The following is a 66,973-nucleotide window of genomic DNA, read 5'->3' as shown; positions in this document are numbered from 1 at the left end:
ACAAATAAAACATATCTAACAACTACAAAATCCAAATACGTTTTAACTTCTGTATAGCATAATACAAAATTTAGGCATAAACTAGTGCTTTTGTATGATACTATCTGAAGAGATCAAAGCATTATGAAATATTAATTAAGCAAATCACCTCAAAAACTCCGTGGAACAAGACGGCGATTTAACGAGTACCTATCAAAATTATATCCAACGCGGCGCCACCACAAAGGTACAGTAGGGTTTAAGATCCAACGAATATTCGGTGCGACAAAATATAGTGTAAATTTACATATCTCACCCCTATTAAATGGGTGTGTGGCATTGCGTTTTCATAATGAATTTAATTCTTTCAGAACTGCATTTTGAAAAAGCATGTCATTACTTGTTTTTTCAACACTCGATTTTCCCTCTACCTCGCAAATAATCACTTTTTCAGACAAACACTTTCTGATTGTTGTTTTTTGCAAACGAAATAAACGGATAATCTCTTCAAAACTTAATTCCAAACACCCTTTACATATACAACTAAATTTCATTCTAGTGTATACGCATGTATATAGTAAGGTAAAGCTATAAAAGCATATTGAATGGTTTTATGTGTAATTATATTCTTGTGCAATATGTTCACTAAGAAAATTAGTTAACATACAATTCTGTTAAATTAAATACGATAAATTTGGTTGCAATAATTTTACCTAGATTGATATTTTAATCAATAACAGATATATTCACTGGAGTGGCAGTAACGCATAAATTTGTGCATTTTCTCTGCTATATACACCATTAGTGTAAGTTAAACTGTAAAGTCACTAGAATAATATGTGCGCATTCATATTCTAGACCAATACATTCGTTGAGAAACACTGGGGACTATTATGAGACAGAGTAATTAAAGAACCCAGACTTTCTAAAGAGCTAATCGTATCCTTCCCCCCTACATATGTGCAAACATGTGTGAAATACAATTTACATATCCATAGACAGTCTTTCACATGTTGAATATGTGTTCTTTAAATAAACCCAACTATGTATGTGTGTAGAGAGAGTTAAAATTACTAGAGGTGTTCATAATACGGTCAAAACCGTCAAAAGCAAAAAACCGTTCCGAAGTTGGACTGAAACCATACAGAACCAAAGATAGCGACCTGGTCCACGGCGACATATATGCATTGAAATTGGATCTCGGTTTGGTTCGGGTATAAACCGTGAAAATACATCTTTTAGCCAAAGAATCGAGAAAAAGGTCAACATATAAATGATAGTCGGATCCTAACTTCCTTTTATTTAGATATATCTTCCTTTTATTTAACCTAAAGATCCTAAATGATTCATATATGTGATTTTCTAGTAAAAGTTTTCATCAGTTTGCAAGCTGTACTTCTATAAGATTAGTCCACATGAAGATAGCATTTGTAACGAACCTGCTTGTTACTTGTTCAGATTTTATTTCCAACAGAAAGGTGATAGTATGGCAGTAGATATGTTCATATGTTTATTCTTTGTTAACAACCTAGGTATGTGAACTGGTTTTGTTTATAGCAGAGCAGTTAGTTTGTACCGAATTGATAGCAGAGGCAGCACAGCAGTTGCCACGTGTCTAGTTTTCTAACAGTAGCCTCCATGATAGAGGATACACTAAGCCAAAGCTACACTTGTAACAAACAAACTACCCCATGCATATTACATTGTTACTAATGCCAGAAAGGTTCTGATGATGCAAATATAAAAACAAGTAATTTTGACATATGTGTGGTCATACTAATTGTAATTGATTTCTCCAATAAGTTGGGAGATAACATCCACATCTCTAACTTTTCATCAAAAATGTATACGTGTTGGTTCAACCATTTAAACCCGAAAACTGACTACAAACCAAACATGCACTAAACCCTCTTACCTGGTCAAGTTCTCAGTTCTACATTTTGGACATCAAAGGTTTCCGGTCTAGTCCTATAATCGACTGGTTCAGTCCAACCGGACCGTAAACAGCTCTAGGACTACGGTTATCTCCATTCTGTTCTCATAATAACCATGAGTGTCCTCTCATTTAAAGGACATGTTCCTTCGCATACAAAAAGAGGATGCCCTATATAATAACAAAAAAACTTGGTTTGGAATGAGGGAACATGACCTCTCGACTTTCGTGTTAATTTTAACATGAAAGAATACCAATCAGAATAAATAAAGTCATAGAGGTAAATGATGCATAGAAACCATCAGTAAGTTGTGTAGAGCGTAAACTTACCGCACTGGGACTCCTAAAGGCTTTCGATCTTCATCAGTCATGTGTACGAGGACAGCCATAACAACCTGCAAGAAAGAAATGTAATACAGGATCTAAACGTCAAGATATAGAAGAAAAGATTATTCTAAAACTTCTATAGTTCCTCTGCTAGAAATGCAATTACATATTTATCAAGACTCGGTGCCCCATAAAAAATTTTCCAGATTTGAAATAACAATGAAATTATCTATGTAGTAGAAATTTGAAAGACCTAGATAACAGCACAAATAGATGATCCAGATCCGAAACTAATTTCATTTGCAATAAAGAGCAAGGTTCTTACAGAGACGCCAAGTTCAGAGCTAAAAGTAGAGGGTGGCAATTTTCCAGTCCATTTGCTTACAAATGGGTTCAGAGTATATGCTATTTATAAACGTCAAACGGATACAAAAATAACCAAAATGGAAACAGGTTACAGGTCAAATGCATCGGAGGGGTTCGATAGATCAAAAGTCGCCCACGGTGTAATTAAATCCTTATAAATCATTTTGCTCAGAAAATCTGATAATCTATTGAAATTAAGAGTGATCATGGTTCAAAACCAAACCCGGAAACAGAAATCATCCAAAAATCTAACCCAAGGACCGGGCCATGTATTAGTGGGTCAGTTTCAGTCCTTTTAAGAATCGGGCAGGTTAAAGACACATAGGGCCGTGAACCGAATTTGTGTACCCTTTCTGTTGTGTAATCACATCAATCTGTTGAACCATGTAAAATTATCTGGGAAACAAGGAGGTTGTCTTAGAGTGGGGGAAACTTGCTAAGGTCAAGGATTCAATATATTCAGCTTTCCATAGGTGTATACAACAGCTGAGTGGTAAAGGGGTTCATGTTAGTGTAAGCCAGTGTTAGATACCTGTTTTGGGCTTTGCCAGTTCAGGCTATGTGATGAAGGGAGTAACACTTGTTTTAATAAAACTGAATGATCTCTTAGATGGAACTGAAAATAATAGTTTTACAATGACGAAGATGATTTTGGTTTTGAAGAACTGCAGAAGAGGTTCCTTAGTTATAATGAAGTTGTGATGGAGATATTTTAGAAACACGCAGGCTGGATGGTGAGGCTATTGTAACATCTAGTGAACCAGACCATGTATTCTCGCTTTGAAACGGTTCTGGGTTGTTTTCAGACCGGTTTACCAGGTTTCTCGGGCTGGTCCATATTCTGATCACCCCTGATTGAAATGATAGAACTTCTAAAAATCTATATTTGACACACCAACTCTTCTTGAAAACAGCTTAAACTATTTGAACAAAAAGTGTTACATGTCATATACTCATATGTCAACCCAACAATATAAACCCTTACCAAAAACTACCAATTTTGGCCAGCGCAGTTTGCTATCTCTAGCTAAAAGAAGTTTTCAAGTAAAATGTAGGTTTTTTATAAGCAGCAACCTGGCATGATGGCAGATGAACAATGTTATGATATTCTAACTCATACTTGATATCTGCGGATTACCTTGTTTATAAAGACAAGTGCTCCAATTTGTCATTAACTTGCATCCACCTGCAAAAACTGGTTCAAGTTAACTAAATCTGATTATAGTGTATCATATACCCAATTGTACATGAATTAAGGGTATGTAGCGTAATGGGATTGGCAGTTATATTCATTCCCCCTAATTTGTTCAGTAACACTCCACTAGCCAAAATACAGGAATGGGTCACACTGTTTTTGTAGTGAATCCACTATTTTTAGCTTACCCACCACCCCCAATCATTATCATTACCATTACTAAGTCCTTGCTCTCTTAAACCTCCAACTAACCCACCACCCCCAATCATTATCATTACCATTACTAAGTCCTTACCCTCTTAAACCTCCAACTAAGCACTAACAAAAGTAGTGGATTCACTACAAAAGTATGTTACCTTACTCTATCAAGTCATGAATGAAATTTATATTCAAACACAATAAGGATAAACATTTTGAAAACCAATAAAGTAACTAAAACTCTAAGTGAAAAATATTTGTTAATATGCTGATATGGACCTGGGTCAGAGCCCGAAAGAAGAGGAATAAGGGCGTCAAGAACTAGGAGGGTAGAAAGTGTCATTCTTTTAATTTACTTTGTTATTCTTGGCAATCACTTGACAGCCAAGTTAGGGTGTGTTTATTAATAAGGCTTGCAGCCTACGTGTTTAGTCATGGGTATTGTTATTGAGTCGAGAACTCTGTGGGAACCCTGGAACTCGAATTCCAGTACTATCTTTCATCATTCAATTATTGTTATCTTTTTGTGTTTGTTCATCTTTTCTGTGTGAATCCTAATCTGATACATATCATAATCTTATAAATGTTACAGATGTCAAAAAGCAAAAGAAACAGCCACAACAGGTACCTCTGGAACATAAATGGCTAAAGTCTTTTCAGGAAAAGAAGATTCTAACCGATAAAGACTGAAGATGTCATATTAATACTGACATTCACGGGACTACATCTTCTGATCTTCAACTGAATATCTCAAACCATATAGTCGATTACTTGTTCCTACATATATGGTTCCCTTCTACTCGTATTTCCCAAATGCAAGTGTTGCAGTAAAACAGAGCTAGCGTCCTACCTAAGAGATAATGTATAAGAATCAAAATGTTGCCTGCCTATTACTATGAAAAAATTATGTATTTAAATGGCTTTATGTATTTCGGATAAGTATTGTGTCTCAAAGGCCCAAGATATTTGTACATGCTAAATTTTAACTTCCATCAAGTTAATAGAGTGTCATAAGAAAACATGATCAAAGAAAAGTTGTACGATAGTTTACCACTGGCTTAGAACTCGGAAGATGAGACTATGTCATAACCTGCTTTATCAATCCAAGATTTCACCCTGCAAAGTTAAAATATTATGATATGTTAACATTAGTACTATGTTTTTAATCAAACTAGTGGTAGGACAATCATACTATAATCTAAAGTGGACCAAGGAAGTCACATTATCAAATTTATACTATTTCACTAGGACAAATTCCTTCAGTCTTAAAAAAAAAAACTTTTGTTGCAACTAAATGTCTAACTCAATATAGGGATTCTTGGATCGGCAAATAAGTAATGTCTTAAAAATGCACATACACGAGCCATAACATTAGACATCAATATAGAGATACTTGAAAACAAAGTCAAAATCCCATAGCATGTAGCATAAACATAATGTATAAACAAAAATATCGAAGTAAAAAAATACACATCAACCTACAGTGGCTTTGAACCAGCACTTCATTCTTTGATAGCCCTACTTCCTAAAATGACCCTCCTATGATTTCAGCTCATTTTACTAAAACACAAAAATCGTAAAAAACAAACCACCATTGCGTGGTCGGGAGATCTGATGTCTTCACAAGAGGACTCAACTTCGAACCTCATTAGGGTTCAAAAACGGCCATGGGGATGCCCGGGTTACACCCCATACATCTGAGTCAAAAAAAAAAAGTCCTCCGCCATAGAAAATCTCATCCGTTTTTTTTTTATAAATATATATCTTAAAAATAAGTCCTACTTAATTGGGTTGATCTTGTATTATGAAAACAATTCTAAACTCCCTTCAGAATCCCCACAAACCAAAATGTAACAATGTCATATAAGCAAATAGTTAAAGTAAATAACATATCATATCCATGCATTTTGATGACACTAAAACTCAACCCAATTATATATTTATATCCACAACCACAACCCCAAAATACATACATATATATATATAGGGGGAAGGGAATATGAGGCTGTTAGGCACCTAAGTTGGGTGAAAAACCCCTCACATACCTTTTTTTAAACCATAAAAATCATGGGGGCCAAGCATTTATTCAAAATATTAAAATATTGGTATGTGAGGGGTTTTTCACCCAAGTTGGGTGCATAACAGCCTCATACTCACTTTTCTCATATATAATATATATATATAGGGGGAAGGGAATATGAGGCTGTTAGGCACCCAAAATGGGTGAAAAACCCCTCACATACCTTTTTTTAAAATGTAAAAATCATGGGGCATGTATTTATTTAAAATATTAAAATATTAGTATGTGAGGGTTGGGTGCATAACAGCCTCATACTCACTTTTCTCATATATATATATATCCCTATATATATATACATGCATATGAAAACTGTAAACTAGAAACTAAGAATAATTAAACAATTAGAGGATAATATATTAATAATAATATATTGAACCAACCCATAAAACTAATATGTAGAATGCGGGTTACCCATTTTACAAAATTACCCGAATACATAAACGAATATCAAGCTTTGATTTTGATTGATATAACTGTTTATGTCGAATACATTCTATTCTATCAAATAAACATGTTGCATATGAGTTGCAAAATATTACCTCAACGAAAGTCAAACATTTGGTCAATGCTGCGTGTCGCCGTGGTTGACGTGGCGGTAGCGGTGACGGTGATGGAAGCGGCGCCGGCGTGGCCATTCCTTCCACCCGTCCATGATTATTGTTATTACTGTATGTATGAATGCCGGGCGCGTTAGGATTTTAGTCGCCTTATGATCATGGGGTCACTTCATTAGATTATTTTAGTATTTTAATTAGAAAAAAAATATTTCATATAAAACTCATTAGCTCTATTGGTGGACGGAGTCGTTAAGGCAGGGAACCGGTACCGGCCGGTATCGGTGTGCACACCGCCCCGACCCCCCGGTACCGGTGGGGAGGGGAGCACATCGGGCACCACCGTGCCGATTTTCCTGCCTACATTTTCGAACGTTACAAGCTTAATTAAAAAAAAATATAATGGGGCCCACAAACTAACGGTCCAATCCCCTCTTTCTCTTTTCCGTTTCTCTTCTCCATTCTTTCTTTCTTTCTTCTGTGTTCTGTTCGTGACCTCCCCCCTCCATTTCTTCATCAAATTTTTTTTCCACATTAAACAACCAAAAATCACCAAAATGAATAGGAGAAAGAAAACTAAAGACCCAAAATTTTCCGACCTACCCAGAAAACGTAGAAATTATGTGTGTTTATGTTGTATGTTATGTTGAATAAATTGTATGTTTTTAATTGTTTTTGTGTGTTGAATAAAATTGTGTTGTTTTTGTGTTTTAATGTATTTTTAATTTATTAAATAAAATGTTTTAGTTTTAAAAATAAATAGAAATTTAATTAAATAGAAAAGGGTGGGGAGGGGAGGGGAAGAGTGACGAAGTGCTCCTAGCAAAAGGGGAGGGGAGGGGAAGAAAAACCAGGCAGGGGAGGGGAGGAGTGGAGAAACCCTCCCCCACCCTTAGATTTTTTACTTCAAATTTTGTTAAAATCCCAATAAACGAATTCAAACACTACCATAGGTTAAGATAAATAAACAAATTGGTCAAAATAGCCCACTATAAATAAATTAAATCTAAATAAAACGGTTTGTAATGTTAAAAAAAAAAAATTAAAACAGTTTGTACCTCTCAAATTTTGTTTTTTCATTAACCTACGTTCAGCCCGAGTATTTTAATCAAAATTTGGCTAATAATTACTTAATTCGTGTAACCCAAATAGACATAATCATAAATAAATGGGTTGCCGTTGACACCTCAAAAAGACTCACCACCTTTCCTACTTCATAATATCTTTAAAATAAAATTCTATAAAAAAATATTTTAAACACATTAAAATGATAAATATTCAAATCTAACAAGTAACATAAAAGATAAACCTTAAAATCTAGCAAGTGAGTCTTGAAATCATTAGATCAAATTAAAATCACACAAAATCTAAATAAAAATTTTTAAAATTTTGAACAAGTAAACAAACCTACGATGAAAAGTACTTTGAATAAAACAATTATAGCAAATAACATGAAACAAAGATTAAAAGATCTTATCAATTTTCAAGCAATAGGTTTTTATGCCTAAAAAAAATTATATGAATAGATACATTAGAAATGACAAAAGATGGAAGTAGAATATTAAAAAATATAAAAAAATTAAAACACATTATGATGTCATAATTTTTTATAAGGTAACTTAAAATAGGATGTTAATTTGCTACATAAGTTTGTTTCTAAAAATATCTTATACAAATAATTTTGTTATATATTAATATATATCTCTCTCTCTCTCTATATATATATATATATATATATATTATATATCTTTATCTTTATATATATATATAATTCTCTATCTCCAATAGATGATGTGACATGTCTCTTTGCTCACCACATAAGCTTTTGTCCTACGTGTCGTTTTTATATTGATATGGTTTTTGCTTTTATCCTACCTGTCGTCTTTATATCGATTTAGTTTATATACTTGTCATCTCACTTGCAATATCAAGTACATCTCACAGCTTAAATGGCATATCTATTTTCATCCCAAAAATAAAATGGCATATCTATTTTCATCCCAAAAATAAAATAAAACATACGCAAGCTAGGATTCGATCTAGCAACCACACGGACAAATAAAAGGTTGTAAAACCATTGGACCAGTGTTGTTGTTGTTTATTAATTTTAATCCCATAAATAAATAAAGGTAGCTTCCAATCTCAATAGATTAATTTTCTATTTTTTTTAATAAAGAATATTATTTATTTTCAAAACTAAATACATAATCCTAATAATTATTAAAAATATTATAATGGTATTTGTTTATGAACCAATTTAATCTTATATATAAGTTGAACAATTTTCTTTCTCCATTTGATATATACATATGCATTTTATTTTTATTTATTATTAGTTGAGTTATTTTAATTTTAATAACATTATTACAATATAAGTAATATAAGACTCTAATATTAGATTTTTTTATCATATAATTATTTGAATGTAAACATAATTTTGATTACACGATATGTCATATTTTTCATCCAATTTGATCAAATATTTTAATAATGAGTAAATATACTTACGTTCTTATAAATAACACATAACAAATTATCTCCAATCGGTAATTATAGTATATTGAATTTTTTTACTACTTTTTGCCAGTAGTTTTGTTGGCCTTTGATAAGGTTGAGGATCCATCTGGGTATAAGTCTTCTGCCCATATTTATGAGGGTGGATTAATAGGTGTTTTTCGATAATCATAAGTTTCATCTTAAACATTCGTATAATATAAAAGTAGAAGTAGAATAATATGTCGTTAAAATATATATTGAAATGTATTTTTTTTAATCATTGGTTTTGTATATACGTTAAAATGGTATCATTCAAAAATTCTAAACGACGTATTTGAAAAATAAACAATACGCAACTTTTTTATTTGAAAATTAAAACCTTATTATTATTTGAGAACTTATAATTTTAAAAAGTACATTAAACCAAGGATTAACTTACACATACATATTCTATATTATCACATAAGAAATTAATATTTATAACAACTTATCAACATATTGCAACAATGACAATAAGGTACCCGCATATCATGCAAGTAAATAACATATAATTTATTAATAAGATATCATTACAAATTCGTCACTTTTGGATAAAAACAATAGATCTGAATATTTATGATAAAATGACTAACTTATTATTTTGACATTGTAATGAAAAAACTTCGATCAATGTAAACATAATCATGACGAGCTTAACCAAGTTTTTGCATTTAAATCTATATCAACGTCTACTTTATAATATGTAATCATTCACCTCAACTTTCACGACTATTTTTATTAATATATATTATTTACGAAAAATTAGTATGAAATAAGAATTAAACGTGCAACGCACGGGGTATAAACTAGTATTAATATAAGAGAAGAGATAAGGGATTTGCTATTTAACTTTTTATAAAAAAAAAAAAAAAATCTTAGAAAATACTTAATTTAAATATAATTAACATTTTTTGGTTTTTTTTTTTTTGTAAAATTACTTTCAATTTAGACGTGTTGGAGGCAATTTTAACCAACAAATCGCTAGACTTCTAACCCCCTCTTCATGAAAAATACCTTGAGATAAGAAACACACATAATGGTCGGTGATAGGAAAAAAAAAATAATACTATAACCTATAATCATTTAGGTGCATATCTTTTCTAAACAACTTAAAACACATTTCTATCACAAATTTTGAAAGTCAACTTTAGTTTGTTTAGTTTATACATTAATCAATGATTTGAGATAGGTAATTTCTTTCTTTAAACAAAAAGCATCTTATTAAAAAAGTGGGTGAAAATGAGTTTTCAATTTAATCAAATACATAAATTTATAAAAACTGTTGTTATTATTATTATTATTATTATTATTATTAATTTTATGAAACAATAATCTATCTATACTACTTAATAAAACAAACCTTTTCAGTCTTTGATAAAACCAAAATATCCCTAGACATTTTTTTAATTCTAGAGAAAATTACATTTTTGGTACCTCAACTTGACAATTTTTGCAGTTTTAGTCTCCAACTCAAAAACTGTAGCTTTCATACCTAAAGTTTTGTGTTTTTTTCAGTTTTGGTACCACGTTTATACGGCGTTAAATTTTGTCGTTAACGCCCCCACGTGACAAACACGTGAGGGGTATTTTAGTCTTTTAACCCCCCCTTTTTTGATAAAATTACAGTTTTGATCCATCAAGTTGTCAAATTTTTCACTTTTGGTACCTCAAGTAGACAACAACTTTTTTATTACACTCTATAATTTTCATCTTACACATTAGCATCTATCAAACAACACACACTTAAAAATCAACACACGTTCATATGAATCCATGTATACCCATATCTCTATACCATACCAAATCCAATACATAAACATGCATAAATAGATTCAGATCTCTTATATGAATCATACACCACCAGAAAAGGTTGCCGACTATCTCCCTCCCCACCATGCACCAGATTCCGATCTAATCTTGTCTGTAGCAAATATATTCATCTGTAGCAGATTCTGTTAAGATCTCGTTTGTAGCAGATTCCGATCAAGTATCGTTTGTAGCATATTCCAATAGAATAAGAGGGTAATTTAGGGGTGAGAGGATTCAGATCTCTTATATGAATCATACACCACCAGAGAGGGTTTTCCCGCGACATGAGTTTTTTCGGGCCATCGATCCACCAATGCATTCAGTTCCTCTACCATCACCCGTAATTACACCAACAACATATAATATTTCAAGAATAAATACACACCATTGAGAGTTTTTTAAGAAGCCGTTAAAAAAAATAAAAAATCATGTGTGTTGATTTTTGAGTATGTGTTCTTTGATAGGTGCTAATGTGTTAGATGAAAGTTGGAGAGTGTAATAAAAATATGTTGTCTACTTGAGGTACCAAAAGTGAAAAAATGATAACTGGAGGTATCAAAACAGTAATTCCAATAGAAAAAGAGGGTAATTTAGGGGTGAGAGAATTCAGATATCTTATATGGATCATACACCACCAGAGAGGATTTTCCCGCGACATGAGTTTTTTCCGGCCATCGATCCACCAATGCATTCAGTTCCTCCACCATCACCCGTAATTACACCAACAACATATAATATTTCAAGAATAAATACACACCATTGAGAGTTTTTTTAGGAGCCGTTAAAAAAATAAAAAATCATGTGTGTTGATTTTTGAGTGTATGTTCTTTGATAGGTGCTAATGTGGTAGATGAAAGTTGGAGAGTGTAATAAAAATATGTTGTCTACTTGAGGTACCAAAAGTGAAAAAATTGATAACTTGGGGTATCAAAACAATAATTTTCTCAGAAAAAAAGGGGGTCAAAAGACTAAAATACCCATCACGTGTTTGTCACGTGAAGGCGTTAACGACAAGATTTAACGCCGTATGAACGTGGTACCAAAACTGAAAAAAACACAAAACTGAAAAAAACACAAAACTTCAGGTATGAAAGCTGCAATTTTTTGAGCTGGAGACTAAAAGTGAAAAAGTTGTCAAGTTGAGGTTTCAAAAATGTAATTTTCTCTTAATTCTATAAACACTATTAATGCTTCCTTACATACTTTTTACCTTAATAACTTACATTCCTCGTCGGCGCGATTATCACCACAACCTGTCGTTGCCGCCACCACACGTCTCCACCCCCACCCATCACCGTTGCCGTTGTATCGTGCGGGTATACCTCTAGCATATACGGGTATAAACAAAATGCACAATTTAGGTAAGTTTTTAAGTTTGTTTGTAGACGGTAGAGATTGTTGATACATTAGGTGATTAAAAGATCTTATTGGTTGATTGAGATATTTTTTGGAAAATTCATAACAATCCGTTTTTTGTTTTTAACGACAATCTATTGTACTCAATTACTCATATACTTGACCTAAATTAAAATTTTTATTAGATAATATTACAAAAATATAATTGCAAGATTTGTCCCTGTGATTTTTTCACTTTTGCGGTTTACATCACTTCTTAAGAATTTTAGCGAAATTGGTCCAAACCAAAGTGTTTTGTTGCGTGTTTCATCCCTAAAACGGATTCCATTCATTTTGTTCCGTTAATACGCATCATGTGCCCCTCACATGAAGGTACTTTGGTCTTTTTCATCCATCTTTCTCGATTCTCTTCCTCCTTATATCTCCTTTTCTCATTTCTTTAATAAAAACCTAAATCAAAATATATCTTCATCAATCACCAGTGAAAACCATTTGAAACAAAATTAAATTGGATGAAAAAGACCAAAGTGCCCTCATGTGAGGGACACATGATGCGTATTAATTGAATAAATTGATGGAATCCGTTCGAGGGATGAAACATGCAACAAAACAGTTGGGTTTAGACCAATTTCGCTGAAAATTTTAAGGAGAGATGTAAACCGCGCAAATGAACAAACCACATGGACGAATCTTACAATTAACTCTATTACAAAATAAAAATAAAACGAATACTATTTTTATCTTTAACCTCTTATAAAGAGAATTGAATTAAGAGATTAAGCATATTTTTTATTCTCAAAATGCCTCGTTCAGTATATTTATGGTTCTCAAAATGTCCTTTTCATCGTATTTATGGTTCCCAAAATACTCCTCTACACACTACAACACTAAAATACCATATAATTTAAAAAACAATCGACAGAATCTTATAATCTATATCTTTGACAATCTGTATCCAAAAACAATCGACAAAATACTATTTTATCTTTATCTTTAACCTCTTATAAAGATAATTGAATTAAGAGATTAAGCATATTTTTTGTTCCCAAAATGCCCCATTCAGCATATTTATGGTTCCCAAAATGTCTCTTTAATCATATTTATGGTTCCCAAAATACCCCTCTACACACTACAACACTAAAATTTTAAGGAGGAATGTATTCATCCAAATAGGTGGTTAAAAAATTCTACCGAAAACGCGTACTGTGCTCATTTCAATCAAAAGTTCAACATAGATCACCTCTTAAATCTTAAAAAATTGACGTCATCTTTGGGGTTTCTGTTCTTGATTTTATTTAATTGGTCACTGTAAAACGTATCATTATATTATACAAGATGGGTACCCGCGCAATGCGGCGGCGGTGGGGGCAATAGGTGGTGCTAGTGGCGGTGGGGGTAACGATATGGTTATTAATCTAAAAGTAATTTACGTAAATGGTAGTGTAGTTATTTTATGGTTAAGAGATATATCTTTTGTAAATAACTTTATTAAAAATATTATAGAAATATTAGGTATAAATATTTAAATTAAATAATAAAAAAGATCGATATTTTGGATAAGGTGTAAATATTTTGAGATCATATTGGGTAGATTTAGTGTGTGTCAAGAATGTGTTGAAAATTAAGGGTATTTTAGGTATCTTAAAAGTAGAGAGTTGAAAATAGGGGAAGATAGTTAATTTATTAATATAGTATAGACTAGCAGTAATTAACAATATATTAAAGTAATTATTTCCTAATAATAAGCCTATTGTCATTGTAATAATCATGTTGCTAAAACCCATGAACCTCAGCATGTTTAGCAGTCAACCGCTCGATATCAGCTTCTGTTGGCCTTCTCAAATACTCGTCACGATAGAGGTGTATAACACACTTGCAGAAAGCGTTTAAACACTGGTAGCCCGTATCTTGAGCCATTTGCAAGTACTCATCTAAAGCATCAGCCTTAAAGCTATACGCTAACTGGCGTATGGCAGAAGTACATTTCTGGAAAATGTTGAAACCGGGACGACCACTAGCATCTGTCGGGCTTTTGTGGAAGAACTGAAAGTGTTTCGGTAGCGGTTCAATGCTTTCAAAGGAGTTTATGTCTTGCACTATGCGCAGAAACATTTCCTTTCTCATTCGAAACCTTCTACGAAACATGTCAGGTGGGTAGGTTGGTTCTAGCGCAAAGTAATGATCGTATAAAAGCTTTGCGGCAGCCACGTGATCTCGCCGGATCACCCTTCTAGTAAACTTGGGTCTTGAATAACTTGACGCTTCTTGGCTTTGGTTTTCTTCTTCGTCAAAGATAACGTTAAGACACGCGCTTATGGCTTGGGGATTGAAAACAACATTCATTTGCGTAACATGATTATTGATTACTTCGTAATCGTTTGATTTGAAATCGTCACTAGAGGATGATGATGAACCAGACATTTTTAGTAGTAGTGTGTGATTGAATTGCTTTGAAAGTAAATAAGAAAGGGTATGTTTTAGATTGTTGTATTTTGAAATGGTTGTGTAAATGGAAAATAAAAAATAAAAAAATAAAAAAATGAACAACTAGCCGTTAGTTGCTTCAAGTTTGAATTTTTTTTTTTTTTTTAAATTTTGCAACGGCTTTGTGTTCAATCAGGCCCACATTCGACCAATGCCGCACGTCTAAATTTGGGAGGAACACATAGGACGCAGCCGTGCTTATAGCGTCTCTCCATGGCTGTGCGTCGGATGACGGGAGACGTGGCTATAAGGATGACGGGAGACGTGGCTATAAGCACCAGCCTAATAAAAGTTGTGCATGCTCCCCTACAAAACATTCCCGAGAAAAAGGTAGTTTGATAGTAACTCTCCAGATCCTAGACATTGATGACAACCTGATAGCCGGTGCTCCTATGGGTTTGGTAATTGATATCATCCGGTTAAAGTCCGGCGGACACAGACAATTTGAAGGAAATATCGAAATACCTTCAAGCTTTTGCACCTGGTTGTATATATATTTCTTCGCTTTCATTAAAGCATGTCTGCATGCGTTTTGTGGGCTGACGAGTTGAAATGTTATATAATTTTAACTTGACCCGTTAAAACTTAAGTCAGAAATTCTAACCCTATACGTACGTCCATAACAAACGCAAGATAAAAAACTAGTACATTTATTTTCATTATTTAATTTGTTTTCTAATTAAACCTGGCATTGTTTTTCATCGTATCGGATCATTAGGTTTTCCCAACTGGGAATTGTTCAGTAATTAGGATGTTTCGTGTGGAAAGACTTAGCATGGTCATCATTAATGACATCTTCTAATCAAAGTATAGTTTTGATACAGATGTACTTATTAATTGGTGTCTATTATGGGTAAACATGAAGGTGAATTCAAACACCTGTTCTTTCAAACTGAATTATAAATTGTGTAAGGCATCAACTGTTAAGGAAAGCAGTCTTTTATATTTTAATGGTTTTAATCTATATATCAATGAGGAGAGATTACCCACGCTTGTTCTTGCTTGCTACTGTTCTTGTAGCTATTTTGAGTATTACAAACCCGGTTTTTGGCCGAACAACTAAGTTTGACAAGTCTGATGGGTCAACTACTGTCAGCAGTGATAAACTAGCTCATCTTCACCACCACCACCACCACCTTGGATTTCCATTCCCGTTTCCATTTCCGTTTCCGTTTCCGTTTCCATTTCCATTTCCAGGAGGGGTACTCGGATTCCCTGGAATAGGTTGGCTTGGAGGGCTTGGTGGCATTCTTGGTCCTTTTCTTGGTGGTCCTGGTGGCTTTCCTGGCCCTTTTCTTGGTGGTCCTGGTGGCTTTCCCGGCGGCTTCTTTGGTGGTCGTGGTGGGTTTCCTGGCCGCTTTTTTGGTGGTCGTGGTGGCTTTGTCAGCAGTCCTAGTGGGATTTCCGGTGTTGCACAAAGTTATGCTGGTAAACCCCATTCGCACAGAAAAGAAGAGTCAAAAAGTCCATGATTTTATCACGTTCCAACGAATTTGTTCGATTTTATGCTCTACTATGATTTGCTCTTGATCGCTTAGTGTATATCTATATCTATTTCAATAACAGAGAAACATTATATATCTTACCTGTTCCCTCTGGAAAATCTCTAATTATGTGTATGTGGCATGATATATTGTTCCACCTAAAACATTACTCTATAGATAACTGATTTCTACATACACAACACAGAAAGAGAAAAAACGAGTTGCACTTGTCCGGTTTGAGAATTCGGATGTCTAGTCCATTCTAGAAGGTAAACAAATAGCTAAAGTAAATGGGATGAAATCGATGAAGTAAATACTAAACAAAAAAAAAGACATGCTTACATGCACAATACAGTGACACAAAAGGGGTAGATAAACCAATACGAGATGTGGTGTGCTCATCTTTTTGCTGGTTTTTTTCTCCACTCGGTGCGACCCCTGTTTAGTTCAAGATTATCGCCCGATGATCTAAGTAAATGCAAAAATTGGCTCATATTTTCTCCATCTATTTTGGAAGCAGCAGATCCGTTGCTTCCTTCAAGTTTTGAGATGAGTGATTCTGAACTTGTAAGAGAATCGACTATGTCATCATGCTGGCATTCACGCCTATAGTCTAAGGTAATAGTTTGTAGTTCATGAGTGTCGATGACTTCTTGTGGGATGCTCTGTCAAAAAAAAAAAAACACATATCAGCATCTTTGTAAGAATGGGAGATGGCATAACTGGCAGGGCGAACAGGTTGGTTGAGGAATCTAAAGGGGTAAACTTTTAGTGCAGTTGAGTCGGGTTGTGTTTGCCTGAAACATCCTATGTCGAAGAATTTATTTTATCGTAGCATGTCAGATATGATTACAAAAATCATGCAATCACAATAATAAATTTAATTTTATGGGAGAAAATAACCTGTGATGTAGTTTGCATTAAAAATACCCTTCGGGCGATTTTTGGCTCGTTTGACTCATTAGAGATAGCACATAACGTGAATCAATCAACTCATTCATGAGTATATGGGTTGAAATGAAATTGCCACCCCTAAAACTAATAGCTAATTTAACAACATAAAACACATGACATTGTCGTGACGTGCAACACTACCCCTTCTGAGATATCAAATGAATTTTCAAGGCGAAATCATCTTTCTCTTACCCATCGTTGAAAAAAAGTGATGTTTTCTTATCTCACATAATCTATATTGTTTGTTTTGGTTCTTTAGAAATCAAATGTTACTATTATAATGGGCAGAGGAAGTATCATGGAGAATGCAAAAACCATTAGAACAAAATCATTATATTAGGAGGTGAAAACATGTTGACCTGATGGTTTATATTAGGGATCCAAAATGGGTGAATAGAGATCTTTGCATTATGGGCCAAAATGAATAATTTTAGGTACAGGTCGGAATGGGTTAGGTTGACCCAAAATAGTATTTGTGTAAAATGAATACCTCGATGCTGGAAAACACATAATTTGGTCCTCATCTAAAAGGGTGTGGCGTTTTCCTTTTGGGAGGTCAAACAAAAACTGCCATATTTCCTTTTCTTTAAGGATCCAAGTCGATATCCATAGTAGAATAAAAGAAGTTTATTATTAGTATATACTAAATTTATTTTGTATTTATTAGAGATCAAATGTGGGAATTCTAATGTGATAGAGGAAGTATTATAATTCAGATGACAAAAAGTCAAAAAGCATCAAATAAGATCAAAACATATGGAGACAGTGACACATTGATCAAATAAGCTAACTCATACGTTACCCACAATTTATGTGTTCTAAATACAACATAGCCCGAATCAACCCTGTTAAAATAGGTAGCAATTGTTAACAATAGTTTTTCTTACGACTTCCTGGTCAAACTACCCACCATAAAGTTCACACAAACACACACACAATACAAGCATTCATGAAAAAGCTATCTACATACATGGCTACATATAGGTGTGCCGCCACAAAATGGTGATAATGTGATATGCATATATATTCGCATGAAAGGAACATGAGAAATGAGTTATACTAACCTTCAGAAACATCATATATATATATATATATATATATATATATATATATATAACACAACCTTATACAAATGAAATAATCATTAACAATATTTACTAACCTCGAGAACCCATCCGATGTAGGTAACATTGTTAACATGCTTGTTCATATCGAGATCAGCTCTTCTTGGCTATATATTTCGAAAATTGTTCAATACTTAATACTTGTAACAAGATAATAGTGATTATGTTATGAATGAAGGTTGGCCTTACCACAAGTCCAAGGGTGGAATACTCGGCAGGATCTTCCAGTTTGGTTATTTTTTTCAGGCTGCTATTGTTCTCTTCAGGAAATGCTAATCTGGAAGCCAGAACACAATTAAGGATTAAGCAATCATGGCAGAGTTTTAACAGCATTGTAAGTAGAAAATCTTGTTAACAAGGATACAATTATATGAAACAATGGAATATTAACTAATCACCTCAAAAATGTCCTTAAGTTTATTCACGAAATAAATGTGATTTTAATCAGAAGTTCACAGTGCATTACGACTACCATTTTAAGAGATCAATAATTATCCAGTGCAATGTCGACATACATCCCTAAGTAAGTTTCTTTCACTACAATCTCATGGTGCTAGTCAGAAATGCATAAAAGGTCTGTGTGTGTGTGTGTGTGTGATTACACTAGAAACCTAAATGTCGGGCAGGGTGGGTAATGTATCAAAATGGGCTCAGGTTGTAACATGTATTTGTTGTATACAAATCGAAACTGGTCAAGTTGATATACAAACAATTCAACTACACAATAGGTGATGTTTGACCCGTTCGACCTATTTGACCCATTTCTCTCGTTTCTCATTTTTGGTAAAAAGTTATTTGAACTGTTACGGATAAAACATAACACTATAACAGAATTCTGCCTATTTAATAAGTTAAGGGGTCAAATTGCCACCTTTAATTTAGTCGATTAGGAAAAATGGTTGGGTTATATAACTTTTGCAATTATAACAGAGGGTAATGATATGTCATGAGTTCATCAAACTCATTAATATCAAGCAGAAAGATATATTTAGCAAACACGAGAACCTACCTCGGTGTTTTGGGACAAAAGATCAGATATTCGTCTCTGATATCATCATTGACTTTCTGGAGTCTTCTAGTATCCGAGTTCATCATCACCCACTTGCTGCATTCAAGATGGAAATGGTCATTTACCTTTTTAGTTCTATGTAGATCATTTTGCTGCCCAATATATAAAGTCAATCTGGGAGTCTGGGACATTATATTTCCATTTAATTGCCAGCAAAGAGACATGGCGTGGCTAAACAGCATGACCTAGTGCATGTTAGGCAAAGTCTCAAGTCAAACCCATCCATAACTGCAAACAACATATTCATACCCTTGAAGCATTCAAGATGGTTCCCTTTTCAACTTTCACCAGCCAAGTCACTTTCATAACCCTTACCCATATTGTGAGCAAGGCGAAATGGATATTTTATGAAAATTACTAGATCAAACAACAATGACAAAGCATAGAAATTGTTTAGAGGTGTGCAAAATGCAGTAAAAGTAGATAAAGAACTCTTATATTACACAACTCAAGTAATTAAGACATACCTTGTAGCCCTTCCAATGACCTCACCATTGGCATGGTCTTTAATAATCCAGTCACGTCTAGTCCCGATTCTTCCTTCACTTTGACACCAGGTCTCAATTTCAACCACATCACTCCTATGACACATCACAGCAACATATAGATATAATATAACATATCAAATACAATAAGCTATGTCAATAATGAGTTTATTCTATTACGTCAACAATCCGCAATATTACCAAGCAGGATATCTGTAAATTTCAATATGCATTCTTGAAGTCACCCAAATGAGATGCAACTTTCTCATAGTTGTCGTAGTTGCAAATCCATCCGTCGAAAATCCAACACTCTGAGCATGATTACCTCCAACCTCCTACAATATGTTCAAAATGCACCATCAACATCACCGATATACTCTCCAAACACTACACATTAACATATAATCGATACCAAAGCATTGTTCAAAACTAATCTAGTTACCATAAATTATCCCTAAAAACTTAAGAGTGAAAAACGCAGACCAAAGAGCCTTTTGCTTCGCGGTATTCAAGGTGATCCATCAACCAAAGAGGTTGTACATTTAGACATTTAGTCCCATAATGAACATATAGGCTAAAAATATAAAAGTTAAAAAAATGTGGAAATGTAGACCTCCTAAATAAGTTCTATATACTTGCTTCAATCCTAACGAAAGCACGCGTACTATACTAATCGTTTAACGTTTATCTTTAACAGACATTCATTCATTCAACATATATAACAAACAACGATAATGCTTAATCTATACAGACTATATTCATCTAGAAAGACAACATATGCTAAATCTCCCGATATTCACGACTAATTCACACATTCCAAAAAAAATCTAGAAAGACACTTTACCCAGACAATAAAAGACAAAACCGATATTATTGGCAAAATTTAAGACCCAAAACTACTCTCACACAACAAAAGCACATGCATTGTCTAAATCATCTATCATACCCAAAACAGAACACCTATAAAATCCAAAATTATAACTAATGCAAAAAAAAATAATAATAAAAAATTATCAAAAAGCAAACCTGTAACAAATTAGCAATAGTTTCAACGGTAGCAGTTTTATTAATCCCAACTTCATAACACCTTATAATAAATCTTTCTTTATATGACAATCCATCTTCTGTCAAACTTCCTAACCTCAACTTATCTGCCAAACTCTTCTTGTCCTTTTCGGTTTCCTTAATTAACCCGACCGCAACGTTATTCGTCTGTAAACCGGTTTTGTACATCATTACAGGGCCAACTTTTTGTGGGTTACACATATAATATCCATTTCTTCGAATTGAGCCCGAATCAATACTGGGCCGAGTATGTACAAGGTTGTTATGGACATTGTATGTTGTGGCTGCTGTTGAAATGATTCTTGATAACATGGTTTTTTTTTTATTTGATTCTTGATGACCAAATGAAGTACCAAGTGTATGTATATATGTATATGTATGTATAGGTTGGGAGGAGAGGTGTTCGATGGGACCGAGGTAGATGTTGCTTAGAGTAAAGTGACACTCGAATTGTAGTTATTCACGTTTTTGCCATGAACCTCTCAGAACAAGTGTGTTTTTGTTTGTCTGTTTTTTTTTTTTTGGATTGAATTGATGACTTGGATCTGCAAACAAAACTACATCAAGTCATCACCATGACCCAGTATCTTCTTAAATCTTGTCAGAAATATTTATATTTTATTCCTTTATTTATTTATTTAGAATAGATTACACCAATACTACTAGCTTCAATAAATTAGAAAATTCGAGTAATAACTAGCAAAGTTGCCAAGTTACGAAAGTAACTTTTCGACGGTTTTAAAACACCTCTATTATTTCACGCATTACATCGAATACCATTAACAAGGTGCAATTAAAAAACAAAGATAGAGATATTGAGAAATAATTATATATGTGTGAATGACTCCAAATAAAAAGGAAAGAGTTTTTTGGTAGAGGGTAGTTTAGACATTTCCTCCCATGTAACTTTCAACCTGGGTGGTCGTGGCGGCGATGATGTTATGGTGGGGCAAGTGTTAGTGGTAGGTGAAGCGTCGAGTAGTGTAAATAGTTGATGTAAATGAAGATATCTTAAAAAATAAAGAATTGACAGTATAATTTAATCATTAATGTTAAGAGGGTAGTGTGGATGAAAATATTTTAAGAGATGCTAAGTGAAAATATTACATATTTTTTAACACTTCCAAAAATAAAATGTTACTTTTTATATAATATATATAGTATAGAATAATAATAATAATAATAATAATAATAATAATAATAATAATAATAATAATGTATTACTTCCTCTGTCTCATCATATAGAATTATCATGTCAATGGAAGCACATATAAAACTCAATCAATTCATATAACTTTTGAAAAGTATCATATAACGCAAACACATATATTTAAGGTCTGTATTACTTCCTCTGTCTCATCATATAGAATTATCATGTCAATGGAAGCACATATAAAACTCAATCAATTCATATAACTTTTGAAAATTATCATATAACGCAAACACATATATTTAAGATCGGAGTTGCACAAAAAAGATTTTGAAAATTAGACACTTGTAGTAGGCCTGAGAGAGTAATATTCATATGAGATCCATTCATATAAAAAAAATAAATAGATAGTAATCATCTGGTTTCACGTATCATCTTGGTACCTAAATTGCACACCACATAAAATTCATATCATCATTTTCACACAAGAATTACAAAATATAGTTCACTACTTATCGTTGACAAGTTTGCAACTTATAACCTGCACCCTTCATCTGTAAACCTACATAATCACATGGTGATAGTACCTATCATTTATTCACATGTGAACAATAATGCTAAAATATAACTTAATCTATTCATATATGAACGATATGAATATATCAGGTTATCAAGTTAACTATAATAATATAATAATTTTGTGTTAATGATATCAAAATATAAAAGTAAATATATTTTTTTTTAAATAAAATTTCAATACAAACCTTTAAAAATATAAGAGTTTTAAATTAATTATTTTATAAAGACAATATTCCAACACTACTTTAAATGGAAAATGTAGTGACATACCGTACATTTTGTTTTTAATGACACTTTATTTCGTTGTTATCTCTAAACTACACGAATAAGAATGTAACCTAGAACTTCTAATTTTCTAAATACATTTTGATGGAGGTAATATATTACCTTACTATAATGCATTAGGATGTGGGAAATGCTCACATTCTCTTTACTTACTTTCCATAACCTTTTTCTTTTTATTCTTTCCTGAACTATCATTCTCCTTTCTTTTTTCATTTTACATCTTTTTTATAAAAATGTTTCAAGATATAGGTAATAGAAAAACTAGGTGAACGGAATAGATATGACTGTCACTATTTCCAACACATCTCTTAAGGAATGATGTTTTTTGGTAGGAAAAAACATAGAAAAAAAATGTAACGCAAAACGAAAATAATAGGAAAGATAATAGGTATTTAAAAAGAGAATATTTCATCATTTGTTACAATTTGAATATATATTAAAAAAATATAAAAGATTAATTAATATATAAAATTAACACATATAATATCATCATAAATTATTAGATTTTTCCAATCTCAAAGAGAATAGAAAGAATAAAAATTATTTCCACATTTTCAGTTTCATTATCTGACCAAACAAAATGAAGTTTTTTTTTTTTTTTTCCCTGTTTTTCTTCTTATTTTCATTCCATCGTAGTATTTTACCAAACTTATAAAACATTAAAACTTCGAATGGGCGATGGCTAAAAGCCTAAATGTACCAATTTCCTAGGCTCATATTGACCGAAGCCCAAAAGTTAGAAAACTCCATTTCATAATTTCCGATAAAGCCCGAGTGACATCTTTGATATTTACAAGCATGTGGGACCAGGCAGAAGGACAAGGAAAGTGTTTAAAGTTATGGTATTTGTTACATGTTGGTGTTTATGGAAAGCGATGAATGAGAAGAAATCTGAAGGCAAGCCGATTAGGGTGGAGAAGATTGTTCAGGATATTAAGACCACGAGTTTCTTATGACACAAGAATAAGTATAATCTTTCGGTTAGTTGGCAAGATTGGATTTCTTTTAATGTATATTTGTAATTAACCAGATGTATATTGTGGCCACTCTTTTTTATGAGTTGGCGAGTTTTTGAATAAAATTTACTTTAAAAAAAAATAAAATATCCCACCCCCACCCCAACAAATGGTAGAGGATAAATGGGATAAGTGTGTCCCCTAGTCCAGACTATAGTAACCGGATTTACTATAGACCCCGCGAATTTCGTTTTTGGTTTAGCGATCCAGTTCGCGATATAATTAACGTACTGATTTGCAAACCAAAGACAAAAAATACCGAAGTGGCAGAGGGTGGTAAATTTGGGTTCGATTAATTGTGTTTGAGTTCAAAGATTTTTAGTTTAAGTAAGAATTGAACTTTGCAATTATCAAAATAAATACATTAAATGCATGTCCAAGGGATGAGTAATTATTAGGGGCAAATAAAAAACCAAACTGAAAAACCAAAAACCAACAAAAAAAAAAAAAAGAAATGAACCAAAAAAACTGAAAACTAGCTTTCTAAAACCGAACGGATCGGTTTGGGTTTTTGTTTCATATGTGAAAACAGACTGAAAAACCAAGCCAAACCAAAACCCCTATATTTTAATTTATTTTGTATTTTTTTTATATTTATATTTATATCTATATATATTTATATTTATCATCTATGTTTAGTAAACTTATTTATATTATTCAAACATTTTGCTTAAAATGTTTATACCTTGGATGCATCAGACATGTAGCTCTCAAATATTTGCTTAAAACCTTCCTAGCTCTTCAGTGAAAAACTTGGTGAGCTTTTATTGATAGTCAACAATGTTGACAACCAACAAGTACAAAGCTGGAAACATTTTATAAACCAGAACATGTGAAATCATAGTACTAAACAAACACAGATAGTCAGATATAGTACCGCTTGAACCTGAATATCCAACAAGATTTAAGTGATCTTCCTAAAAGGAGAATTTTGATAGCAAATTGGAATCAATGAATTTGTTATAAGAAAATCAGTTGATGTAAAGCGAAAACTATAAAAAAATCAAAACTAAACCGAAACCAACCCAAATCGAACCGTGAAACCGATAAACCGAACCGAACCAAAACCGAATCCAACGGTTTTTGGTTTTCACAAACCGAAAGGCTCGGTTCGGTTTTGAGCCAAACCGATCCACACCAACCCAATCTTACCCACAGTAATTATCTAAAACAAAAGGTTTAGTACTCTTTAAGTATTTGTTTTATTTTATGTAGTTGATTCTAAATTTCAAGTTTAAAAACTTGTAATTTGTGTTTTGAAGTATTGAAATGTTTGAACCTTAGAGTAATATAATATCTAAATCTACTAATGTATTTTTAAATTCGGGTTCAACGAACCGGGACGAATCAAAATGAGTCTACCCCTCCGAACCAGATTCGTGGGACCTTGTGAATTACGATCCCGAATTGGAAACCCAAACTAGAACAAATCATGAATCAGGGGACTATGGTCCATACTCCAGAGTCCAGAGGCAAAGTGCATAAGGAATGAACTACCGTCCAATTTAGTAATTTTAGTTATTATGTTACCCATTATATATATAAACTAAAAATATATATTATTATAACTAGAGTGGTGGCTGCACGTTGCAAAGGCGACGATATATAACGCGTCAGATGCCGTAACGGTTTATAACGTTCAGGTTACGTTCATTAGATGCGTCAATACAACATCTAACCGTATTCATCATTTTAAAAATAAGTCGCGGATTAGGTGCAAAAACTAATCACGAAAAATAACCACTTGCAATTGTATAAGGTAGGAGGCCATGGAAATTAAAAATAATAAATAGTCAAAGATTAGAATTTAGTACGAATATAAAAAAGGACAACACTGGTTAGTAATTTCGTGAGTTATAAAAAGATAATTAGTATTTAAACATTCCGTGATATAATCTATGGTAACTAAGATGTTTTTTTCTTATCCGTAACAATACTTTCAACAATTATTTTAGAGTTGAATGGGGTTTTCATCACAATGGAGTTTTTAGGTAATTGTAGATTTTTTTAAGTGTAATTTCAGAATTTCAGGGATAAAGTATGTGAATGTAGTGTAAATTAAAATGATAAATTAAACAATTTAAAGGTAGAGAGTTGAATGAGGGAAGGGGATAGTTTGCTTTAATATGGAGTATAAATTGAGGATTGAGAGTGGCCACGAATACTATATGTTTGAAGAACTTCCAACAACGTATGTTAAACCTTTAAACATAATTCACACATTTCTTAAGAAAAAAAAAAGAAAATATATCCTTTTTACAACAATCAATTAAAAATCGCTCTCAATACATGAGTGGCAAATTCCTGGTATTTAATGGAGAAGAAAAGAATTGTTGCGGGCTTGTGGCTCTCAAAGCAAAGTCAAATAAACAGTCATGGGTTGGAACATTGAGTAAATCAGGGAGAACATAGCATGACTTAGTGGGCCAAACTATTTATTGGGCTATGGGTTACATACTTACAAATCCTTATGCCCAATTTCATGTTTTATACTGTTACAGTTTTACTACATCAATGATCAATCCAACTTCATATTTAAAGTATTGGAAATATATCAGGCAGGTGAATAGAGGTGTCAAAACTAGTTAACCGGTTTCAGTTAATTAATTTAATAACCGTATTCGGTTTTTTTTTTTTTTTTTTAAATTAACCGGTTGCGGTTAACCGGTACCGATTAATAACCGATTACTCCATGAAAAATATCAAACTGATAGAACCGATTTCGGTTTATAAAAACCGGTTAACCGAAATGGTTAACCTATTCCAGTTAACCGATATTCTTGAAACAGTACAGAACAGAGTGTTTAACATAGCTAAAATTAAGCAGGAACACAAACAGAACAGAACCACCATAGAAACAGAACCAGAAAACATAACAGAAACCGAAACATAACAGAACAGAAAACAGGAACACAAGCAACCAACATTAAGCAGCAACACAAACAGCAACAAGAGCAGCATCAGCTGCATCACAAACGATCGATTACTCTGATCGTCTGATTATTGAAAGAAATCAAGAATTAAATTATAATTCACCACAGGGATTGCGATTGATTACTCTGATCGATTGGTAATTGCTCGATCGATTGATGATGAAGTGATGATTGATTGGGGATTTGATCGATTGGTTTTTTTTATTAGGGTTTGTATTTGGCGATTGGAATTTAATTGGGTTATTGGGTATAATACTAATCGATCGGTGGGACGTGGGAGGACTGGGAGGTAAGTATGAATATTAAGTATATATTATAAAATAAATATAATTTACGTACCCCTTAACCGGTTAACCGGTTTAATCCCAACAAAATAATCGGTTTGTGGTTAACCGATTATTAATTGGTTATTGATAAGTCCAAATCGACTAGTAACTGGCAGTTTTTAAAAACCTATAATCGATTAGTATGATATCGGTTACTAACTGGTTACAGTTATAGGTTAATTTTCGAATCGGTTCGGTTAACCGGTTTTTCCGTGCACCTCTACAGGTGAACATGGATAGGATATGAATGATTTTGACATTTGAGTTATGAAAGTCCCTTTGCCACCGGATCTAACAAGATTAAGTATCTAATGTATAAGTGCGAAAATTCTCATATAATAGCAATCAACACAATATATTAACACGAAAACGAAGATGAATAAAGTGGAACCGTATATTACTTCAGTAATTGCAATTACAAGTAAATACCAAGTTCCTAAACACGAGAATATGAATGAAACAAAAGCTAGAAGATTCACCTTAAACATAAGGTTTAATCTCTATTTATACTAAAACTAATGGACTAAACGGACCTAGAATTTCATGGACCGAAGCCCATCTTGGACATCACACGAGCTCGACCTGGTCAAAGGTCAAGCTTGACTTGGTCAACGGTCGAGATTGACTTTATTATACGTGAAAACTTAACGTTTATTACAAATACATATTCAGTAGACTCAAGACAAACTTTTATAATGATGTTGTCATCCGGAAATGCACCAACAAGTTAATTTATTAGAGGTGGATGAGATAATGTAAGTTATTCCTGGTCATCAAGCAATTTGGTGGATGAAACTAGTTTCATTAAAATCAACACACTTTGTCAGAAAATAATAGTTTTCAAATTAGTACAGTCTCCGATTTCACACGCAATAAGTGCCAATTTGCCATTAAAAAGATTACACCTATACAGGACATTGTAGGTGGCACGTTCTTTTTTTTTTTTCCAATCATATATACCAACAATTAGTGTCATACCCACCGATTGCTATCAAATCTCTATATATATTTTTTTTTTTACGTTTGAATAGTAAAAGTTTGTTCGCCTTACTTATCGACATTGACATCTTTCAAACAAAATATCATTTGAAGTTTTAGGAAATCACGGAGAGGAAATAACTTCCAACTAAACCGATCTAACGTTCAATAAAAATAAATTCTACTCCCTCAACCTTTAATCTGAATAACAAGACATCATTGAAGGACTCGGGATGCCCGTCTTAGATTCGAACCTATGTTATCCCAAGCTTAAAGCATCATTGGCAAATATCCATCCACTAGGCTGCAAGTGGAAGGACAATCGCTGCAACATCTATTGTTATTGTTAAACTTATATATGATCCAATGTTCTATTTAATAACAAGTTATTTATGTTACAAAAATCGATCAAATCTCCCGGAAATATGTGTCATCTTGGTGTTGTTTTAACTTAAACTCTATTGAGGAATTGTGTATCTTCCGTTTTATCAAGCCCTCATAGCTACTACATTGATAGCCTGTGACGGATTAGGAGGCGTTTGATATGATGGAATGAAAAGGGGAGAAAGGGAATGAGAAAGATTTCCCTTGTTTGTTTGCGACGAAGAAAGGGAATGAGAAAAAAGAAAGGGGAATCAATTCCATTCTCTACAAATTGTAGAGAATGGGTGAGAATGGAAAAAAAAAAAAATTTTTAAAGATGTTATATGTAATAAATATATTATTATTTAAAATTTTATTTTTTATATATATTCATTCTCTGTAGGTACCAAACAACGGAATCCATTCTCTTTCTCACTATTTCCATTCTCTATTACATTTCCATTCTCTATGATTTCCTTCTACCAAACACACCTAAATATCAAAAGGTTCACATGATTCTAATCTTTGTCTTTAGTTTACTATTATACAAAATTCTTCACCTCTTTTCTTAAGAAGAGTTACACGAAAGTTAGTTGCAAGTTAACTAAATTGTATTTAACTTTTTTTAGGACGTCAAATGTTAGATGCTAATGCTTTAAATCTCAGCAATGATATTCAAGATGAGCAGTATGCTAGAAGTTGGAACTCGCACACTTCTGTAGAACACACTAAAATGATTTTAATGAACCTCCCATTTGAAAAGATTTTGATGCGAAATGACCATTCACCCTTAAATTAGTTATACTAGCTCTTTACACCAGTTATCTATATCAATTGTCACCGTCGTCACCACCATTGTCGTCGAATTGCTCAAGTATTATGCTAGTTATAGCAAAAAAAAAAGGAATTTTTTTATCGACAAAATCTAATGCTCTATTAATCAAAGACCATCTGGCAAGTTAAAGGTATGGTTGTCATACACTATCAAGGTATTTTGACTGAAAACTCATAGAAAACGGTATTGAGTATTACTAATTTTCTTTAACTACAAACAAGTTACCAGAGGCCAAATTATAGAATAGTTTATGTTTATATGGTTTAAAGAGTCTAAAATCTTATAAATGTCTACACTTGTTTTGAACTTAGTTTTCGCCATTTGATATGCGGATTATTTATACGGTTTAATAAAATATAACCAGAAAATTATCGATCAGCTCATCACCGAAAATGCTCTTAAAAGATTAACAAATAACATTTATACAAAATGTTTATGAGTTCTTGTAAAGTGATACCGGTACTATTATAGTATTGAAAAATGTGAGGAGTCATGTGTAATACTCGTCGTTTAAAAATATGGGTTTCTAAAAAATTTCGCTTAACGGCCTCAAAAAGTGTACAATATTCCCACCGGAATTGCCATTTATTAAAACACGGTGTTAACAAATCGGTATCATAACAATAATCAAGGAAATCAATATGGCGCCAACATAAATGTCAAATACTTATACATCAGGACAAAGTCGTAAAACATCTAAACATAATAAACGAATGTCTATAAATGAGCTTATCATAGGTGATTAAAGTCAGCTTCAAGATCATACACCCTTGCCTCACATCTTCTCACATCTACCTGCTCACTAATGTTGGACCTGAGGGCACAGCACATTTAAAAAGAGCAAGTGTTAGCTAACGAATTAGATATGTAAGATATATAACAAGTAGTTTATAAAACATTTGTACATTTCAATATTTGAAAGAATACATTATAAACGTTATGGCACAAGTCAAAGCATAACATTGATGTGCAAAATCGAGCTTTAAATTTATAAACTAAAACTACCAAAGAACTCACTACTACGCACTCACGGGCAGTGGACCCGATCGTTTGTAATATAGTTAACAGGTAAGTCTAGTTCGTTCTCAGGGACTGTGAAATGATTAGTTGCTCGTAAAATGGTTTGGTAAACGGGTGTTGCTTCGAAATTCCTTTTTAACAATTGAATAAATTGGTTTGCAAAATGATTGCATAAATTTAAAAGAGAAGTTCAGACAATATAATTAAAAGTCATCCACCTTGACTTCCCTTAACTTCAAATGTGATTGCATTTGATGAAAAACAAATTCTCTAGAGTTTATAAGATAGTCGTGACAAGATTAAGCTACTCACGTGGTACCACCAACCGTGAACAAATTATTGAATCACCTAACTACTAGTCGAATTACCCAAGCCGGTACCACCAAGACCAAGACAATTCTTCTAACAATCAGTTTTATTAACTATCAAATTATCAATTGAACTTATGTGACATTAACATGGTACCACCAACCGATATCAATCACGTTGACAAAATTAATCTTTTCTTAAAATGATATTCACTATCATACCATGAACTAGTGATAATTACTTATAGACAAGTTACCGTTTTAAAATCACATACATATTCGACTGGTACCACCAATGAAGAATCATATGGAACCAATATCGAAATTAATTAATGAAAAGAATTAATATCATCAAGATCTCAGAACAACGATAATTAAATAAACCCTTTTGAATTAGAAATATAGCAATCACATTATCCGTCTAGTTTCATCAAGGTGGATGATTAAACAGTTAGCCACTCATGATCAATTCACAATAATGAATAAAATAGAAGAGAAACATGATGTACCAATTGTTTGAAGAAAATAAAATTGCAAGACAATAATGTAGATACGATTTAGATGAGTGCCCGTAATATCTTCGATGAGTCCGCCTAAGTGAAACACTTGATTGGAGAAGGAAAAATCCTGATAGAGCAGCTTCTAGAAAGAGTTTGGATCCCCTAATTTTCGACTTAGGGTTTTCTATTTATACTTCCTCAAAAATCTGATGCAGAAACAAAACAAGGTCTGTTCCCCCGTGCACCCACTGCGGCGCAGTGGGTCTTGACTTCTCCCACTGCGGCGCAGTGGGATATTGGTCGACTTGACTTCAGCTGACTGCGGCGCAGTGGCTTGTGTGACCACCACTGCGGCGCAGTATGAATCCACGACCTCCTTTCATCTTCCCTTGACTGCGGCGCAGTCATTCTGTTGCTCTCCCCACTGCGGCGCAGTGGGGGTTTGTCCATTTATTTCCGTGGATCAGGACTGCGGCGCAGTCAAGAGCTTGTACAGGACCAACTTGTTTTGGTCTCGATTACTTGCTAAGCTCTGCCGCCTCGTCCATTCAAATCGACTCTCATCAACATAACGTATTTCCTGGCCAATAATCAACCGAAAATGTACCAAATGGACGCGTAGCCTGTCTAGAGCCTGTAAACACTAATAAACACCATAAACGCGCCAAATGCATACAAAAACGACTAAAAACATATATTAAAATGGCCAATAATGATGTGGGTAATGGGTATAAATTAGTCACATCAAACATCATCCCATATTACATTAAACATCAAAGGATTATCAATCCTAATTGTGCCTATTCACATCACACATTATATCTCACGTTCACATCACATATCATATCTCACGTTCACATCACATATGTGTGACTTAAGTCACATAACTCACGTTAGGTGAAAGTTTGTATGTAGGAGGTTATAAGACCTCACAAAAACCCTTACACCCGACTCATTGGTGAAACCTTTCAGCAATCCATCTTTGGCGTTAAGGAAAGACCAAACTAATCCAGGAGAAGTCCATATGTTCAAAGACATTGGTGGCTAGTTAGGCCTACTCGGAGTTACTCATCTCACGTTAACTATGTTGCAAGGAGTCACCCAATCGACCACATCTACACACTAGCCGCGCAAAGACAAGTAGTTTATATAGTTCATCCTCTCCAATGAGTCAAAAAACGGTGAAAATTGAAGATTTTAAAAGAGAAAATTGTGAAATCGAAAGAAACCTCACTGATGAAGACGGTGACTTGTTGAATACATGTAGGTCCAATTTATGTTGCACAAAGATTTTATTTTGATTTTTTGTTTACAACTTTCTATTTTTCAAAAATTTTTGTGTAAACCTTCTTTCTGTAAGGGTAAAGAATGATTTTTTTTTCTAATATATGATTAAGTTATTCAAAAACTTTTTATCATTGAGAAAGAAATTTTTTTTTTCCAATAGGTTGAAAAATATCAAACTTTTGAATAATAGCTTATTTACATAATGCATAAGAATTTAAATGAAAAAACCCTTAGAAAAAGTTTTTTTTTTTCATTGAAGAGATAAGTTTTTGATAAGTTAAAGTTAATAGATGAAAAGTGGCAAAATAGAAAACTTTTAAAAACTAATGTTCTAAGATTTTTTATATTTTGAATATAAGTTTCAAAAGTGTAATTAAGATTATATTAATATGAATAAATTTACATGTACGTTAAAAATGTTAAGATAATATTTTTTTATCCCCATTCCCGTCAACCGGACTTCGCCCATCATACCGGTACCTTTTATGTATTAATGTTAGCTAGCCTTATTAATTTGGTATTAAATATTAATAATAATATAATTATGGAGTATAATTATGATGTCATGTCAATGACATCGACCATCATGATCGATCTTGCGCGTCATTTGATTATTAACGTTTAATATCAATAAATACATATATACATATACATTTACATATATAAATAGAGAAAATCACGTTATTAGCCAAATTTCATTGCGATTATATCAAATTAGCCAAGATTTTTTGAATTTTCACAAAATAGCCAACAAAATCGCAATGAGATCTTCAAAATCGCAATGAGAACATCAAAATCGCAATAAGATTCTACAAAATCGTAATAAAATTATAAAGAATCGCAACGAGATTATGAAAATCGCAATGAGATTCTGAGAATCGCAATGCGATTCTTCTGCATTATCTTTATAAGATCCTACAGAATCTCTATGAGATCCTGCATAATCTCTATGAGATTCTTCTGCAGAATCTCTACGAGATTATCAGATTTGCATTGCGATTCTCAGAATCACGTAGCGATTCTACAATATCTCATTGCGATTTTGAAGTTCTCATTGCGATTTTGTAGATCTCATTGCGATTTTGTCAGTTTATTGTGATTTTGTTGGTTATTTTGTGAAAATCCAAAATTTTTTGACTAATTTGATACAATCGCAATGAAATTTGGCTAATCATGTGATTTTCTCTTTCATTAACCTCTTCGTTACGTTAAGAGTGCATTCTTGAGTTTTTTTTTTCAAGGGGTAAAAAAAGAATGGATAGGAAATCTTTTATTTTTGCATTCTTGAGTTCTTTTTATGAAAGAATAGAAAGTGTAAGAAAGGAAAAAGTGACCCTTTTTTGATCAAAAACTTTCCAGCCAATATTGGCCGGATTGTGAAGGAAAACTTTCTTTTCTTTTTCTATCCTATCTTCGTCTTCTTTTCCTTTAAATTAAACTCGAGAATGCACTGTAAGCATTGGATCGGAAGAACTTTAAAAATTCAAATAGATAAGCTTCTTTGTTATAATAAAAGGTTTCATTTCTATAGTGGTTACTAATGGTATGTTCGTCATAATCACCTGATTCGCGATTCACTTCGGTTCAGGTTTGTGATTCAGGATCACAATTTACAAGGTCCCACAAATCTGGTTCAGAGCGGTAGATTCACTTCAGTTCATTTCAGTTCGGTGAACCCAAATTTAAACATACATTAATATATAGATTCATATATTATATTACTATAAGATTCAAACGTTTTCAATACTTCAAAAAATTAATTACAAGTTTTTAAACTTAGAAATTTAAAATCAACTACATTAAAACTAAGTACTTAAAAATTACTCAACCTTTTCTTTTAATAATTACTCATCACATGCATTTAATGTATTTATTTTGACAAGCATAGTATTCGTGCGTTGCAGCGGCGGTGGAGATGAAGGGCGGTGGTGGAGATCGAGTGAGGGGGTGCGAAGGAGGGCGGCGACGGAGGGTGATAGAAGATCGATGAGAGTGTGTTATGATTACAGATTATAATGGGGAAAAAGATGATATACAAAGGTTTTAAGTTTAAATAGGGGTATTTTAGATATGAAAAATATACTTAATCTTTTAATCTAGTTAAATCAATTACTAGTTAAACCAAAAATCATTAAACTCAAACACACCTCTACCCGTTTGGTGTTTTTTTTGTCTTTGGTTCGCGGATTGGATCGTCAAACCAGAAACAAAATTCGTGGGTAATCGGTGAATTTGGTACATGTTAAAAATGATGGGAAAACTATATAAAGTAACTAGATTATTTTGTAGTTTTTTTATATTCATTTCTAATATTACTAAATAATCTATTTTCTTTCTAAATATTTATTGTCTTTCATACTACTTTTATTCTGTATATATTTTCATTATCTTTTATTCGACACTGTTAAAAAAGACTTCGGATTTTGGAGCATGCGAGAGAAATGTGAAAATACTTACACCTAGCTAGGTATGTAGGTGGCGATAGTAATGACCGATAAACCTAACATTTACTTTTAATAAACACAAGCTTATTAATGAATACAAGTGACGTGGCACTACACCCATATTTTTTATTCGTTCACACTTAATTATAATTCAATATTAAAAAATTATAGCATGGGACACATGCTTTAGAGTTTAGACAATGTGTTGGAAAAATTCGTAGACTTTTCATTTGTATACGCACTACCCATTTCATTTCATAATATATGGATAAGTTACTATAGTAAATAATAATGACATATATACCAATTTAAAATATGGGCCGGGCATTTAGGTTTTATCTATCAATGGAAGTTTGAAATTTGCTAGATACATATTCAGTGAAGTTTTCGTTAGATACTTCATTAAGTTGAAGAGAGAGCAAGACCGATTAAAACAATTGATTTTCTTTATTGATCAGCAGTGCTCATTATAAGTTACTACGAGTATATAATAAATCTCAATGATACCATTTCACTTGATGATCGAGTTACTTAATTTTGTCCGACATATGTTTGATGTCTATTAATCCCGGTTGTTAGGAAAGTTTTGTAGAAATTTTCATTGAATATTATCTCATCAAGTTGGAGGGAACAAAGACAATCGACATTTCCTAATGAGTGTGCTCTCACCTCTCTATGGTGGAAACTGGCCGGAAAGTTAATTCAATTCGATATTCATTATTTTTTTTAAATGACTAAATAATAAATATATATCTTGTACGTTTTGGTTCTATTATAATGAAGTTAACCAACGAAATGAACAACAACAACAACTTGTTGTATTGTTGAATAAGACATCATATAATTGTTAGAAAGTAATATACGTACTGCGCTCAATAGTTCCATTTAGGGGACTAAAATATATAATTATATTATAATTATTGGAATATATAAATAATTAATAAATTTGGCATGACAATACCTTGTTTTAGGGTATGCACGACGAAAGAAAAAAAAGAATTAATTAACTCAACTAACTGCTTGTTATCTTTTCTTCATAAATTACATTGGATAAAACAAGAGAAAACTATATATGTATTATGTATATGTATTATTAGTATACAACCTTGAAAATATTTGTTCTTCTGAATAAGATTGTTTACATTTTGCTTTCTCCATTATTGTTATATATCAATATTAGATAGATTAGATATTGTTTTAATTTGTTGTGAAATTTATAATTATTTTGGCTTTCATAAATCTATGCACTAGCTACTTATTCAATTCAAATATTTACTTATAATCTGAATATTTATTTTCAACTGTAGTTTTCATCATTTGCGTCCTAAACAATTTAATTGTAAACAAATGCTTAGTCGTCTATATATTTAAATGGATATAATAATTTAAACTATTCGTATCTGCCAGCTATTGATGAAGGCGATGAGAATACTAATTGTATATTCAAGAGAAAATTAAAAATACGAAAAAAGTATATTCACACTATAAAAACGGTTCAGCTAATTCAATCCAAAGTTTCTTGTACTTCTTTTTAAGTTTTCATATACGAATAGTCTAGAATGCGATATAGATAGTACATATTATATATCATTAATTTGTTGTGTTTTTTATGAACCAAATCAGTATGAACGATGTTTGTTTGGATATAACGAGGTAGGCTTCCACAAAATTTCATATTTTACATATACTAATTAAATCAATAAAATCATATTTGAACATACTCGACTCTAGCGAAACGACTAATTAAATGTTATTGTAGGGTCTCGAATAATAACGTATTATTAATAACTCGCTTTCAAAAAAAATCAAAGGTCAATATTTAAATTTGATATTTGATCTTTTACCCTCTATTTTAATCTAAAAGTTAAAGTTATTCTATTTTTACCCTTTTTGAAAATAGCCAAGGCTTACGAGTATATTTTACTGTTTTTCCTATAGATTTGTAAATTAAATTTATCTTGAAAAATATGAACGCAATGTTGTAACAACTTTGGCGTTGGCATTGACTTGACTTTATATGGTGCCTATAAAAGCAATAAATGGGAACGGCCTAGCTATATATCTACTAAGCTACTCATAAGCGACCAAGCCATATTATAAGCTTATTATAGCTACTTATTATAGCTAGGAAGAGAACCCTTAATTTGACTTATATTGTGGTGGTGGTAGTGGTTTTTGAGAAGCTAGCTGCAATAATTAAAGATATATACATGGATGTAGCCGTGGACAAGCGACGGCCGGAGATGGATACCGACATGGAAGACACGATGGATGCCGGGTTGAAACCAAGGACTCGACATCAATACTCTGATGTTGTTGTCCCGGATGTGCCAAAAGTTGAAAATGGCGACGGAAAGGGAAAACTAACCGAAAATAGCACTTACTTGGACATACAAGGTATTTGTAACTTTGTAAGTACTTACAAATAGTACTGTTTCTGATTTGAACCCACGACCTCTAAATGACAAAAATAGTTTTGGTACTAGAAAAGACGTTACATTTTTAGGTTTATTGATTATGTTAGAAATTAAAAAAGTGTTTCATCAACTTGCATGGATATATATATATTTGATGATTTTGGAAACAAATTAATTTCATCAGGAGCGTTTGAAGATCTTGATATGCATAAGATTCTAAACGTTGTTCATCAAAACAACGCGAAAGAGAAAGAGGAAAGAGAGATCGTGAATGCTAGTAGCAATAAAGAAGGAAGTACGAGTACTAAAAGCACACCACAGCAAGTGATCCAAGAAGAAGATCAGTTTGAGGAGGAAGAAGTTGAGCTAGAATTCGTCAAGGGGATGCCTAAACTTGACACGGATACTACTGCGCATTGCCCTAATTGTAAGCATCAAATCACCAAAGTGATTCTTCGTCGAAAAATCAAGAGGCCCCCGGCTCAAGTCACTATACCACACAAGCCACTCGATCTACTTGGATGCTTTTCTTGCTTCAGTGTGTTCTTTCCCTCGGGTAATTAAGAAGCTATTTCTTATATATGATTTCGTTCATAATTAAATAATCAGATAAACAGTTTTACGACGCATATATATATATATGATAAATTAATTTTGTGACATTTTGCATGAAATTTTGTCAGATAATGGACGCTTCAATCCTTTTCCAATATTTGGGAACAAACCAGATGATTCGATTCCACCTATCTCTCGTGAAGATGGTAATCCATCCGGCCATGACCCTTCTAAAAGTCAAAATTTCTAATTATATTATTATGTGATATAAAATACTTAATTAATTTCCTTTTATGATATTATTATCTCTGCGGAAGTCAACTACCCATTTATTCCCCATTAATAATGCATTATATCTACAACTATAATTTCTTGTTGATAATTAGTACTACAGTAATGTATAGCACGTCATGAGCTACGTACTTAATTGGTTTTAGTTACATCTATTAATATAATTGATGATATGATACGTGCTTGCACGTCGCAAAGAAAAACATGTAGTACACTTGACTTCAATACAAAACAAATTAAAGATTATATATGATTATGTATGAAATAATATTGATGGTGCAAAAGTATAGCTTTTGGCTCTATAGAAATTTGGCAAAAACAAATATATAATATAATGTTAAATTAATACACGGGTCAACTAGCAAGTAACTAGCAACCAAAAATTACAGACATATCCAAATATATACTATAATTACACAACCTGTATTTTGGGATTTACTAGTCATCGTTTAGATGTTTAGTCCGATTGAAAACTTTAATGAATCCTAGCTAGTAAATCTGTACAATTAATAACTGTCAAGGTTATAATGTACACGTGGGTTATTAAAAATGTTTGGTTGAATGTAAGCAGGGAGCTGTTTCAGTATCTTTCGGGTTTTCCGAAAAGAAAAAGACATTGAAAAGGTTGACCGTGGTCATGAACAACCAGAATCACATAACTTAGATTCAAGTTTTGAACAAGTGAAACCAGCAGGAAATATTGGTCGCCCACCTCCTTCTACTGTTGGAGATAATATCAAATATACTACAGGCAAACCTCCTATATCAGGTGATCCAATGTTGCATTAATTCGGTATATATTGTCTTATGAATTTTTCTAATTGTCATAAAATCGATATTGGAATTAAAGTTGTGTTGGACAAAATGAAGGAACGAATTTAGGAGGAACATATAATCAGAAAGATCAACTACCAACTAGTCATCCGGGACCGGGAGAACAACCAGGAAAAGATGAAACAAGTATCGATATGCCGCCACAAACATCCAATGAAGTACCAAGTCAACCACAAACGGCAGTTGGACAAGATTCTACATCTTTTGAGATCTTGAAGAGTGTTGTGTATGGAGGCTTAATGGAAGTGATTGCAAGTTTAAGTGTCGTTGCGTCTGCCGCTGCTGGTGATGCCAGTACACGTAAGTACTTTCATCCCCTTGTAATGTACTAGTCGTCGCATCCAGAGTATTGTATACAATATGGCTTTTAATTAGGACAGCCTTAAGGTATAAAATAATCAAAAAAGTTAATCTTTTGCATCAACATTTTCGAAATTTTGCAGTGAGCATCATAGCCCTGGCGGTGGCGAATCTAATTGGCGGGGTTATTGTTGTTTGCCACAATGTGAGTAACCTGTATTGTTAAACCCTTGTGATTCTTAATTAATTTGGACTAATTGCAGCACAAAAGTTGAACTCAAGTCGAACTTATTTGATTATTTTGCAGCTATGGGACTTAAGAGACGACTGCTTTAAATACTCTAGCCAACAAACAAGCGACCAAGAAGCTCGTAACAAGTACAAAGAGTTACTAGGGCGAGTCGAGCACTTTCCAATGCACTTGTTCTTTGCAATACTATCTTTCCTTGTGTTTGGTATCATCCCTCCTTTGGCCTATGGATACGCATTTCATGAAACCAGCGATAAGGACTTTACCATAGCAGTGGTTGCAATTGCATCTCTTGTAGGCGTCGCTTTGCTAGCGATATTCAAGGCTTATATTGATAGGTGTGACGGGTTCGCAGGGTATTTTAAGACTATCACCTACTACTTGACTACAGCAGTTGCAGTCTCGGGTGTTTCTTATGTTGCTGGGAATCTGGCAATGAGGCTGATCGAGAAGCTTGGATTGTTTGAGACTGCATCTGGAGTAGCTATGTCATTCCTCCCTGAAGTTGTCTCCGCAAACCCATCTTTGGCGTACTACTGATGCTTTGTTTACTTTTCCAAGTTTGTTTTGCTGTTAAGGGTAGCTTTATGTCCCACCTGTATCACTGTATGTGTTGTATGTTAAAAAGTCTTTCAAATAAAAAACTTGTATGTTGCTTTGATATTCACTCCTCATGTCCCAGATTGGCCTAGTGGTTTGCAAATCAAGTTTAAAATCATTAAAGTTATCAGTAGTAAATAAACCACTTATCTAGAAAAGAGTTAAACATTCCATAAGCTCTATGAACAACTAATCCACAGGGTCTCAGTTGACCACAGCAAACTCGAACCAGATGCAGCTCTCATAACCCACACAGACTCAAGAAACTAGCATTAACACAGCTTAAACCAGATACAACTCTCACAACCCACACAGAAAAACTAGCATCAAGACAAAAGGATTGTCATTTTTTATACTTTTTTATTGCGCCAACCAAAACTTAAACCTCCATCGCAATTACCAAATCTTAAACACAATGCTTAACAGCCGTTTTCGACAACCTTGGGTGGTTCAAACACATCTTGAAAGATGCAAAAACATTCAAGTTTTTAGATACACTTAGCAGTATAGATCACTGGTTGAATAAACTACAAACATCACTTCATAAACATTTCAGTTTTCCTGTACCATATATAAGTTAATGGGGAATATATGAAAGACCAAACATATATAAAGCTTGTCAGCTTGATAAACCATTGGAAAGACGTGAAAACAAGATGCCAGAAAGAAGAGGCCAACTTAAATCGTACCGGAACATAGAACAAGTAACAATTGAGTAACAGATGAATCAGTTTTTATACAGAGTACACACTTTTTAGTATCACTCAATCCATAATGTAGCAATGAGCCAAACGGCAAACAATTAGGAATACAACGTAACAAGAAGTCGACCATGGCTCTATACGAAACACTTACAGGTAACAAGAAAACTACCGCCGTTAGTATGTGAAGTTCATAAAATCATACTGTAAGATCTTATGGGTAATCTCCGGCCCATCAAGAATCAGATTTTAACAAAGGTGAAAAAAAGGGTACTGTTCCTTTTACGTCAATCTGAACCCACGTCCACCCCCTTATGCTTCAAAAATTCCTTCGCCTCAATTACATCCTACAAAAATGGATCAAGTTTATATTGTTAGACACCTTCAGTTAAAATTTTGAGCAATTTAAAGTCATATCACAGAATTACATGAGACACTATAAACATGGACACTATAGGTGTATTGGGGCAATCTAGCCAGTTTGCTTACATAAATGACATCATTTGGGTTATGTTTAACTCCTCTTAAGGGTCTTATTCATTTATTAAAAGATTTATGAAGAGAGAATCAATCAAATCAGCAAAAGGTCTCTTAAGCATATTTAATAAATCGTGACCAAAATTTCGGTGGTATTTCGGTAATCATAATATTATGAAAAATGTTATATAAAATTATATATATACCAAAAAGATTGCAATTATACACACAAAAAGCAAGTATATTAAGTTAATACTCAATCTAAATATCAAAGTCAAGCTTAAAAGTGTCAATATTTGATAGAATAGTGTTAATACTTCAAAATTTTAGTGTTTCTTATGTTGTTTTTTAGTTTGGACAAATATAACTTAATAAAAAAAAAAAAAATCTGAAAAACTGGTATACCACCGAAATACCACCGAAATTTGACCGATTTCGGTGAGATTTCGGTAAATTTCACCGAAAATCTCGGTACCGAAATTGTAGACAAAAATCTATATTGGTATACCAGTGGAGGACCGAAAACCGAAATACCACCGGTATACCACTGGTATACCACCGAAATCAACTACATAGAGCATAATTACCACAATATATAAGTTATTGAAGAGACATAGCTAATTAGTTATTGTGATTATAATTAACACAATCTGTTCAAAAAATATACTAAAAGTGTGTGATCTGTCCAACTGGAACATATTTTATTGTTTTTAATTTTTGCTATTAAAAAGGTGGGTCACCGCTCACTTGCAATAACTTAATCTGTAAAAACATAACATACATTATTTAAAAGCTTTGTTTCTAAAACTTGCTAGTCTGCTCAAAAGGAACATAGTTCAAGTTGAGATATAAACTTCTGATTGATTGAATGACAAATCATTTCTCCAATAGAAGTGACAGTGCAAATACAGACCTTGTAACAATGAAAGCATGCAGAAGCAAACTTAAGGATAAAATTGTGAGTAATGCCAATAAAGGATACCCGCCGTAGTCTAAGGCATATAGAGCAAAATACCTAAATACCAGGATATTCAAAATCAGAAAATATATTACTAAATTCAACTCAACCTAACATTCAAAAGTATAACTTGAAATGTTTTCTGTTAAAAACTGTTTTATATTGGAGAGCAGGAGCAAAATAAAGAATTTCGTGGATATAAACGAAATTGGTTAGGTAATGCCATCAGGAGGGATATAGTATTAATAGATTTTTTTCACTGTCCCTAATTGCGATACACAAATGGGACTCAAAGCCCTTGCGCAATTTCCCACATCATTTGGCAACAAAAAACATTTCAGTGATAATCTTTGATCTCTTTCTATCATTCCCAAGGGAACACATACCAAGTCAAATTTACTAAGTGTCCATTATGAGACTCGAATCCACAACCTATAAATTGATGGGTCATCATCACACATACCAAATGAGCCAAAGCTCAAGTGTGAAAACTGTCATGATCCATAAGATCGGACACTGAGATGGTGAAAACCGGAAAACATATTTCTTTGATCAGAGGACAGATGTACAGAAGCAATACATCACAGCAAGGGTGTATAACTAGAGGTGCAATTTCAAGTGTCCTAAACTTTTGTAAAAGAAAACTTGGCTAAAACTAAAGACCTGCAAGGTGTATTTGGAGAATCACAACCTCTCACATCATTTTAGGAACACTAATTTAAACAATTCAGAAACCTAGACTAAAAGTGATATAAAAACCCAATTTGACCCATTACCCAACTTGCCCTGCAAACTTTTCATCCACTTGTATTATCAACGAATCGAGTTTAATAAAAAACTTAAATTTAAGACACAAAGAAGACAATCCACAAGTTTACCTGCTGTAACAAAACTGCTTCGTGAGGACAAGTCGGAAACTGCATCAAACCAACTCCAACCATCAAAAGGCCATAGCATCCTAAGGACACAATGAAGTACAATGGCAACTGTTAAACGGGAAAAACAGAATACGGTTAGCTTACGTATACGATACCAATAAAAAAATTGAGGAGTATTCGAAAAAGGCTCACCAACCAAGTATGACTCCGTGGAATCACTGCATTCTGCAATAAACTAATCCAAACGGCGGTTACAGCCAACAAAATTGCCATAATCTTCACAATATGTTTCATCGCTATTCGCAAAAAAAGTATTAATCTCGCAGCAATATTAGTCTGTAACAACATAACATAAGATTAATTAAAAGCTATATTTCTAAAAACTTATAGACACACACACTGACTGTTTGGATTACCTTGGATTAAAGTGAATTTGATGTAGACGATGATCGAGAGAGAGAGTGTTTTTGGTTATATACAACTTGATTAGAAAAGAAAAAGTTTGCATATATTTGTGTTGATCTGGTTTTGAGTTGTTGTCGCGTGTTTGATGTGCCGGCGGCGGTCAATTGTTAGGGCCCATAATCTAGGTTTTACTTACCGACTAGTTGGGTTGTAAAACCTTTGTAGACTTGACCCGATTATATATCCCAACTAACTTTAGCCCGTCCAAAATAACTTTGCTAACCATGTACGGAAAAAATGATTTATCCAATGATACAAATGTACATCAAATTAAACAAAAACAATTCGAAAAACCTATAGGGGCGTTTGGTTGTGAAAAACACCTCTTATTTTTTCATGAAAAACATAAAACGAAAAACCTATAGGGGCGTTCTAATCATAGATTTCTAAAAATGTTTTCCAAGAAAACAAAAAACAATGTTTTCCATTTTTCCATAAATAACTTGAAAACATCTTTTTTTTTTGTTTTTCATTTTCCATTTCATTCCTCCCTACCTCTCACATCAATAACATGTTTTCTAATTTTCTAATTAGAACACATTTTCAAAATTTTTATTTGTTTTTTAGGAAATAAAAATTTCTTTCATTTTCTAAAAACTTAGAAATAAAAAACTAGAAAACATTTTATACAACCAAACGCGCCCTAAAGTTCTAAACAAAAAGTTTTGGCGCGTTTATGAAATGGTTTCAAGTTTTATAGTGTTTCAAATTTAGAAAACAAATAAAAATTTTGAAAGCACGTTAAAAAAATTAATAAAATGTTATTTTCTTTTTTCATATTCTAAAACATATTCTTACTTGGTTGTTATTTATTTATTTTTTTTAATGTGTGTATGTGTGTGGTGGGTGGTGGTGGTGGTGGTTAAGGGCACATGAGATAGAGTTAAAATAAATTGAGGTTTTTAAATTTAAATAATGAAAAACATTAAAGAGATGCTTTTTGATTTCTCATTAAAAAGTGAAAAACATTATTTTTTTATTCTCTTGAAAAACTATGATTTGATCATATATTTCATAAAGAAAGAAACTGCTCAGTGCCACTTTCCACGGGTTTTGAGTCCTAATACCTCGACGGTGTATGGGGAAGGTTAAGATGTAGACAGACCTTACCCCTAAGTAGAAAGACTGTTTCCGGTTTCTACCAAAATGGTAGCAAAGGCCCTCCAACCTTTGCATGGGATGAGGATTGAACTCACGACCTCTGTTTCCAAAGGTAGAGTGTTTACCACTGATCCAACCATGCTGCTTTGATCATATATTCCATGTTTTCTTTAAACAAAAATGAAAAGTAAAGAGATTTTCCCCCAATTAAATGCCCCTTTATTTTTAAAAAGCGAAAACCATAACAATTAGTCTTTTATCTTCGGTTTTTATGGTTCCGCGTTTCGTTTTTTATTTTGCTCACCCTTTATCTAGAACCCATATGAGATCATTGGGATGAATGAGGGATGGAAGATAAGGAGTAGGAGTGGTCATGCGTTCAACCCTTATTACAGGTTTTATTGGTCATAGTTAATTAGTTTACTATCAAACCAGTGGCAAAATAAATTCTGCTAAAATTGATAGTAGAAGACTAGAAGCATATGTTCCTAGAGAATACATCTACATAAATAATGTCCTTTAAATGAACAATATTAACACAACCAGTCATACCATATCCTCTTACCTAGTTATAACAAGAAAATCATGAAATCTGGACTTATACAGTTATACGACATGACTTTTTCTATGAATAGCCCACTTATCGAATTATTCCTGATACTGCGGACTCGAGAGAACCCCAGACGTGATACCCTGCAAGCTAAGTAACTTGATAGCCACTACACCGTTATGATGAGATGGCACAACGGCTGTGTTTATGTTACACTTCTAAAATGTTCATTATAACCAAAGACTTGCGGCAAAAATGCATCATCAAGAGGCTGAAGCCTCTATGCCATCAGACTCAGAGAAGCTATTTCTTCCATCAACCTCAGTTTTCTGGCCATTGTTGTGTTGTGATCCCGGGTACTCAAACATCATTCGGGAACTCACCCTTCGCTGATGCTCTGGAGGAAGTATAGTCAGCATTTCCAACATGTATATTAGGTCAATATAAATTTTGATCAAGGTGATTAACTCTTACTCCCAAATTAACCATTTGTTCTTATGAAAATAATAAAAAATCGAAAGCAAAAAACTGTGGTAGTAGCCAGTTGGCATTTTTTTTAAAAAGAATTGTTGATTCTTGAAAACTTTCAGGTTCTTTTTGTCCAAAAACTTGGCTGTTTGCTCTGTAAATTTGAACACTTGATAATTTGAAGGATTAAAAATTGAGCGAGTCAGATTACTTTTGCTGTTGATTGCAGCTCGAGTCATGGTTAAAAAATCATCCCAACTCAGTTTACTAAGTTCTTCCTTTGCCTCAACTGTAAGCTCATAGTTGGGTTCTCTACCGCACAAGAAAGCAGCCCTATATAAACAGAAAAACAAAAATGAAAGCAGTGCGAAAAACCTCAAGAAAATACTTAAAAGTTGCAAAACGGGTGGGTTGGCCAGGGCAAAGCTGGTTCAGGTCAAAACAAGTGTTTTAGGTGCTGTGTCAAAAAAGATTCACAAAAACTATAACACAACAAAACAATCTAGTTTTCAAATAAAGCAACGTGAAAGGTTTTTATGCATTCAAGTAAACTTCACATGACTTTCACCCCATTGCTTCATTTGACCCATTTCCTTTAGGTGGAACAATTTAACTAAACCCATCTAAACTGGAAGATATAAAACAGCCCAAAATGGACCCATTTATAAGTAAATGGTTTGAAAGCCTCTATAAATGCAAATGCTGGATTAAATCATTTAAACATGATGCAATTACCTGTCATACAAACGAGCAGCTTCTTCTTGGGAGCCAACTGTTCCTAAATGGATTTGTTTCTTGTCCACTTTAATGGCAGCTTGCCATTTCATGTTTTTGTAGTATACCCCTCTCATAATGCAAGCTTCTTGATTTTCAAAGTTCTTTCTTCTGTGTCGTTTTCGCCGTTTGAACACTGAATTGCATATTATAATGGTCAAAACTGAAGTCAAGTTGCAACCCAATCGAGCATTGATCCAAAACTACCATTAGTCCAGAGTCCACTTAAATCAGTTATGTGTATGTATTGATTTAAAATCTTGGGTAGTTTAGCCCATTTAAACATTAAGATCACTTCTTTTCAACTATATAACAATATGACTGCTGCCTTTGAGTCAAATCGTCAGATATGTATCTTACATCAAAATAAATACCAAATAAATTTTAAAGGGTGTGCACAAACATATTCAGCAAATTATGCAAGTCCATCCCTGACTAACTTTTATCATATTCTACTTTATTCAGCTATATTAAGTTGAGTATGTTGATATGCTTTTTCATGTAGTAAAAAAAAAAATACAATGTGGCTTGCATAGTTGCTCGGTCAAACCAGTAAGTTATAAATTGAGACAAACCTGGATGCTGAATCTGTTGTGTGTTGGATAAATTTGACCCATTGACTTTTGGGGATTCAGGCTCTTCTGATTTTTGTTTCTCTTCCTGTTAACACAAATAATGCATGAGGAACTGATCAAAAACATATGGAAAAAAAAAAGAAAGAAATGAACTTGAAATGCAAGATGCATTGCACTCGTAAACTCATGCATATTTTGTCAAGGTTACTAGTTTATGTTTGGAAAGAAGATAACAACGATATATGGCAGCTCAGAGTACACGAGACTTTTCAAACTTGTGCTATAGATATGATTGAGACTCGAAGTATAAAGATGCTAAAATTTGTTAATTTCGGGAGAAAGAAATTTGGGAATTGGAGAGTTAAATTCATGAGCCCATGAGCTGAAAGAATGCTACCATTTTCAGACATCAACTCATACAATACTTTTTAGTAAGATTGAAATATTCAACCTTGCATTGACATTTAGTCTCTATTTATGTTCTTTTGTGCAATCCACTCTCTTCTTTAGCATCGAGATCCTATCACTTACTTAACGAAACATTTATGATATCTCTCAACTTTGACTAAAACAAAATTAGGAAAACAAAATACTATCTGCTGATATGATGCATAGTCTCGGTGTGCAGTGTTAAATGAGGCTAGATTTGGCAGCCTTGTTTTTGGAATTTGTTCAAGGTAACTTAGAAGCCATCACTTCAGATCTTACAATTGTGTATTCAAGGGGTTTGATGTAATAGGAATATATATATATATATAACCTTGCCCATCATTACCTCTGCGGATTGTTCAAGGTCAATTGATGGTGTTGGAAGCACGTTGAAATGTCTATTATTCTGGACCCAACTAAGAGATTGCGCGCTGCCATATGATGAAACAACATCCAGAGCAGGACTTCGCCCTAACATTTACCCAAAAATAAAATGTCAATCAACATTAGTACATTACACATACAATATTCACAAGAGAACCAAATACATGGTCTACATTGTAACAGGAAGCTTAAATTTGAAGATGTACCATAGAGCTTGATCAATCTTTGTCGACGAATGCTCACCATAGCTTCCAACCACAAACCTTGATAGCTATAAACAAAGAGATTGAAGAAAAAATGATAAATGACCAACCACATTCAGATACTATAGCACAAAAATCACCCATAAGCAATAGTTTTGTTGATCTTTAGCTGACAACTTTTTTTTTTAATGTCACAATCATTGGTATTTTCTTCATGGACCAAGCTTCAATTTAGTACTAATTATTGTGACTTGAAATCCTCAAACCCCTTTTGGACCTTTGTTTGATAGGGTATATACCCTAAAACAGGTTTGAGCCTTTGAGGATCTTAACTATTAGAGCAATGAAGTATACAATCTATCACATAAATGGCCAATTCGATGTGTACAAAAAGAGTTACAAAGTTTGAAACTTTAAGTTAGCCCACTTCGTGTATGATTTTAAATTAGAGAAAAAAAATACAAAAACATGGAATAAAATGTGACAAAACATTATGAAGTTCTAATTTTGTTACTAATTATTACACCCAAATGGGAAAAAGTTCTAAATTTCTTAACTTGACCAAACCAACTAAATCAAGAAAGCCCAAAAACTCATAATAACAACCAAAATTTCCAAATTAAATCAAACAAACATCTTACCAACTACATATATAATCAATAACAACAACAACGATACCCAATCCTCTAAGCGGCAGGATACGGAAATGTAGACAATCATACTTCTATCGAGAATATGAAGGACTGCCTCCACAAGAGAGACACAAGAAGTAGAATCAAAATAAGTAAAAAAACTTGAGGGGAAAAAAACCATTTTTATGTTGATAAAAATAAGTCAACTCACCAACCTACCACCTTTTATGAACTAAAAGTGAAGCCTTAACCACTCCTTACCAATCAATCAAGAAAACCCAACAAAGCTAAACATATTATATAACTAACATATACCCACACACAAAAAAAAAGGCAATATGATCATCTCATCTACACAAACTAATGTTCATGAAAATCTTTAAAAAAAAATAATTTTTTAAATTTCTTTTTTAATAAAGAAGATGGGTTTTAGGCAAAACAAAGAGGTGGGTGTTTGTCAAAAACAGCCATTGTTGAAGAAAGTAAGAAACTTTGTGTTGTTGGTACTGTATATATACCTGATAGAAGGTGGTGAAAAACAAGCACAAAAACCAAGATTGTTTACTTGAGGTTTTTGATCTGGATGGTAGTGAATGAATAGGATTACAAAGGCAAGGTGGTGAGGTTAGAGAGAGAAAGTTGATTTATAGATATATAGATATAGATATAAAAGAAAAATACATATATGTATTTATATAATGTAGAGAGAGTGTGTATAATGTAGAGAGAGAGAAAGTGATGGGAGAAATTGTAGTTGCTCATGCATCTACCACCTTTTGTTTTATTTCACCTCTCATTATGTTTTGTTGTTTAGAGGGTCAAGGTTGATGGTTTGATAGTAATGTTTTGTTCTAAAGAAAATAAAAAAGTCATGTGTGTGTTTTGAATAAAGGGTAATTTGGTTATTTTGATTTATGTAACTTTTGAACTTTGATTGTGGGGTCTTTGGATTGTTGGTTTAAATTACTAAAGTGTCCTTGATGCTAATATGTAAAGAGTAAAGTACTTTGATTAGAAGGTTGAATGAGGGGTATATGCATGTGTACTTTGGTTACTAGTTAGGCAATACGATCTCCAAGCTTTTCTTTTTATCGTAATGAGTTAATTGCACAAATTGAGTTAATTTAGTGGAGTAATTTTTTATTTTTTTTAACGTTCGTGTCATAAAACGGCTAGCCGTTACATGCATACGGGCAAACAGTCACTAGCAACCAATCCACGAATACGTTAAATTGAAGGTAAAATCTCGTCTGCTCAGACTCGAACTTTAGTCTCTCAGGATCTAAGTATCATTGCAGTGGAGTAATATGTTATTAAATAAAAAATAAATTTATCACTATATTTAGAAATATAAATAAAATTAATATATAGCTCGATTTGGAATTAGAAGCTTTAAAAGTTTGCTCTTCGTCTTTGTGGGTCATATGTTTTTGTTCGATTGAATTTACTAAATCGCCCTTGATGGTGGTACTCAAATTTTTTAAACTTTCTTTGTCTATTTGTCATGGTTGTCCTTGGGTTGAGTTTTATTTATTAAGACCTACTAAAATGTGACACTTTTTTTTCTTGCACATGTACATGTTTCATAAACAAGCTATGTGGGAATGCTAATTACAATATCTTCATTTCAGATTTTTACTCCCGATTATAGCTCAGTGGTTGAGCATCTGCTTTACATGCTGCAGGTCTCAAGATCGAAACTTGGGAAAGACATTTAAAGGAATTTCACCAAAAAGTCTTTCAATGAAGCAGGTTTGAATCCTGCAGAGGGGGCAGGAATTTATCCCAATTAAAAGTCGTGCATTCGAGCGGTTTAGTTGGGGGGTTCTCCTCCTACAAGGTATTGAGGGTGAGGGGGCTCTCTAGCGCGGACCCTGTTAAGACAACGTAAATTAGATCCCCTATTGCGAGCAATTGATCCACACCTTTAAAAAAAATCTTCATTTCGGATTTAATTTCTAACTTGACTTATAATGACATGATGAATTATTCTATCTTATATATTTTAATTATGCTATTTTGATTTATCAAGTTTTTTTCTTTCAATAATCTATGTGTATCAGTGTATGTTATAATAATCATCGCTGGGATTTTTACCATGTTATGCCATTTTATGTACGAACAGTACGAAAAACGTAGACAACAAAACATTATACATGAGCTTGGGGCCTAACATTGAGAAAGACTAGTATTCGTTGCATAAGTGGAACTCTATGCTATATAGCATGGGGATCTACTATCGCTACCTAACTTAGGTCGCAAATAAGGTGAGAAGGTTAAACTAAATCATAATCATAATTAGTTACAAAGTAATCCTCATTGTGGTAAAAATGTTTGGAAAAGCAATCAAAATTTGTAACACGTTTGCCGTTTCAAATTAATTGTGAATTGAAGTTTTGTTTGATGAATTAAAAACCAATAAAAGAATGCCATTATTATTATATATATAACAATTTAAGTTTGGAAAACTACAGTAACCTTTTAAACTTTTTTACTTTAACCCATAACTTTTTAATTATTTACTTTTGCCACAAGTATTTATCTTGTTTGATTTTTACCTTACTTTGACTTTTTATAATTTTAGTTTTCTACCACATATCTTTCATTTTTTTGAGCTTTTTCACAAACTTTAATTTTCTTTACCTCCATCATAAAAAGTTTACTTGTACAATGTTCATTAATTGCCAACATGTGAATACACGCAACAAAGTGCGGGCAAAATAACTAGTTATAATCATATCATGAAAAATGTCTTATAAAATAAGAAAATATGTTGACCATAATAGAGGGAAAGGAATATGAGATTGTTAGGCACCTAAGTTGGGTGAAAAACCTCTCACATATCTTTTTTTAAACCATAAAAATTATGGGGGTCAAACATTTATTCAAAATATTAAATTATTGTTATGTAAGGGGTTTTTCACCCAAGTTGGGTACATAACTACCTCATACTCATTTTTCTCACCATAATATTATAATTAACTTAATTCATTTGACGATTAAATGTCATGAGATGTTTTGATTTTAAGAATTAAAATGAAAATGCATAGTTTGTTACTATTATGTCATTTATTTTAACGAAAAGTGTTTTATGTTTATGATTCTAACCCTAAGAATGACATTTGGGCATATGCAATATGCTAAAAGTTGGAACACACACACTGCTGCAAAACAGAAGTGATAACACGTGCGTCTATATGCTCAAGAGGTAAATACCCGAAACCATGGGAAATCAAGATTCGATCCCAAGTGTCCAAGCCAACATTCTCTCTGCCAGTTCTCTCAAAGAAGACCCCAACTAACCACTTGATCTAAGACCAAGTTGTTTTACTATTATGTCACTTATTTTGTAAGATATAATAAAACATTTACAAATGATATCCCTTAAATAAAATGAAATGAACGACTTGTATTGGTTTCTTAATCTAGGAAAATCCTAGACAACATTTGTATAATCTAAAACTGTACGTACTCATGTATTGGACTTTGCTCATGTATGTTGAACGTGTTTCAAGTTATTTAGCAAAGATACATAGTTAAAGAAGTGAGAGTAACAAAGGTCGAAAAATGTATGGTGGCGTACATAATGGTAGTGCAAGAGAAAAAGTTATTGTGATACTTTGTTATACATAATGATCCATGGTTTAAGTTTCAAAGAGAATAATAATAAATTTAGACAACTTGTTTATCTGAATTTTAACCAGTAATTATATAATGTGTCAGCACTAGATTTTTTTACTTTTTTTTTATATGTCTGCCAATTAATCTTAAGTATTGCTTCTTTTTTTTTAATGATAATTCATACTTTCTTAACCTAGTTAAAATAATTCTTAAATATAGTCCAAGTACTGTTATTATTCTTAAAAAAACCAAAAGGGCAAGTATATATGTTTGTATAATAAAATAAAAGTAATGGAACATGTGGCGATAGTGACCTATATAGGTACGGATGGAGGGAGGGTAATGAAGTCAATTTGAAGAATGTAAACAATGTATGGACGTATGGTAATGAACAACACACACCCAAGAGGCCAAGATATAACAAAATATAACTGTTCAATAATAATTAAATGGGCCGGGTTGGTTGGTAGCAAATACTACTACAAATACTAGCAAGAAGAGCCAAGAAGAGTGAGGTGCAAACTGCAAAGTGTAAAAAATCACCGACGAATTGGTTGATTGGTGGAGTGGCATTGCCATCTAAGCACCTTACCTATGTTGTGGTTGTTTTATCAATAAAGTTAATATGGGACCTCATTATATCTTTCTTTGGCCCTACATTATAATTTTATATTAACGTTGATAATTCCATAGAATTTTAATCTACTGCGCTCGCTTTGTAGTATGATGATTGTGATTTATTGAGTATTGACAAATGTACACAGAATGCGGTGGTATGACGACAATAACAATGGGTGGCAGCGGTTGGCTGCCTACGAGGGGTGGTGATAGCAATATGCGCTGTCGGCTTGATAGTAGTCAAAGGGTAAGCGGTTGCTTTGGGCCTCTATATTTTATTGAATGAACTTAATATTATGGATACTTGGACTAGTTCTATTAAAGGAAAAGGGAAAATTATAACGTAGACCAACGATGTCATTGCCTTTTCACAGTAGTCAGATTTTTTTTTCCCTTTCTTTGTATGGTAACGAACTAGGTCTCCAAAATAAATCTCATTTAAGGCCTCAAAAAATCTTGAGCCAACACTGGCGATATGGGTAAATCTAATATAAATATGATTGATGTAAAAGAGAATGTTATACTTATTTTAAAGGTTCATAGACGTATATTGTAAATAATTTCATTAATGGTATTATAGAGATTTTAAATGAAAATTTTTAAATTAATCAATAAAAGAAAAAGATATTTTAATGTAATCAACTAGTTAAAATTTTTGAAAAAACTAATGTTTTGTAATGTAATAAAGATAAAGATACATGTAAGTCATATATGTTTGGTAATATAAATAAGTAGAGCATATGTATACAAAATTTAGGTTTGAAGTAGAACTAGACTCGATGTTACAAGTAGCAAAAAGCTTTAAAATTTAATAGAAAGTGAAATATGTTTACAAAGCTTTGATTACAAACATGTTTAATAAGTATGTCAAATATTTATAAGAAAAATCATTGATGCACCTCAAGTCATGTATCTCTATTATAAATAAAAAAATAAAGTTTTTTTCAACAAATATTTTATCGTTGGTGTTAATTAGCCTAATGGTTATAAGGTTTTCTACAATGTGGTTTCCTCTTAATGTGTTTTAGGTTCGAATTCTATCGCATGCAAATATGGTGAAGGAGCCTTAGCAATGTTACACCCATCTAAAACATGAGAAATGGACCCTTTAAGGCGTTATCAGGAGTTGAACCGTCATGAACGCATATACGTAAGGAGTTTTAATTATATATCCCCTGCTACCTTTAAAAAAAAGATATTCTCTTGAAAAAAAAATATCTCAAGCTGGAAATATTATATTTATAACACCCCGAGCTAGGCTCGAAATGCACCGAAAAACATGACACGAATATGGAATTATGGTAGAACGAACTATATGAAATTAAAAAGGATTTCGTGAACCCAACATTTAATACACAAAGTCACAAAAGCATAAGGAGCATACAACCATCAAAAGTTTACAAAATAACATCAAAAGATGGCTATTGATCCTAAGCAAGTCACATCATCGGGCAATGAATCACGGATCCATAAGTCCAAGTCCAACTTCTAGCAATGCACATCAACCTCTTGGGTTCTCTTGGTTACCTGAAAAGTGTACTAAACAATGTCAACACTAGGTTGGTGAGTTCGTAGGAGAGAATGACAAGGGTCCAATACCAAAGCCATTCACAACAGAAACAAGTATAAAGAACAAGTATTATCGATAACAATAAGCATCTAACAATTTCTATAACGTCACATATGTCATTCAATGTCCCTCAAATGTTCTCATGTCATCAAATATGTCGTCAAGTACTTAATGTACCCATATAATGTCATCAAGTGCTTAAAGTACCCGTTTGTATGTCATCATGCCCGTCATGTCCATCATTGTTCTAAACACATCACAAATTTTCCATCAATGTCCATAACATCACCCAACACCATGTACATACACTTCATACGATGATACTTTTGAAAAATCATAGATCCTTATATATAGGGTCACCCGTAGCCTTCCCACCACATCTATAACCTTTCAAAGGCATTACCGTCTTCCATGTATGCACAACTATCCTAATTTTCACATACGATAACCATATCACAATCAAATAGTCACACATCCAAACAAATCATTCAATCACAACTTTAATCATGCACGTATGTACACTTTTCACCCCAACTCTCATATGAGTAAGGGAACTACGAAAACTCACCTTTGCTCGACAACAACAAGTTATAAGCAAGTTTAGAATCGTTCAACAATCTTCTTGTCCACAACCTATTAAAATATATCACAAAACGACCAATGTCAACACTAACTCCCTACACAATAAGTTCTATTTAGTTTAGGTCAAGCCATGATCCTACAAACGCCTTCATGGCTTTCTCGAGTAAAAACAAGAGTACTTTAACCCGACATTTTTAGAATTGGGGAAAGATTAGTCCCAAATGAATGATACCATAAGAAAGTAGACTCTCATATGATTCCAACGATAGGTCATATGTCAAAAACGAAGTTACTGTTTGAAAATTACGATAGTAAACGAAAAGATGAGTTTATGTTGTACAGGGAAAATATGTGGCGCTTCTTAGGGAGATGCAGCGCATCTTGTCAGGAAAATTAAAATATGTGGCGTACCCCTAAAATATGCGGCACATATTTTTCTCAGAAGATGATCGGGGATTTTATGTCGGCGCATGGCTCAAAAGATGCGGCGCATATCACACATATTCGACCCAAACTCAACCAAAACTCCATTTTGAATATACAAATTGATTTAGGAATGTTTCGAACACAATTTGAAGCCTAAATAACTATATTTGAACATGAACAAGCATAACCCACTCCACAACTATGAATTTAAACACCAATTTCATGCCTAAATTCGGCCATGAACACCCAAGAACACCAACAATCCAATTTTGACTTCAAATCGATAAGAGGCAGCTTCTAAACTCATTTTTGAACATAAATAGACGAACCCCACATCAAAACTCATTTCAAAACACTTAATCTTTGCCCAACTCGTGCAAGACTTACACAGACCCTAGTGAAACCCTAATTTTGACCTAAAACCCATTTTGAGCCCAAATTCAACCAAGAACGCTTAGATTTGATAAAAGGACATGTTTAACAACTCGAAATGATGAGTTTGAGTTAGAATATACTTACAAAACTTCCACTAGATAATAAAATCCGAATTTGAGCTAGATGGGATGATTTCTTGCACTTGAAGACCTAATTTCTTGATATGATAAGTAAATGATGATATAAATGCTTAATCTACCACCAAACTTGGCTAGTTTACAATAAATGAGATATGAATTTAGAGAGAGAGAGAGAGTGAGTATGTGTGTGTGTGTGTGTAAGAGTATTTTTGTTCTTGAATTTAGAGATGAGAGAATGAGTGGTGATTGGAATGGAAGAAAGGGGAGGGTGGATAAGGTTGGGTATGGGTTTGGGTCATGGGTTGGGCATAACCCCACGGATAGTCCATTTCATATTTCCAGTCAAATTAAATGTCATCTTGTATCATATGATCGAATAACACAATCAAATGACCTCGACTAGCACATAAGTTTCAAATTAAATGATAAATTGATCTATATGAACACATTGCACTTAATTGAACTCCAACTTGCACTTGAAATATATTGGCTAACTTAATAACTAGTCAAATTGTACATACGGTCAAAGAGTAAAAAATTACAATTGTTACAATATTCAACTTAATTTTAAAAAATATGATGTTATATTAAAATATATACATTTATTTTTATTATAATAATTTTTTTTCTTTCTTTTTCAAGTTTCGCATTCAAGTTTTAACTTAATATATTACTTTTTCTTAAATATTTTTGTCTCGCACTATCACATAATGATTTATTTTATAAGCAGTTGCATGTTGCATATTAACGTAGTCTTACTAGTATCAACACCAATAACCATTTTTTATTAATTACAAGTACCATTTTTTCTTTATTACTAAATTCGATAATGTTAAGATCAAGTTTTACTTATTGCAGTTTATCTTATCTATGATAAAACATGATTTTAACTCTACAGATTAAATCCGGATTGAAATGTTAGTTTGTTTATTAAAGTTTAATTTATTTATAAAAAGTAGTATTACTTGTATGCAGTATGCCATGTTTTTCAGAATCGTAACGAACGTTGAACCGTGATTTCTATTTGGGCCATAGTTTTATAAAAAGTAGTATATGGGCATAGTTTATTACTAACAGAACATGTTGGGCTCATTTTGGGCCAGGTTTTTGGACTAGCAGTGGTGGGATTAGTAAATAGTAATAAACTAGTATTTGTACCTGCGCGTTGACGCGGAACATGATTTTTACACCACAAAGTTTTGGAGTTCTTTAATCAACTTTGCTTAAACTCAAAATCTCATCTTTATTTACACGAAAGGTTAGCAACTTGAAACACTAAGAGAAGTTGTTTTTGCTTTCATTTAAAAGGTTGCTCGCCTTAACCACCACCAACATTCACGATACCACCCTTCTGCACAATACAATAACAATTAGAGTACGTCTACATTAAGAATCAGTTAGCAAAATATATATATATGATGAGCATTCTAACTATAAATCCAGTATATTAGCCTATATGCATTTAACCAAAAGCTTAGAATCATTTACCCATACAAAGTTTGTCTTTTTTAGACCTTTTAATATATAGCCAAATGCCTATTTGATTTCAACTTGTGATCAAATAATGAACAAATAGTTCGTTCTTTGTGGCACTAATCAATTGCAACTTTGCTATATGCTTGACCTGGAATGAGACTGTAGGCATAGCGCACTTCGCTAACTTAGTTGTATGAGCAGTATGTAAGATCTAGGACAAACAACAAAGTGGACTAAAGCTAATAAACCGCAATCAGTGAGAACTTCTATCAATTAGCTCTGATGTTTAATACCTTAAATTCTTAACTATCTAAGGATTACATAAAAAAGTTGGGGCCTCTTTAATTAAGGATTACATAAACCGTAATCAGTGAGAACTTCTATCAATCAGTGGACTTGAAGCAAATATAGCCATAATTAAAAGTTACAATCTTTTTAACACCAAACATAAGGATTACATAAAAAAGTTGGGGCCTCTTTAATCTCTATGTTGGTGGAGGTGTTTTTGATAGATACCCAATTTTATAATAACATGTTCGTACTGTTTTTTATATATAGGTTTCTATATAAACAAAACACTATCAACTACCAACTCATCATCCCAATTGAGTTCCCAAAAATTTAATTTCCATTTGTATTCAAACAAACAAATAAGTATATGTCTAGTTGAGTAGTTGATAAATTATCAATGAAAAACAAACATTAAGATGATATTAGAAAGTGATTACCTTGAGATTTAACTAAATCCTATAAGTTTGGCAGCGTAAAAAGAAAGCGCAAGAGAGAAGGATGATACGATCTATGAGAAGCATGTGAAAAAAAAGATGGAGGATCTAGGTTGGTAAAGTTGTACCATAAGATTGATACAGATAAAAAAAGTTTATACTATTATACACTATGCATAAGATATTGTAAAAAAGTAATTTGTACACTATGCATAAGGTACTGTAAAAAAACACTTGGTTTTTAGTATATAGGTAAATGTGCTAAAATGAACATGAAAAACGAAAGGAAGTGATATCTTTTTCACTAAATTTTATATACTGCTAACTTGTATAGTGTGATTTGAAAATCGTACATTGTAATATTTCTACTCTTATATAAAACAATCTATTTTTCTTTTCTTTTCTTTTTTTCTTTTTTTTTTTAACTTTCAGCCTTAAAAATAACTAAATTATCATTTTTTTTATTCACTAATTTAAATATCTTCATCTAATATACTTATAATACCCTTAATAAAATTATTTATAAATACATCATTTAACCTTTAAAAGAACTACACTCATTTATATAAATACATTTAAAGTAATAACCATATTACCATACCACTACCACCCACCATCACTGTCATTACCGCCATTACGCGAGAACCGTCTAATATTAATAAAAAATGGTGGTAGGATCACTTCCCTAAACGAATCAATATTTTCCTTTAAATAGTGATAATTGTACACTAATTTTTAGCCGCACACAATTATACAAGTTATAGTGCATAATGTATTATTGTAACTAACTGGAAGTTGTTGTAGATTTATCATTTTTTCATTCATAATGTACATTTTTTTATTCACATTTATAAACGTGCAATCGATTTCTACGTTTAAAAACCAAAAAATGACATATAAATAGTAAGAACTTTTGCACATATGTTTATTGTGAATAATACTAGTAACTTATGTATATATGTTTAATGAGAAATATATTTGGCACGATGAAAAGCTTAATTTAGTGCACGAAATATTTCATTTCACATCAAATGAGATCCGAGGTCCATAGATAGGGGCACGTAAATTGGTTTGTTGATATTTACGGTAAATTTGTTGAAACAAGATCGATATTCTCTCGAGTTATCCAACTTTATTTTTACTTTCAACCTTCAACTTGGGATCTTTATCCGTTAATTCATATGATGTCCATATATAGATAGGGTCATAGAGGTATGTAATTATGTATGATTTTGTCCATCAGGCAAGTTATACCCGTCTTTGAGCTTTAGCTCAATAGTTGAAAAACCATCCTTCTTACATGAGATCTTGTGTTCAAACCTTGGGGAGGACATAGGAAGTAAGTCCCTTTATGAAGGCTTGACATGGGTATACCCAGGTTCAAGTCTGAGGGGCAGGGTTTACCCCTATTAATCGTCGTGCATTCGGGCGGGTTATTGGGGGTTTTCCCCTCATCGGGTAGTTGAAATAGGCATTTCTACTTCGAGGGAGCTCTCTAGCGCGGACTCGGTTAAGAACGTATGCTAGACCTTCCGCTGTTGAATCGCAACATGAAGTTCAAGCAAAATTCACCTTAGAAAAAAAAGCAAGTTATACCTTGTATAATAAAGTTAAAACCTTTGTTGTAAATGACTATTGTATAAATATCACTATCCATCAAAGTAATCAACTATCCTTTTTCAATGACGGTTTTGTGCTTTTAAGTCTTTTTAGTAGTAACTTTTGACCCATTTACTTACATGGGCCAAGTTGTTTATAGTTCATTGGTTGGTTTGTAGTCGATTAAGTTAATTAAAGAAAACATACAACCCAACTTATGTTTGTACTTTGTAAGATTTTAAATTATTATTTTTATAATATAATATTCTATTATGTAGGGATGACACATGCGGGTAACGGGTGCTGATATCCTTTTCCATTACCATGTCCACGGGTTTTTCTCGATCCGCCAATTCACGAATATCAATCAACGGGTTAAATATTTGATCCATGTATATTATCCGCGGTTATACAAGCTTGCGGGTAGATTCACGGGTTATCATTATAAATTATATAGAATAGCCATTAAAAAAGAATAACTATACATGAAGTCATGAATGAATATCTATCGCTAGGAGTAATATTTCTAAGTTTACTAGAATTGAATTAAAAATTGGAAACATTATATATATATATATATATATATATATATATATATATGAGGCTGTTAGGCATCCAAGTTGGGTGAAAAACCTCTCACATACCTTTTTTTAAAAGGTAAAAATCATGGGGGGCCATGTATTTATTTAAAATATTAGTATGTGAGGGGTTTTTCCACCCAAGTTGGGTGCATAACAGCCTCATACTCACTTTTCCCATATATATATATATATATATCAACGGCTATAGAATCAGAATTAAGCATAAAAATCAGAACATATTCATAAATTAAAAGTGTAAAAGGTTATATATATATATAGAGAGATATATATTTAAATTCACCAATATCTATGTCACATATGTAAATATAAATTTTATATAAAACTAAAAAATAGTATGCGGGTTTGACGGGGTATCCTATGAATAGATTCGCGGATCTCTCTACGGGTATTGCTGGTTTGCGTGACGGATATACCCATGATGGGTGTGGTATACCCATTATCCATCCGCGACCCGCAAATGGGTACAAATTTGTATCCATTACGTATCCACGAGTAAATTTTATTGAAATTACCCGTCCATGACGGGTGGGTATTTGCGGATCACGGTTTTTTACCCGCCCCTTGCCATCCCTACTATTATGTTCTTACTCTTAAAGTACAAACGTGTTTGAAATAAAACCCATAATTTTTGAAAAACCCCATTAACGCACCCTCACCAATATGAAAAGTGAGACTTAAACCCATATGGAATCTCACAAGGTCAAAGACTTTACCAATGACCAGCAACCCCATTAGATTGATTTTTCTGTTTTAACATTTATCGTTCTTCCGCTTCACATGCCACATTAGTTTATACTTTATAATACTGCCCAATTGAATGAACTGTAGTGTCTCGAATGCTAACTATTAACTACTTTAAAAAAAAATATAATATCTCTCTTTTAACACATGTTAACTAAAGAAGTTTTATGACTAATTATTATTCTAGTAAGTTTAAGTAATCATATATAATTAGATTATAACCCACGTGAAACGCAGGGAAAATCTATAACAAAATTATATATGTACTTATAAAAAACTAGCAAAATGAAAAGAAAAAAAAATACTTTAAGCTATAAAAACTAACACAACAATAAATAACTTAAGAACAATCCTAACTAGACGGTTGTTATTTCATAAATTAACCATGGTATAGATATAATTTTAGAGACTATGGTTTGATACTGGTTTCTCATCCACTCGGCAAGTGGATTTTAGTTTCTATGTAGTGTCACAAATGATTATATTTTGTACAACATGCGCTTTTTTTCATTGAGTTGAAAGCTAAAAAAGTTGGCCCGATGTAAGGAAGTAATTGACTACATGTAGTCACAAAGTTATAATGATCCATGGTATCCACAAAATAATTGGATACACGAATAATATTTTTTTTTGTAGAAGCTGATTTCGTGCATATGATCGACAAGCATGTGATCTCCTTTATTGAAGCCATAGCAAAGTTATTGATTTTTTGGATTGTACTTATACGACTACTTTCAAAGTAAGACGATTTTAACCTGAATGTTTCAAGATTCCTTGGATACATCGATGCCAGTCACTCTATCAAATACAATTTGATCTGTCATGATCTTGTATATGGTGAACTAAGAGCAAATTATTCCTCTTTATTTTGCTAATGGGTAACATTTATACATTTTTTATATCATGATTATAACTGTTTGTCAAAATATCTCCGCTGAACTCATTCAAATGATTCACAGTAAACTAAAATAACTATAGTTTTAACCTTGATTATATATCATCAAGTATATATATAGTTATACTTCATAACATAAACTTAATTTAGATTATTATCCAATACAAAATTGTTTGTTATTATCTATTTGTAATAAAATCAATTATGAAAAATAAACTATAATGTAAGATGGATCATAATATTACTTGACATAAATCAATAAACTCTACATATAATTGCTTATATTTGTTAGAAAATCAAGTATTACAAAATTAAAAGAGGATATGATTTTTGAAACAATAACTAATTTATAACAAATAAAAAAAATGTAATGTTTTTTTTTATAATATTAATCTATAAGAAGATTTATATATAAAAAATTAAATATGCAATTCAAATAAGTTAAAACTTAAAAGAAAGATAGATGATATATCTATATGAGATTGATGTAAATCAAAAAGGGTAACAAAAAATTATATATATTAAATTTGATATGGTTGAATAAGTAGAATATATATATATATATATATATATATATATATATATATATATATTGTTGAAACATTTAATCTGTAGTTGAAGGACTAAAAGAGTACTTAATTGAAAATTGAGTCAAAAATGATCTAATCATCCAAATGTGGATAAAAAAATGAAAATTCAATAAATGGTTCAGATAATTTTATTTTTAAATTAAAGTTTCTATTTTAATATTTATTAAAAATGGATTATGGTAAATTCATGTTCAGTGTAAGCCGCTTGAACCACCCTCTTTTAACCATGGAAGGAGACAACATGGGGGCAGTGGAGTCACCTGCCCCCACTCCAACTTTAGTACAATGTAATTTTTCACAATTTAAATGGTATATTTGTGATTATTTTCTAAAATTAAGAAAAAAAAAATAAGTAGGAAATAAATACAAATATTACTTTCGTTGTTATAAGCTTATTCTTTAAAAGTCCACTTATCATCGAAATATTAATTTTGAAATAGATATTTTCATTCGGGAATAAAGATTTTTATTAAAAGAATAAAGAAAGGTTTTAAAAAAAGTTTTCTCCATTTGAGTATGTAAATGTGTAACTATTTATGAAAAAATTATTTTCTTTCAAATTATTATATATATTTATAATAAACAACTAATAATGATAATGATAATAGTTATGTAGAAAATATATTTTTACAAGCTAATCATTTCTTAAAAAGTATATTTTTTTTGTTTTGTATATTATGATTGAATACGTTTTCATTTAATAATACCTTGTCTAACAGTGGTCTTTATTTATTAAAAAAAATTGGTATTTTTAAATGTGAGTGTTACACCCAGTGCGAGTAATAATTTATTTGAGGGTCCATTTTTTTTTCTCAAGCTAGGGTCCATATTTTTCTTTACATCTCTATATATATATAATTCTCTATCTCAAAGCGTATACATGACATGTCTCTGGTGTCGCCACATCATCTTTTTCCTACGTGGCGATCATACGTTAACCATCTACCAGAACTTGACAAATCATCATTCAGTCAGCAGCCACATAGGCATTTGCTTTTATCAAATAAATATGCAATTAAAAAGTCATAAATGAGATTAGAACCCATAACCTCTAACTTTGAATGTGAATCATAAACCACTTGATTTAATAAGATTTTTGTTTATTTTTTGCAACACATAATTATTATACGGTCTAAAATCTCACAAAATTTATTAAATATATTATTTACATATAAAAGATATATATAGTTATAGTTTCTTACCAAAAATATTGAATATTAATAATATATATTATGACATATATATCTTAATAACATATTCCAAATTTATAAAAGTTTCTATATTTTAAAGATTTTGTCTAATTACTACTAAAAAATAACCATGATTCTTTTTTTTAAAATATCTTTTAAGGATATAAAATTTCTAATTTATGTTCAACTTTTACTTTCCAATACAAATCTATTGCAAAAAGATAAGCTTCATATTGCTCGAAACATAAAAAATAAAAATAAAGTGAGAGTACTCAACTTTAATTTGTTATTGCTTCGTTAGTTATATGTATAATTGTTAATAACAATTGATCATTACAATAATATTAATTATAATTATATGAGAAAAGTGAATGTAAGATTGTTATGTACCTAAGTTTATACATAAATACGTTCACATACTTTACTTTTTTTTATTAAGTTTATAATGAATAAGTGATTATGTTCTTATCTCTTTTATAATTGTACAATACGTGAACAATTATTAATTAAGATATATATATATATATACATTACTTAATTATATTATATGAGTTTATGTTTAGTTTTATATATATCTTTAACCCACGTGTATCAAGATGAGTTATTTATAAAAAAAATTCATTAATGTTATAAGTATCATTAAATTTTTAATAATGAGTGAGCAAATTCAATGAAGATGTTTTCTTAAGCAGGTCTACATAGAGAGCTCACTCGCAATCCCTGATTATATCTCGCCTCTTTCATTCCAACATTTTTTTAGCAAAATATGTTATTATATGTTGATAATAAAGATAATAGTTGTTGATGCTCTTTTTATTATTTTCTCTATAATGGTCGTACTGTCTAATTCAAAATTTCTCTAAAAGAAGTTATCAAAGAGTATGTAAACACATAGAAAAGTGTGATTTTCAAAACAACATTACTATATAAAAAAGTGAGATGGTTAAAATTATTTATAAATATATATAAAACATGTAATTTATAGTACTTACGGGGTGGTAGCAAAGTGGTGATGGTGTTGACGATTCTTCCTCACCCTCTCACCTTATTTGTTTGATTTTTTCTTGTCTTCTTTTAAGTGGGAAGAGATGGAAAAAGAATGGTGAAACAATCCTTGCTTGTGGGGAGAGGATAAGGAATAATGAAAAAAGAGATGAGAAGTGGAGAAGCACTCCGCACAGGCGCCCACCCTTGAAATTTTTATTTTTTTTTGTAATAATGTTTAATACTTTATGTTTTGAATTTCACAAAAATTATATTCATTCCTCAATGAAAGTTATTTTTTATTGAATTATTTGTTATAAATTTGTGTTAATTCGTGCAACGCACGGGGCAAAAACCTAGTTACTAAATATGTCTCTTATGACAAACAAATTTTAAAATTGCCCTCTCACATAATAATTTCTGGTTCCGTCCCTGTTTTTAACCCACACCGAAACATCATGTTACTCAACGTATCTAACCAATCCATTTCAAGCATATGAATGTCGCTATTGAGAACTAGATTACGCTTTTGAACCTAGTTTCAACTTTTTAGTCCTGATCGATGTTGTTTAAAACAAGTTTGTCATGAGGTGACTCTTTTCCAACAATGCCTATATTGTATTTGATATTAAGTTAAGACATCAACCTCAAGGTTTAAAGAGGTTTATTATGATAAAAGTCTCATGGTCCAATTCCATGTTATTGATCATCGCATTCTTTTGATGATAATGGTGGTGGGTGGGACTTTTTGCTCCATAATGCATACTTTTAAGAGGGCTATAAAAGTTTTACTTGGTAAATCACTTCATAATATTTTTTTGTACTTAGAGCATGATGGAAGTTATTCCAGTAATGGAATTTACCAATTTTGATGCAAGATTTATAAGGAATTTCAAAAGGTGGGACTAAACTGCTAGCGAAACATATGATGGAATTGAAGTGAAACCCTATCAATTTGTTTCTGTTTAGAACCAGATTGATTATATCATATATTGAACTGATAAGAAAACACAAGTACACAACCATATGGTTTTCCATCTTTTATTTTAAGCTACTGCCAAGAAATATATATTACTTTTACTAAATATATACAAGTTCAATGATGCTCATTAGTGAAAATATAGTACTTTTGACAAGATATAGAGAATAAAATTGTATTGATTTTTGATAATTATGATACAAAGAACCTATCATCTATTTATACATGAATTTTACGGATTAATTATGGAAATATGAATCACAATTGATTGCATATTGATCCTTGGCTTTCTGCCAAAGACACGATCTCTTAATCATGGAAATGATGACGATTCGTTCTGATCCAAAATAACTTCTTGTTTTAACACTCCTCCTCAAGTTGAATTATGGAATTTTCCAAAATTCAACTTGCTTAAGCATTTCTAAAAAACAGTTGTTCCTAATGCTTTGGTAAGGATATCTGCCAGTTGATCTTCAGATTTCACAAAGGGTAATTTAATAATACCACTTTCGAGCTTTTCTTTGATAAAGTGACGATCGACCTCCACATGCTTAGTTCTATCGTGCTGAACCGGATTCTCTGAGATTTGGATAGCTGCTTCATTGTCGCTCATGATTTTAATACTTTCTTTGGGGGCGAAACCTAACTCTGTTACAAGTTTTTTCAGCCATAATGCTTCTGCTAAGCCTTTAGCTATTCCTCGGAATTCAGCTTCAGCACTTGACAAAGAGACCACCTTTTGCTTCTTACTTTTCCATGTAACCAGATTACCTCCTATCATAGAGAAATATCCTGACGTCGATCTTCGGTTGCCTTTATCTCCAGCCCAGTCAGCATCTGTATATATCTGAATATTTAGATGACTGTTTGCTTTAAACAAAACTCCATGATCAGCAGTTCCCTTAAGGTATCTGATAATCCTTAAGACTGCATCCATATGTTCTTCTTGAGGTTGGTGCATGAACTGACTTACTACTCCAACAGCATATGCTATATC

The 66,973-nt window shown here is 32.4% G+C and overlaps 6 protein-coding genes and 1 long non-coding RNA gene across 8 annotated transcripts in view; 2 read left to right on the top strand and 5 right to left on the bottom strand.

The window, feature by feature from the left end:
- LOC122583042 overlaps positions 1-6,964 on the bottom strand; it is an 8,660-nt gene extending 1,696 nt beyond the window's left edge. The window contains exons 1-5 of the long non-coding RNA XR_006321303.1: positions 6,618-6,964; positions 5,050-5,114; positions 4,676-4,848; positions 3,744-3,791; positions 2,243-2,307 (exon numbers count right to left, since the gene is read on the bottom strand). This is a non-coding gene — a long non-coding RNA (uncharacterized LOC122583042). The remainder of the gene's footprint in view (positions 1-2,242; positions 2,308-3,743; positions 3,792-4,675; positions 4,849-5,049; positions 5,115-6,617) is intronic.
- A 7,141-nt stretch (positions 6,965-14,105) lies between these two features.
- Positions 14,106-14,753, bottom strand: LOC122583083. The gene has a single exon (XM_043755522.1). It carries the CDS (start codon positions 14,751-14,753, stop codon positions 14,106-14,108), a length of 648 nt encoding a protein of 215 aa, XP_043611457.1.
- Positions 14,754-15,787: 1,034 nt separating this feature from the next.
- On the top strand, positions 15,788-16,288 carry LOC122583082 (glycine-rich protein 23-like). The gene has a single exon (XM_043755521.1). The coding sequence runs from the start codon at positions 15,788-15,790 to the stop codon at positions 16,286-16,288; it is 501 nt and encodes a 166-aa protein (XP_043611456.1).
- A 186-nt stretch (positions 16,289-16,474) lies between these two features.
- LOC122582778 (oleoyl-acyl carrier protein thioesterase, chloroplastic-like) lies at positions 16,475-21,523 on the bottom strand. The gene is made up of 7 exons (XM_043755213.1): positions 20,959-21,523; positions 20,134-20,267; positions 19,915-20,028; positions 19,388-19,483; positions 18,568-18,655; positions 18,417-18,485; positions 16,475-16,965 (listed from the first exon to the last, which is right to left on the bottom strand). The coding sequence occupies exons 1-7, from the start codon at positions 21,307-21,309 to the stop codon at positions 16,699-16,701; spliced, it is 1,119 nt and encodes a 372-aa protein (XP_043611148.1). The 5' UTR covers positions 21,310-21,523; the 3' UTR covers positions 16,475-16,698.
- A 15,602-nt stretch (positions 21,524-37,125) lies between these two features.
- On the top strand, positions 37,126-40,335 carry LOC122581821. The gene is made up of 7 exons (XM_043754114.1): positions 37,126-37,418; positions 37,623-37,994; positions 38,122-38,199; positions 38,856-39,053; positions 39,155-39,418; positions 39,562-39,623; positions 39,726-40,335. Exons 1-7 carry the CDS (start codon positions 37,232-37,234, stop codon positions 40,206-40,208), a joined length of 1,644 nt encoding a protein of 547 aa, XP_043610049.1. The 5' UTR covers positions 37,126-37,231; the 3' UTR covers positions 40,209-40,335.
- Positions 40,336-40,954: 619 nt separating this feature from the next.
- Positions 40,955-43,897, bottom strand: LOC122581823 (dolichol-phosphate mannose synthase subunit 3). Of its 2 annotated transcripts, none has more exons than XM_043754115.1 (4): positions 43,699-43,897; positions 43,475-43,618; positions 43,283-43,390; positions 40,955-41,316 (listed from the first exon to the last, which is right to left on the bottom strand). In XM_043754115.1, the coding sequence occupies exons 2-4, from the start codon at positions 43,574-43,576 to the stop codon at positions 41,257-41,259; spliced, it is 270 nt and encodes an 89-aa protein (XP_043610050.1). In that variant the 5' UTR covers positions 43,577-43,618; positions 43,699-43,897; the 3' UTR covers positions 40,955-41,256. The 2 variants fall into 2 exon arrangements, with proteins under 2 accessions (XP_043610050.1, XP_043610051.1); XM_043754116.1 differs by having other exon boundaries at positions 43,475-43,578.
- Positions 43,898-45,331: 1,434 nt separating this feature from the next.
- On the bottom strand, positions 45,332-49,505 carry LOC122582379 (ethylene-responsive transcription factor-like protein At4g13040). The gene is made up of 7 exons (XM_043754763.1): positions 49,382-49,505; positions 48,235-48,299; positions 47,991-48,115; positions 47,216-47,300; positions 46,602-46,776; positions 46,078-46,199; positions 45,332-45,795 (listed from the first exon to the last, which is right to left on the bottom strand). Exons 2-7 carry the CDS (start codon positions 48,272-48,274, stop codon positions 45,662-45,664), a joined length of 681 nt encoding a protein of 226 aa, XP_043610698.1. The 5' UTR covers positions 48,275-48,299; positions 49,382-49,505; the 3' UTR covers positions 45,332-45,661.
- Between the last annotated feature and the right edge of the window lie 17,468 nt (positions 49,506-66,973).

The sequence above is a fragment of the Erigeron canadensis genome, chromosome 9 (genome assembly GCF_010389155.1).
Source record: "Erigeron canadensis isolate Cc75 chromosome 9, C_canadensis_v1, whole genome shotgun sequence".
In the NCBI taxonomy this organism is placed as follows: domain Eukaryota; kingdom Viridiplantae; phylum Streptophyta; class Magnoliopsida; order Asterales; family Asteraceae; genus Erigeron; species Erigeron canadensis.
This window is presented reverse-complemented; position numbering and strand designations above follow the sequence as displayed.

Coding starts and splice junctions, on each gene's coding strand:
- LOC122581823 (XM_043754115.1), bottom strand. CDS start 43,576: ATGAAACATATTGTGAAGATTATGGCAATTTTGTTGGCTGTAACCGCC. Junction 43,391..43,474: donor CACGGAGTCATACTTGGTTG/GTGAGCCTTTTT, acceptor CCCGTTTAACAG/TTGCCATTGTACTTCATTGT. Junction 41,317..43,282: donor AAGCAGTTTTGTTACAGCAG/GTAAACTTGTGG, acceptor CCATTTTTGTAG/GATGTAATTGAGGCGAAGGA.
- LOC122583083 (XM_043755522.1), bottom strand. CDS start 14,753: ATGTCTGGTTCATCATCATCCTCTAGTGACGATTTCAAATCAAACGAT.
- LOC122583082 (XM_043755521.1), top strand. CDS start 15,788: ATGAGGAGAGATTACCCACGCTTGTTCTTGCTTGCTACTGTTCTTGTA.
- LOC122581821 (XM_043754114.1), top strand. CDS start 37,232: ATGGATGTAGCCGTGGACAAGCGACGGCCGGAGATGGATACCGACATG. Junction 37,995..38,121: donor CAGTGTGTTCTTTCCCTCGG/GTAATTAAGAAG, acceptor AAATTTTGTCAG/ATAATGGACGCTTCAATCCT. Junction 39,624..39,725: donor TTATTGTTGTTTGCCACAAT/GTGAGTAACCTG, acceptor ATTATTTTGCAG/CTATGGGACTTAAGAGACGA.
- LOC122582379 (XM_043754763.1), bottom strand. CDS start 48,274: ATGGTGAGCATTCGTCGACAAAGATTGATCAAGCTCTATG. Junction 47,301..47,990: donor ACCTTGAACAATCCGCAGAG/GTAATGATGGGC, acceptor TTGTGTTAACAG/GAAGAGAAACAAAAATCAGA. Junction 45,796..46,077: donor AGCTGCAATCAACAGCAAAA/GTAATCTGACTC, acceptor TACTTCCTCCAG/AGCATCAGCGAAGGGTGAGT.
- LOC122582778 (XM_043755213.1), bottom strand. CDS start 21,309: ATGTTATCAAGAATCATTTCAACAGCAGCCACAACATACAATGTCCAT. Junction 20,268..20,958: donor CTATTGCTAATTTGTTACAG/GTTTGCTTTTTG, acceptor AACATATTGTAG/GAGGTTGGAGGTAATCATGC. Junction 18,656..19,387: donor TTTTGTCCCAAAACACCGAG/GTAGGTTCTCGT, acceptor TCTGGCTTCCAG/ATTAGCATTTCCTGAAGAGA.